The 72,089-nt window shown below is 37.6% G+C and overlaps 1 long non-coding RNA gene across 1 annotated transcript; it reads left to right on the top strand.

Annotated features, from left to right (window-relative positions):
• The first annotated feature begins 16,683 nt into the window (after positions 1–16,683).
• Positions 16,684–46,325, top strand: LOC105234454. Its single transcript, XR_853001.3, has 3 exons — positions 16,684–16,813; positions 44,399–44,550; positions 46,209–46,325. It is a non-coding gene; the product is annotated as an uncharacterized LOC105234454 (long non-coding RNA).
• Positions 46,326–72,089: the final 25,764 nt, after the last annotated feature.

Below are 72,089 nucleotides of genomic sequence, written 5' to 3' on the forward strand. Positions count from 1 at the left end.
GCAATACCCTGGTTTAGAGTGGCCACGTTTTCACATATATTTTCCCTTATGAGTTGTTAAATTTAATTAATGGATTTTTGTTAAGAATTAGATTATATGCACTGAGATTTCCAGATTAGCAAAAGTATAGAATAGTTATTAAGTATTATTCTGTAAGCTTTCATGTAACATTAACATGCTCAAAGGTCAGTGAAAATGAGGGTTAAGATCAGTAAAACCTATAAGCACATCCTTGAGCGCATTAATGACATCTGTGTCCACACTAACACTGACAAAATAGGTTGGTTGCTAAAATTTACGGTTATATTTTGAGTTTGCATAGCATTTTGTAAAGTACCCAGTTCAATACTTATATTCAGATAAAATTCTGGATCCAAGTGATGCTGAATTCTGTGGAGACACATCTAAGAATAGCATATTGAATTGTAAGTGGACTTGAACTTCAATTTTAAGTAGTTAAAATACTCTTCCTGGAAGCAAAAAGGACCCTCAAACTACCTATTGTATTTATAAAAAGATAAACTTTCCATTAATACTTAAAGAAGGCTTCAAAGCAACTCAGAAACATTAATTAACTGAAGCATCGGAGCATGCCTATGAAGTAGGAAGAAACTATTTGTACCCTTTTTAGGCCAAGAAAAGGCAGAGGGTTGTAACTAGTTCACCTGAAGATAATCAATTTAGTAGTAAGATGAATAGGCTTTTATTTCTAGAAATTAGAGCCCATGGGGTCTTCCAGCAGAAGATAGGAGTTCTGACTACACCAGAGAAACCTGATCTCTTGTCCCAACCCTGTTCCACTTATTTCCAATGTGATCTCGGACAAATTTACTTCCGTGTAAATAGAATAATTATATTTTAAAAGGTAACATAAGACTTAAATGGCAATGTAGACAAAGCATTTCACATTGTGACTGACCCATTGCAGGCATATTGTAAATGGAGTATCTCATCTTTTATTTATTTACCATTTATTCCATTAAGAGAGCGAATGAGTTCACTTTCGAGGGTACAAAGCAATCAAAACAGATGTCATCATTTTAGCCATCAGGTTGCTCAGTTGATGCTGTTCTGAATGTACATGTGAACTATTTATTTAACAAACTGCACTATCCTAGGGTCCACCAGGTTTTACAGTTCTTCTCATATCTGATCCAGAGTCTCTGAACCAAAAGGAATCACTTTCAATTTACTGAGGATTAAGACAGACTCCCAGTTTGAAAGCAACAGTGAATCTGTAAAGATGCTTTAGAATTGTTGCCACAAATTGTTTATTTTACAATTCTATCCTTGATTTAAAACTCACATTATGGACTCAGGATCCCCATATGTCTTCATCCTCAAAAGTCAAATTCCTTATTTGCTACATTGTTATTCTAGAGATACAAGCTAAATAACTCCCATTGATGAAGTTACATTTTCAGGACTGGTAAGTTTAAGCATAATGCTGGGATGTGGAAGGAAGAAACACTGTTTCTGTGACAGAAGTCGTCTACTTTAACAGTAGAGTAGGAAAAATAATTTGTGGCATTTTGTTTTAAGCTTTAGGAAATCTTTCAGGCTATACATACTGTAATTGTATTGTAATTTTTATTTNCGCTGGGATGTGGAAGGAAGAAACACTGTTTTTGTGACAGAAGTCGTCTACTTTAACAGTAGAGTAGGAAAAATAATTTAGTGGCATTTTGTTTTAAGCTTTAGGAAATCTTTCAGGCTATACATACTGTAATTGTATTGTAATTTTTATTTGAAGGGAAATTTAAAAAAATTTTAAACTTTCTAAATTAAAAAAAATTTTAGTTGAGTGGTACCTGGGTGGCTCAGTCGTTAAGCGTCTGTCTTCTGCTCAGGGCGTGATCCCAGGGTTCTGGGATCAAGCCCACATGGGGATCCCTGCTCTGCTGGGAGCCTGCTTCTCCCTCTTCCACTCCCCCTGCTTGTGTTTCCTCTCTCCCTGCCTCTCTCTCTGTCAAATAAATAAATAAAATCTTTTAAAAAATAGTTGAAGTTTACACATATATGTATATGTATACGTCATATATATATATGCATATATATACACACACACACATATTTTATATATATTTGAGACAGAACGAGAGAGAGAGAGATCACAAAGGGAGAGGGAGAAGCAGACTCCCTGCTGAGTGGGGAGCCCAACGTGGGACTCCATCCCAGGACCCTGGGATCATGACCTGAGCCTAAGGCAGATGCTTAACTGACTGAGCCATCCAGGCGCCCCTAGTTGAAGCATAGTTGACACAANACTGAGCCATCCAGGCGCCCCTAGTTGAAGCATAGTTGACACAAAATCTTACATTAATTTCAGGTGTACAACACAGTGATTTGACAAAAGAAATTTTTTATTTCTTTTTTGGGCTTTTCTTGCCTCTTTCTTTTGTCTATTGCCCCTATGCCTATTCCTACAAAAATTTATTTTAGTTTTGTTTCCTGTAGTCTCCATGACAGAAGTCAGATTTAAAAGCTCTTTAACACAAAATCCCACATTACAGAGAAAGATCACAAGGTTATGTTAATCTTTAAAGGAGAGTTGTAATTTATGTCTCCTATCTCCTATGTGGCCCCCTGTCTAAATCATACACTCTGTTTGGTTGACCTCAAATTCTTCCTTCCAATATACACTGTAATTCTCCAATATAGCTCTTTCCTTTCTCTATAAATAGAAAACAAAGCTCTTGCCAAATAATACAGACTATGCTGTGGTTGTGAGATCTGTGGAGATCAGAGGAACCCAAGGTCATCTATTCAGACGCCTATTTTGCACATAATAAAACTGAGACACAGACCATATTGGTATCCAAAGACCAGCAGCCAATGTGAGGAAAAGCTGAGATTTGAACTATTTTTACTTCCTGGGGAGAGAAACAAAAAAGCATCTACTCTACAGCTTTATTTTTATTAGTAGGATTGTATATTGTTGGAAAGATTTGGTTGGTTGGAGTGACCAGCAAAATGGTGGCATAGGAATTTCCACTCCTCATTCTCCCCCATCCTCCACCAGAAACATCAGTTTGAACAAGTATCCTTCACAAGAGCCAAGGATTCCAGCTGAAGGATTATAGCACCTGGGTGAAGCACAAAAATAGGAAAGGACATTTTAAGGAGGGTAGAAAAAATAGATTCACACTACCCCCATTACCCCAGCCTGGGCAGAGAGAGGCAGGGAGAGACACCTTTCCCATAGAGGACAGTAAAATGTGCCAGGTTTCATGATGGACTCCAAATTCAGCCAGCCCTAGCACCAGGCCAATTCCTACAGCCCTAGGTAACTCCCTGTGTGCTCTCATGAACCCAGGCTCCTGCTTATCATGGTGCTTGTTGACTCCAGGAACACCACCTGTGTCCACTAACTCTTTTGGCCTCAGGCAGCTCCATTGNCTGATCCAGAGTCTCTGAACCAAAAGGAATCACTTTCAATTTACTGAGGATTAAGACAGACTCCCAGTTTGAAAGCAACAGTGAATCTGTAAAGATGCTTTAGAATTGTTGCCACAAATTGTTTATTTTACAATTCTATCCTTGATTTAAAACTCACATTATGGACTCAGGATCCCCATATGTCTTCATCCTCAAAAGTCAAATTCCTTATTTGCTACATTGTTATTCTAGAGATACAAGCTAAATAACTCCCATTGATGAAGTTACATTTTCAGGACTGGTAAGTTTAAGCATAATGCTGGGATGTGGAAGGAAGAAACACTGTTTCTGTGACAGAAGTCGTCTACTTTAACAGTAGAGTAGGAAAAATAATTTGTGGCATTTTGTTTTAAGCTTTAGGAAATCTTTCAGGCTATACATACTGTAATTGTATTGTAATTTTTATTTGAAGGGAAATTTAAAAATTTTTAAACTTTCTAAATTAAAAAACATTTAAGTTGAGTGGTACCTGGGTGGCTCAGTCGTTAAGCATCTGTCTTCTGCTCAGGGCGTGATCCCAGGGTCCTGGGATCAAGCCCACATGGGGATCCCTGCTCTGCTGGGAGCCTGCTTCTCCCTCTTCCACTCCCCCTGCTTGTGTTTCCTCTCTCCCTGCCTCTCTCTCTGTCAAATAAATAAATAAAATCTTTTAAAAAATAGTTGAAGTTTACACATATATGTATATGTATACGTCATATATATATATGCATATATATACACACACACACATATTTTATATATATTTGAGACAGAACGAGAGAGAGAGAGATCACAAAGGGAGAGGGAGAAGCAGACTCCCTGCTTGGCAGGGAGCCCAACGTGGGACTCCATCCCAGGACCCTGGGATCATGACCTGAGCCTAAGGCAGATGCTTAACTGACTGAGCCATCCAGGCGCCCCTAGTTGAAGCATAGTTGACACAAAATCTTACATTAATTTCAGGTGTACAACACAGTGATTTGACAAAAGAAATTTTTTATTTCTTTTTTGGGCTTTTCTTGCCTCTTTCTTTTGTCTATTGCCCCTATGCCTATTCCTACAAAAACTTATTTTAGTTTTGTTTCCTGTAGTCTCCATGACAGAAGTCAGATTTAAAAGCTCTTTAACACAAAATCCCACATTACAGAGAAAGATCACAAGGTTATGTTAATCTTTAAAGGAGAGTTGTAATTTATGTCTCCTATCTCCTCTGTGGCCCCCTGTCTAAATCATACACTCTGTTTGGTTGACCTCAAATTCTTCCTTCCAATATACACTGTAATTCTCCAATATAGCTCTTTCCTTTCTCTATAAATAGAAAACAAAGCTCTTGCCAAATAATACAGACTATGCTGTGGTTGTGAGATCTGTGGAGATCAGAGGAACCCAAGGTCATCTATTCAGACGCCTATTTTGCACATAATAAAACTGAGACACAGACCATATTGGTATCCAAAGACCAGCAGCCAATGTGAGGAAAAGCTGAGATTTGAACTATTTTTACTCCTGGGGAGAGAAACAAAAAAGCATCTACTCTACAGCTTTATTTTTATTAGTAGGATTGTATATTGTTGGAAAGATTTGGTTGGTTGGAGTGACCAGCAAAATGGTGGCATAGGAATTTCCACCCCTCATTCTCCCCCATCCTCCACCAGAGGGAGGTATCCTTCACAAGAGCCAAGGATTCCAGCTGAAGGATTATAGCACCTGGGTGAAGCACAAAAATAGGAAAGGACATTTTAAGGAGGGTAGAAAAAATAGATTCACACTACCCCCATTACCCCAGCCTGGGCAGAGAGAGGCAGGGAGAGACACCTTTCCCATAGAGGACAGTAAAATGTGCCAGGTTTCATGATGGACTCCAAATTCAGCCAGCCCTAGCACCAGGCCAATTCCTACAGCCCTAGGTAACTCCCTGTGTGCTCTCATGAACCCAGGCTCCTGCTTATCATGGTGCTTGCTGACTCCAGGAACACCACCTGTGTCCACTAACTCTTTTGGCCCCAGGCAGCTCCATTGGCTCCAGATGGCATCCTTGGCACCAGTCTTTTGTTTCACCTGAACCTGTCAACTCCAGCAGCCCCAGGTAGTTCCTGAAGCCCTAGCAGCTCCCATGAGCCCAGGACCCTGGCTCATTCTGTGCTTGTCTGCTCCAGCAGTACCAGGGAGTGTTTGTGGCACTAGGTTTCTGGCAGGCCCCTATGAATCTGGGCCCTAGAGTCATCCTTTTGCCTCTGGCTCCTGTGGCAGCTCCTGTGGCAACAGGCTATCAGTAGGCTCCTGTGAACNCGCTGGGATGTGGAAGGAAGAAACACTGTTTTTGTGACAGAAGTCGTCTACTTTAACAGTAGAGTAGGAAAAATAATTTAGTGGCATTTTGTTTTAAGCTTTAGGAAATCTTTCAGGCTATACATACTGTAATTGTATTGTAATTTTTATTTNTGCTGGGATGTGGAAGGAAGAAACACTGTTTCTGTGACAGAAGTCGTCTACTTTAACAGTAGAGTAGGAAAAATAATTTGTGGCATTTTGTTTTAAGCTTTAGGAAATCTTTCAGGCTATACATACTGTAATTGTATTGTAATTTTTATTTGAAGGGAAATTTAAAAATTTTTAAACTTTCTANAATTTTAAACTTTCTAAATTAAAAAAAATTTTAGTTGAGTGGTACCTGGGTGGCTCAGTCGTTAAGCGTCTGTCTTCTGCTCAGGGCGTGATCCCAGGGTTCTGGGATCAAGCCCACATGGGGATCCCTGCTCTGCTGGGAGCCTGCTTCTCCCTCTTCCACTCCCCCTGCTTGTGTTTCCTCTCTCCCTGCCTCTCTCTCTGTCAAATAAATAAATAAAATCTTTTAAAAAATAGTTGAAGTTTACACATATATGTATATGTATACGTCATATATATATATGCATATATATACACACACACACATATTTTGTATATATTTGAGACAGAACGAGAGAGAGAGAGATCACAAAGGGAGAGGGAGAAGCAGACTCCCTGCTGAGTGGGGAGCCCAACGTGGGACTCCATCCCAGGACCCTGGGATCATGACCTGAGCCTAAGGCAGATGCTTAACTGACTGAGCCATCCAGGCGCCCCTAGTTGAAGCATAGTTGACACAAAATCTTACATTAATTTCAGGTGTACAACACAGTGATTTGACAAAAGAAATTTTTTATTTCTTTTTTGGGCTTTTCTTGCCTCTTTCTTTTGTCTATTGCCCCTATGCCTATTCCTACAAAAATTTATTTTAGTTTTGTTTCCTGTAGTCTCCATGACAGAAGTCAGATTTAAAAGCTCTTTAACACAAAATCCCACATTACAGAGAAAGATCACAAGGTTATGTTAATCTTTAAAGGAGAGTTGTAATTTATGTCTCCTATCTCCTATGTGGCCCCCTGTCTAAATCATACACTCTGTTTGGTTGACCTCAAATTCTTCCTTCCAATATACACTGTAATTCTCCAATATAGCTCTTTCCTTTCTCTATAAATAGAAAACAAAGCTCTTGCCAAATAATACAGACTATGCTGTGGTTGTGAGATCTGTGGAGATCAGAGGAACCCAAGGTCATCTATTCAGACGCCTATTTTGCACATAATAAAACTGAGACACAGACCATATTGGTATCCAAAGACCAGCAGCCAATGTGAGGAAAAGCTGAGATTTGAACTATTTTTACTCCTGGGGAGAGAAACAAAAAAGCATCTACTCTACAGCTTTATTTTTATTAGTAGGATTGTATATTGTTGGAAAGATTTGGTTNTATGGGGAAAGAAACAAAAAAGCATCTACTCTACAGCTTTATTTTTATTAGTAGGATTGTATATTGTTGGAAAGATTTGGTTGGTTGGAGTGACCAGCAAAATGGTGGCATAGGAATTTCCACCCCTCATTCTCCCCCATCCTCCACCAGAGGGAGGTATCCTTCACAAGAGCCAAGGATTCCAGCTGAAGGATTATAGCACCTGGGTGAAGCACAAAAATAGGAAAGGACATTTTAAGGAGGGTAGAAAAAATAGATTCACACTACCCCCATTACCCCAGCCTGGGCAGAGAGAGGCAGGGAGAGACACCTTTCCCATAGAGGACAGTAAAATGTGCCAGGTTTCATGATGGACTCCAAATTCAGCCAGCCCTAGCACCAGGCCAATTCCTACAGCCCTAGGTAACTCCCTGTGTGCTCTCATGAACCCAGGCTCCTGCTTATCATGGTGCTTGTTGACTCCAGGAACACCACCTGTGTCCACTAACTCTTTTGGCCTCAGGCAGCTCCATTGACTCCAGATTGCATCCCTGGCACCAGTCTTTTGTTTCACCTGAACCTGTCAACTCCGGCAGCCCCAGGTAGTTCCTGAAGCCCTAGCAGCTCCCATGACCCCAGGACCCTGGCTCATTCTGTGCTTGTCTGCTCCAGCAGTACCAGGGAGTGTTTGTAGCAGCAGGTTTCTGGCAGGCCCCTATGAATCTGGGCCCCAGAGTCATCCTTTTGCCTCTGGCTCCTGTGGCAGCTCCTGTGGCAACAGGCTATCAGTAGGCTCCTGTGAACTCAGACCCCCATCTCAGTCTGGCATCTGCCAGCTCCAGCAAACCCAGGTGTCTCCTGTGGCCCCAGGCCACATTGTTAGTACCAGGTTCCTGGAGAGGGAGGCCCTGTGAATCTAGGCCCTTGGCTCACCCCCCAGAACTTCTGGCTCTAGCAACCCCAGGCACCTGTTATGTCTTCCGTTGGCTTCTTTGGTTCTGGGCTCTCAGAGGTCCCCTGTATGCCCAGGTTTCTGGCCTCCACAGGCCCTGGCCAGTGCCAATAACCTGGACAGCTTATTATCCACAGGTGGCTTCTACAGCTCCAGGCAGCTTCCTTGGCTCCAGGCTCCTGGAGGGCTCCTTGAACACTGCCTCCAATCCACTCCAGTATCTTCCAGGTCCTACAGACCCAGGCAGATCCAGTGACTCCAGGTTCTCAGCCTACCTCACCACCAGCTGATTCCCATAGCACCAGGTACCTGCAAGACCCTGTGAGCCCAGGTTCCTAACTCAGCCCAGCACTCGGTCTCTCTTCTGATCCTGGATGGTTCCTATGGCCTCAAGATCCCAATCAGTGCCCATAAATGCAGGCTCCAGGGGGCACTTGTGTACCTCAGATTTGGTGGAGTCCCACACCAGGTTGACTACTGCCATCCCAGGCTTTTGATCCACCCCAATAGAAGGCTGCCTAAGAACTCTACCATAAGCATACCTTTGGACACCCTCAGACTGCCCTCCCAGAGTCTCTGGATAAGTGATTGGTGAAGAGCTTTGTTTGTGAAGGCAGTTCATAAAGACTGGGAGAGGAGCCTACATCCCCAAATGTGCAACCACAAATGTAAGGCCACAAAGATCTTGAATAATCCAGGAAATATGACGCCACAAAAGAAAACTAAGAAGATTCCAATGACTGACCCCACAGAAATGAAAGTCTCTAAACTGTGACAAAGAATTTAGAATAATTATCTCAAAGAAACTCCATGAACTACAAGAAAACACAGAACTAAATGAAATTAAGATAAGGATGCCTAAACAAAAGTTCAACAACAAAAAAGAAACCATTAAAAAAATCAAGCAGAGGGGCGCCTGGGTGGCAGAGCGGTTAAGCATCTGCCTTCAGCTCAGGGCGTGATCCCGGCGTTCTGGGATCGAGCCCCACGTCAGGCTCTTCCGCTATGAGCCTGCTTCTTCCTCTCCCACTCCCCCTGCTTGTGTTCCCTCTCTCGCTAGCTGTCTCTATCTCTGTCAAATAAATAAATAAAATCTTTAAAAAAAAAAAATCAAGCAGAAATCCTAGACTTGAAGTCTACAATGACTGAACTGAAGAATTTAGTAGAAATCTTAAACAATAGACTTGACCAAGCAGAAGAAAAAAAACGAGAACTGGAAGGCCATTTGAAATCATACAGCCAGAGAAGCAAAGAAAAAGAGAATGAAAAAGCCTATGTGAATTATGCAATACCACTAAAATTAAAATAATCTATATATTATTGAAGTCCCACAAGGAGAGAAGACAGAGAAAAGAGCAGAAATCTTATTTAAAGAAATAAGGGCTGAAAAGTTCCCAAATCTGGGGAGAGATTTTAGGTCCTTCTAGATAAGTTCAAGAAGCTAATATGTCATCCTCAGATTTTAAACCCCAAAGATCTTCTTCAAGATGCATTATAATAAAACTGTCTAAAATCAAAGACAAAAAGAAAATTTAAAAAGCAGCAAGTGAAATAAAATTTCTCATATGTAAGGGAAACCCTATAAAACTATTGGCAGACAGCTCAGCAGAAACTTACAGGCCAGGAGAGAATAAGATGATATAGTGAAAGTGCTGAAAGAAAAAAACTGCCAATCAAAAAACTTTACTCAGAAACGATGTCATTCAGGAGTGGAGAGATAAGGACTTTGACAAATAAATAAAAGCTGAGGGAGTTCATCATCACAAGACCTGCTTTATAAGAAATGCTGAAACTTCATCAAAGAGAAGATTAAAAATGCTAACTAGTGATAAGAAAACATGAAAATATAAAACATGCTGGTAAGACAAGTATGTCATTAGATTAAAAATATTCCAATACGGAGGGCAGTGCCCCTTCTTTCATTCCAGGCAGAGGAGAGTCCCCTTTAATCAAAAATGCAAGTAAGATCCAGGGCATGATAACAATAAGTAGGATAACCAAACAACCAAATATCCAGGATAAGATTTATTTTGTTTTATTTATTTATTTTTTATTTTTTTAAAGATTTTATTTATTTATTGGACAGAGAGAGACACAGCAAGAGAGGGAACACCAGCAGGGGGAGTGGGAGAGGGAGAAGCAGGTTTCCCACCGAGCAGGGGGCCCAATGTGGGGCTCGATCCCAGGACCCCAGGATCCTGATCTGAGCCAAAGGCAGACGCTTAACAACTGAGCCACCCAGGTGCCCCGCAGGATAAGATTTTTTTAAAATCACTTATACCAGTAACAAGGTAAATCTCTTTTTGAGTGAGAAAAGATAATCAACAAATGTTAAGACCAAAATGACACAGATGTTGGAATTATTCAACTAGGATTTGAAAGCAGTCATTATAAAAATACTTCAGTGAGAAATTATGGACACACTGAAACAAATGAAAGACTAGAAAATCTCAGCAAAGAAATAAAAGATGTAAAGAAGAACCAGATTCAAGTTTTAGAACTGAAAAATACAATTACTGAAATAAAAAGCTCAATGGATGGGCTCAAAAAAATTATAATACTGTAATCTTGTTGTGTGTTAATCACCAAACTGTAGTATAAAAGTTTAAAGGAGAAAAGTATTAAAAAATAAGTATAGCTACAGTAATTTGTTAATGGACACAAAATATAAAAAGAGGGAATTATGAGAAAAAAAACATAAGTTATGGGGGAAGGATAAAAGAGTAAGGTTTTTGTATGCAAAGATAAGTTGTTATCAGTGTAAAATAGACATATCGATAGAGTGTTTTAGGTAAGCCTCATGGTAACCACAAAGCAAAAACCTACAGTAGATATGTGAATGATAAAGAGGAAGGAATCTAAGTATAGAGATTCATCAAATCATAAAGGAAGAGAGCAAGAGGAACAAAGGAATTACAGCACAGCCAGAAAACAATAAACAAAATGGCAATAGTAAGTCCATAACTGTCAGTATTACTTCACATGTAAATGGATTAAATTCTCCAATCAAAAGGCATAGAGTCCTGAATGGATTAAAAACAGAACTCAACTATATGCTGCCTATAAAAGACTCGCTTTAGCTTTAAGGACACACATAGACTCAAAGTGAAAGGTTGGAAAAAGATTCTGTGCAAATGGAAAAGAAAAGAGAGCAGGGGTAGCTATATTTATGTCAGACAAAATAAACTTAAAGTTAAAATATTAACAAGTTGGGTGCCGGGGTGGCTCAGTTGGTTAAGCGTCAGCCTTCGGCTTAGGTCATGATCTCAGGTTCCTGGGGTCAAGCCCAACATCAGGCTCCCTGCTCAGCTAACAACCAGCTTCTTCCTCTCCCTCTGCCATTCCCCCTACTTATTCTCTCTCTCTCTCAAATAAATAAATAAAATCTTTAAAAATAAACAAAACAAAACAAGATATTAACAAGGGACAAAGGTCATTATATGCTGATAAAGAGATCAACTCATCAAAAGAATATATAACAATTATAAATATTTATAAATATAAATAAAGTCTTTAAAACAAAACAAAAAATATTAACAAGAGACAAAGAAGGTCATCATATAATGATAAAGATATCAACCCATCAAAAGAATATAAAACAATTATAAATATATATGCACCCAACATTGGAGTACTTAAATATATTAAGCAAGAACTAACATATTTGAAGGGAGATATAGACAACAATACAATTTTACTAGGGGACTTCAATGGATATTATATCCACACAGAAAATCAATAAGGAAACACTGAACTTGAACTATAGACAAAATGGACCTAACAGTCATATACATAATATTCCATCCAACAACTGCAGAATACACATTCTCAAGGGCACAAAGAACATTCTGCAGGATAGATCATATGCTAAGTCACAAAACAAACCTTAGCAAATGTAAGAAGATTGAAATCATACCAAGTATATTTTCTGAATACGATAGTATGATACTAGAAATCAGTAACAGGAGAAAAACTGTAAAATTCACAAATAAATGGAAATGAAACAGCACATTCCTAAACAACAATAGGTTGAAAAAAAATCAAAAGAGAAATGAAAAATTATCTTAAAACCAACAAAAATGGAAACACAATGTATCAAAACTAATGGGATGCAAGAAAAGCTGTTATAAGAGGAAGTTTATTTTTTCAAGATTTTATTTATTTCAGGGGCTCCTGGATGGCTCAGTCACTAAGCATCTGGCTTCAGCTCAGCGCGTGATCCCAGAGTCCTGGGATCGAGCCCCACATCGGGCTCCTCCACTGAGAGCCTGCTTCTTCCTCTCCCACTCCCCCTACTTGTGTTCCTTCTCTCGCTGACTGCCTCTCTCTCTGTCAAATGAATAAATAAAACCTAAAAAAAAAAAGATTTTGTTTATTTCAGGCAGAGAGAGAAGAGGAAGTTTATAGTGATAAATGCCTACATTAAGAAAGATCACAAATAAACAATCAAACTTTACACCTCAAGGGGTTAGAAAAGAAGAACAAACTAAGCCCAGAGTTAATAGAAGGAAAGAAATAAGAGAGATCAGAGCAGAAGTAATTTAAATAGAGATCAGAAGAACAACAGAAAAGATCAATAAAGATAAGAGCTGGTTTCTAGAAAAGATAAAACTGATAAATTCTTAGACTAACAAAAAAAAGATGTAAAAAAAATAAAATGAGAAATGAAGAGGAAACATGACAACTGAGAGCATAGAAATACAAAGGATCATAAGAAACCACTATGGACAATTATACACAAATTCGATAACCCAGAAGAAATGGATAATTCCTAGAAACATGCAAATTACCAAGACTGAATCATAAAGAAATAGAAAATTTGAACAGACTAATAACAAGTGAAGAGATTGACTCAGTAATCAAAAACCTTCCAACTAAGAAAAGCCCAGAACCAAAGGGTTTCATGGTGAATTCTATTAAATATATAAAGAACAATTAATGCCAATTCTTCTGAATTCTTCAGAAAAAACAGAAAGGAAGGAACACTCCCAAACTCATTTTTTGAGGCCAACATTACCTTGACAGATAAGATAAGACAGATAAGAACACTATAAGAAAAGAAAATTACAGGCCAGTATCCGTGGTCAATGTAAATGCAAAAGTTCTCCACACAACACTAGTAAGTAAAATTCAGCAGTACATTAGAAGGATCACACTCCATGATCAAGGAGGATTTATCCCTGAGATGCAAGAATGATTCAACTTGTGGAAATTAATAAATGTTATATACCACACTAGCAGAATGAAAAATAAAAATCCTATGATCACCTCAATAGATGCAGTAAATGCAGTTGACAAAATTCAACATCCATTCAAGATAAAAACTCCTACTATATTGAGTATAAAAGAAACGCACATCAACATAATAATGGCCATATATAAGAAACCCATAACAAACATCATACTCGAGAGTCAAAGTTTGAAAGCTTTTTCACTAAGATCAGAAACAAGACAAGGGTGCCTACTCTCAGCACTCCTATTGAATACTACTGGAAGTCCTAGCCAGAGCAGTCAGGGAAGAAAAAGAAAAAAAGCATCCAAATCGGAAAGGAAGAAGTAAAACTGTATTTGCAAATGATATAATCTTATATAGAAAGAACCTAAATATTGCATGAAAAAACTATTGGAACTAATCAACAAATACAGTAAAGTTGTAGGGTACAAAATTAACATCCCCAAATCATTGCATTTCTGTACACTAACAAGGAACTATCTGAAAAAAGAAACAAAGAAAACATTCTCATGTATAATAGCATTTAAAAAGTAACACACTTAGGCATAAATTTAACCCAGGAGGTAAAAGATCTGTACCCTAAAAGTCACAGACATGGAGGAAAGAAATTGATGAAGACAAAAATAATATTTGCAAACCATCTATCTGATAAGAAGTTAATATCCAAAATACATAAGGAATTCATAGAACTCAATAGCAAAAAAACAAACCAAAAAACCAAAAGCAAAAACAAAAACCCAAATAACTCAATCTGATTAAAAAATGGGCAAAGGACCAGAATAGACATTTTTCCAAAGAAGACATAATATATGGCCAACTAACACATGAAAAGATCCTCAACATCACTAATCATCAGAGAAATGCAAATTGAAATCACAATGACCTATCATCTCACAACTGTTAGAATATTATCAAATTATCAAAAAGATAAGCAACAAGTCTTGACAAGGCTGTGGAGAAAAGAGAACTCTTCGCACTGTTGGTGGAAATGTAAATTTGTACAGCCACTATGGAAAACAGTATGGAGTTTCCTCAAAAAATTAAAATTAGAAAAACCACATGATCTGGCAATTTCAGTTCTTGGTATATGTTTGAAGGAAATCAGAACACTATCTTGAAGAGATAACGGCACCCCCCGTGTTCATTGCAGGACTATTCACAATAGCCGAGACATGGAAACAGCCTAAGTGTCCATCAACAGATGAATAGATAAAGAAAATGTGGTACCTATAGGTGATGGAATATTATTCAGCCATAAAAAAGGAGATCCTGTCTTTTGAGACAACATGGGTGGAACTTGAGGGCATAATGCTAAGTGAAATAAGTCAGAGAAAGACAAATACTTCTGTTTTCATTTATATGTGGAATCTGAAAAAGCTGAACTGCTGGAAATAGAGAGTAGAATGGTGGTTGCCAGGGACTGGGGGTGAGGGAAACAGAGAAATGTTGGTCAAAGGGTACAAACTCCCAGATATAAGATGAGTAAGTTTTGGTAATCTAATATACAAGGTGGGGAGTATAATAAACTGTATTGTATTATATACTTGTATTATATATGTGTGTATATTATATATTTGTATATATAATACTTCAAATGTTATATACTTGAAACTTGTTGGGAGAGTAGATTTTAAAAGTTGGCACCACACAAAAAAAATGGTAATCTTGTGATGGGATGGAGGTATTAAATAACCTTATTGTGGTACTTACTTTGTAATATAGATATGTATCAAATTATCATATTATATACCTAAATTTACATATGTTACATGTCAATAATAATATTTCAATAAAGCTGGGGTGAAAGGAGAAAGATTTAGTTGGTTGGGACTGATCACATGACTGATCGTCACTCAAATGCGCTGAATAGGCAATAAATTTAATACCATGGGTCTCCTTCACATTTAGTGCACTCTGCCTTATATGCAGATCTTGATTAGAAATACAGAAGAATCTAGATAGTAAATACTGCATGCTCTTACATAATTTCATTAACAGTCAGGAAGATCCTTGATCTTATATATTTTCATTGGAACTTGGCAAGAAATTTAGCATTGGGCAAACCCAACAGTGGTTCATACAATGTAGTATGGGTCAAACTGATAACAGAAGATTCCAAATTTGCTTCATGTAAAATTTTGTGTGCAATTAGCTGAATAGAGAAAAACTGTCTTCTTCAACCAACTAATCCCGTATCTTTCTTATCTCCCAAGAAAAACTGCTTGAATATTCAGAAGTTTCTCAAGACTGAATGCATCTTGCAGAGAGTTTGTGTCTAACATTTGGCAAATTTTACGAGACACTAATTTGGAGAAAAGTCCCTAATTTTAGTCCTCAGATCTCAAAGCTGCTTGCAGTTCTATTCTTCTGATATGCAAAGCCAAACTGTCAAAGCAGATTCTGAACATTTGGGAAGTGTTCCTGATAGGAGACAATCTTTTCATTTGAAAGTGGAACTGAATCTATATTTATAACATGAGATGTGTTATTTTTATAATAGGTTGTAAAAAATAAATAACCTTTCTGTGGTATTTAAAAATATTTAAGAAGCCCCCTTCTCTCAAATAAAATATTTCTCAATATTAAAGAAAAATCAGATATTCATTAGTGATAAATCAAGCTACACAAATGATTTCAATGTTGGCAGTGGATGCCTTTCTTTAAATCTGATAATGTACTGTGACCATCAAACAGAAATAGTACCTACAGCAAAAAAAAAAATATATATATATATATATATTATTTTTCCTGTCCTAAGAATCCTTTTGTAATAAAATATTTTACTTCTTCGCTGTATTTTCACTTCCATTTACCACTCTACCTAACAGAATCTGGAAAAAAGAAATTACATAACTTAAAATGTCAGGCAAAGATGTCAAGTCAGTTATGTCTATTAGATTATCCACGTTGTTTCATCAGTTGCAAATCACGTTTTTGAGTTCTGGTAGTCATTATCATTTTCTGCCTTGTTTGCTCAGGTTCTATCATGCAGCTAGGAATCTGATATATTTATTGTAGTTAAGCCCTTACTTTAGACTCAGCTCCAGGAAATTTGACTTTTGTTATTTTCTCTGTGCTCCAAGATCCTTATTTTGGTTGCTTAGGGAGTAAAGTCTTAACTATTTCCAGTAGTAACATGTTTTTGCTTTGAGCCTCAGTTCCAAAAACTGGGTCCCCTACTTGCTTTCAACACTCCCAGAGGCTGTCAAGCTGCCTCCCTGCATTTAAATACTCTTAACACCTAATTCCAGCTTCTCCTCACGGGAAGGGTCTGCGCATGCGTGATTTTGCCGGCACCGCTCCTGGTGTTTCCCCACAGTTCAACCCATCCGTGTCACGCTCTGGTGAACTGCGCGAGGATTTTGGCAGGGACGGATTTCAGATGTGCGAACTGCTGATTTTCGACAATGAAATCAGTCGTGGGAAGAGGCTGATATATTACTCTCTTTTTACTATTTCCAAGGTAGGACTTTAAGGCTTCTTTGAAACTGCACTTCCTCCCCTTTTAGGTACCTGGATGTAGGGAGGAGGTTTGCCAGGAGAAAGAGGTGCCCTTGCCTTCTTAGAAGTGTGCTTTTGTTGCTAGTCCATCGGGACATTTTGTTCCTAGTCTCACATGTGTATCTTGGGCTCCCTCACGTAACCCTCTCCGCCTCCCCGCAACCCTCTCCGCCTCCCCGCAGTTTGCTGACTGTACCCCAGTGTCAAGCACATACCTACTTATTACACTGCTCCCCCACTGTTTGAAGATGAGGGTTATTTTCTCATTATGAAATATTTCATGGAGATATGATGACATATATGAGAGCTATAATAAATCATAATGAAATGGCCACCTGTCTACCCACTACACAGGTTTTAATAATAAATATTTCATTATCTGGCAATACAATTCATCAGAAAGTCGCACATTTTTTTAAAATCAACGTAATGAAGTACTTAATACAAAAGAGAAAGAGAAAGCAAAATAAAATGTGCTTCAATGTAAATGTTTGAGCACATGTATGAAGCAGTTACATTCTTGCATGCTTAATATAAATTTGTTTTGATATAGGATACATGAGATCAAAAGTCATTTCATATAGGAACAGAGTTAAGGATGGACATGCTAAATAAATATTTTAAATAAATAAACAAACAAACAAATAAATAAATAAAGTTCTGTAAGTAATTACAGACCGAGGGAAAGAAGAGGTGGAAAAACAGCTCGAGAAAACTGGCCAAAGCAAAAACAGACTGCCAAAGTGGAGAAAATAAGAACCATAGTCTCTCAAGTGATATTCTGAGCTGAATTTGAAACTGTAGTGTGAAAATTACTCCATTTGTTACAGTCGAGGATACTGCCATAAGCATACTATATGCTAAATCCCTTTTCAATTACATATGTAGCTGGAAATGCTAGAATATATTGAGTGGGTGGAATGTGCAAGTAAAACAGTTTTTAAAATGTCTTTGTTCCATTTAGACTTCCCTCTCTGTAAGATCTGTTACATTACTGAACTTCTAGAGTAATTTCTTATAAAAATGTTTTAGGATTATTACATATTAAAATACCACCACTTTATGTTTGTAACGATTTAGTTCAGCAAGATAGTTGGAAGTCCAGTAAGGTCAATAGTGCATACCTAATCATGAATTTCTGAAATGCCCCAGAAGAGGGTGTTACTACCCATGTTAAGAACTCTGAAGTCCCCAGTGTTTCTTTTGCCATCACAGACCCCTGCATTCTTGCCAAATGCTACCCTGGACTTTGTGTTTGTAATTCTCTTGGTTTTCATGTAGTTTTAATATGCATGCATGGATTTGTAAAAATATAACTAGTTTTGGATATTTATGAAATTCACATATATGTAATATCATACTATATTTTATTTTCTGGCATCTTGGTTTATGTCATACATGTTTGTGTTTATGGGAATCATCCATGTTGATGCTTGTAGGTCTAGTTAATTCATTTTGAGTGACAGTGTTCTATGGAATGAATATAACATATATATCCTCCTATCTGTGGGTGTTTGGGATGTTTCCAGGGTTTCTATTTTTATGTTATAAAAGTATCCTTATTAACATTCTTTTGCATGTCTTCTTATACCCATAGATGAAAGCTTCCCTGGGGTGTATATTTAGGAATAAAATGCGTAGGTTATGGAGTAGGCTTATATCTAACTTTAGTAGCTAATGCCAAGTGTCTTTTTTTTTCAAAGTGATTGTACTTATTTACAGTCTTAACAATGTTTATGTATGTTCCTATTGGTATACATCTTAACCAACACTTGGTATTGTAAGACTTTCCAAATTATTTTTTTATTGAAGAATAATTCACATATGTTTTGATTAGTTTCAGATGTGCAACATAGTGATTCAATGTTTATATACATGACAAAATGATCACCACGACAGGTCTGGGTACCATCTATAAGACTTGTATTTTTGATAATATATGATATGATATGAAATGGTATTTTGTAATTTCGATATTCATTCCCTCAAGTACTAATGGTATTGTCTTTTAAAATGACAAGAGCTATTTGAGTTTTGTACTTTTGTGAAATTCCTGTTTGTATCTTTTGCTCATTTTTCTATTGGGTTTTTACTGCTTTTCAATTCCTTGTGTGTTCTGGATATGCATCCTTTGTTGTCTATGTGGGTTGCATATATCTTCTCCCAGTTTTGGCTTGTCTTTTCATTTACATTATGATGTCTTTTAATGGACAAAATTCCAATTTTATTTAGTAAAATTGATCAAACTTTTTTAAAAAAGTGATTTCAGTGTTGGTGTTTTGTTTAAGCAACCACACCCTCCTGCAAGGTTATAAATTTTTTCTCCAATTTTTATTAAAGTTTAAAAACATTGTCTTTCCTGTTTAAACCATAAATCCATCAAGAATGGATTTTTGTACAAAGTATGAAGTAATCAATTGTCCCCTCACCATTCACTGAGTACCATTCTTTCCCCTCTGATATGCCATTCAGCACTGTCATATTAGGATATTACACAGAAATTTATATGTGTTTCTGCTTTCTATTTAACTGCATTCGTCTGTTTAGGTCCGTAACAATGACACACATTTTGAATACTAGAAAATTTTAATATGTCTTGATATTTTCTAACCCCCTCAAATATTCCACTTGAGGAGTATCTTAGTGAATTTTGGACCTTGACTCTTCTGAATGCATTTTATAATCCATTAATCAAGTGTAATCTCAATATGTTTTTATTTATAGAAGTCCTATTTGGCCCTTTTCCAGATCTGTCCCATCGTATTTGATGGTCTCTTGTTCCTAATTCATGCTTAGAATTATTTCTCTTATCTCTTTAAATATTTTAAACTTATTTTTTTGGTTGATTCCAATATCTGACTTCTCTGTAGATTTGATTCTTTGTTTCTACAGACTCACGTTCATTTTCTCCTTACCGTAGTTTGCATAGATCTAAGATGGGCCACAGCCTCATCCCAGGACAAAGTTGGGGAAACAAGATATTGCACTGATTCTTTGCAACTTCTCAGCTACTAGGTTAGGATTTCTTGATGTGTTTTCTAGGTTTTATTTTGTATATTTGGTCATCTTTTGTTCTAATTTCTATGTGCCAATATAATTTCAAAATTACACACCATTAGGTATTTCTTTTTCTTTCTCTTCTTTACTATGAGATAATACAAAGTAATGGTTAAGACTATAGACTCTATGATCGTACTGTCTGAATCTAAATCAAGACTTTAGCAATTACTAGCTCTGCCAAGTAAAATTTACCTAGATGAACCTCAGTTTCTCACATCATGTTAGCATAAATTTGATTGGTATATTGGGCTGCTGGTAGTATTGAATAAATGAATGCATGTGAAGAATGCATACAGCCTGGTACACAGTAACAACTCAGGAAGTATACATTATCATTAGGTTTTTTCCTTCCTCTAAGCCCCAAGTACTGAATCTTTCACACACTTGATATCAAATAAGGGTGTGGATTGATTGACAGCTGTTGTATGTCTGGTCCCTCTAACCCACTCCAGAAAGTGAAGATGAAGTACTGGAGAGAAAAAGGTTCGGTATACATTGTACAAAGAAGGGCCACCTGTAGGCTCAGATATATCTTAAGTGTGACGGCTCCTCAGGGCAGTCTGCCCATGTAATGATGCTCTTCTGCATTCCCAGGAGGTCTGAGGTATCGGGGCAGTGGGGACTGCAGCAGGGAGAAAGGGAAACATTAGGTTCTCTAGGAAGTACATAGATTGTTGTGGTAATTTCTACTGTGTTTTACCCTTAAATTCAGCCTCGAAAGAACAGATGAATCATCTTAACCATCTTTTCCTCCCTTTATTTCCAAAGAGATAAAATTACGAATTTAGGTTACTCTTAGTTTATTTTTGTTTAGAGTATTGAGAGAGAGAATGTGTATGATTTAAATGTGATGAGAAACGCCTGTTATTTTTTTTTCCTTAGCTGAAATTTAAACATTTTAGATGAAGTTCAACTTGAAAATGTAATTAAAAAAAAATTTTTTTTTTTTAAGATGTTTCTCCTGATATCCCCTTTCTTTTGGTTCTCCGGGAGCTACTTGCCTTGTGTTACTCATCTCTTTTGGTGTTTTGAAACTATGGGTCCTCACTAAAGCAAAAAGGATTTTGCAGCTCCCACTTTCTTTCAGCACTAGCTCAACTGGTAATTTTCTTGGGAATTATCATATAGTACTACTGTTAAAATATTCATTACACATTGAATCAGACCTCTCGGTATAGAATTATTCTGAATCTACTAATTAGTCAAGGTGAGACATTTAGCACATTACTTTTACTCAGTTTTATTACTATTATGACTAAGCTTATTATACCTGAGCAATTTTTAGATCCTTTAAAACAAAAATCTTGGCTTTTTGTTCCTTAAGAATCTACTTACATCCTAACTTTGGGCTTCATTTGTTCTTCTTTCTGTATTTTCTTGGAGTGTAAAGTTAGGTTGCTTATTTGAGATTTTGTTTCTTGAGGTTCAAATTTATAATGCTTAAGCTTACTGCTGTGGTTTATGCTTCACTCATGCATGTTGCACACATTTCAAAAGGAGTCGCAAAATAAGAATTTTCTAAAGATGTTTTGCGTGTGAAAACAGCATTGGAGAAGACTAATTTTGTAGTAAAAAATTGCCCAAATACATGTATGCCAGAGTCAATGCCTCACTTTCTCCCCCATTAATTTGCTGATTTATTTTTATCCCCCCTCATTATATGGAAAGATCTTTCTAGCTCTTCTCTTAGGACAAAGACTTTGAGATTTGTGCCTGAATCTGGGCTTATATTTGAAGGGGTCTGGAACTTAACAATGAAGAGATGACATTTTGGAACTCACTTCTCTTACAAACTATTCTTAGATTAAGGGGTGCCTGGGTGGCTCAGTCAGTTAAGTGGCTGCTTTCAGCTCAGGTCATGATCCCAGGGTCCTGGGATCAAGCCCCACATCGGGCTCTCTGCTCTTCAGGGAGCCTGCTTCTCCCTTTCCATCTGCCCCCTGCTCTGCTTACTTGTGCCCTCTCTCTCTCTGTGAAATGAATAAACAAATAAAATCTTAAAAAAAAAACTTTCTTAGATTTGAAGAAAGACAGAAACTGCTTTTAAATGAATAAATACCTTTTAACTGAATTCTTGAAATTACATTTACTAGCAATCACAGGAAAACTTACCATTTATTGAAATATATCACTTTTGTTAAATGATGACCAAATGCAGTGTTCTTTAATAAGGTAAATGATTGCATTATGGGTTAATCTTGAGATCGAGAAAACACTGGCAAGAGGAAATAGGAATTTGTTAGGGTGCTTCCATGTTTTTCGATTACAGTATCTTCCAATGCCCTCTCTGACGTGTTGCCTACAGTGTTCCTTCCACTAGTTCGGTAGGAATTTTGCCAAGATTGATCCTGTTTATCCAGTGTCAGTCAGTTCAGGAGCCTCACTCACCTCCCCACCATCTACCTCAGGGCTTCTGTGTACGAAGATGCCTTTGTCATTATCATCCCCGTGCACCCCAGTGTGGTGAAGGTGCGTATTTAAACACTGACTGCAATCTGCCGTAAGAAATATATTTAATTTATGTGTGTAATAGTGTACACATATATGTGTACTCACTGCAACTAAAACAAAATGTCCAGAAACAAGCATAATTTTACTATTCAATGTTTTCTAGATATTTCTATTTTATTTCATTAAAAATACTAGTTGGGACACACAAGATGAATTTAATGATCCATAGTTCAAAAGATGCTATTCTAAAAAATGTGTACATAAGAAAAATAGACATTTATGTGCTAATATGTTTCCCCTTTCTTTACTAATTAAAATTTATATTGCTGCCAGTCAGAACATAAGATAACCAGTTTGTCTACAATCAGGCGATAAAACTCATTCCAAAACAAAGCTCTCATTTTCATTTCTGTTGTTCTCTGTGCAATAATAAAATCTCCTATTGACCTGATACTTTCTCCCTAGGCCCCAGGTTTGAACTATCATCCCACAGGTTTATGCGAAGTATCTCATGGATCTTCGTATAGTTGGAAAAAATATACTTATCTAACATTTATAGTTTACTTATTGCTTTGTAAGCTTTGTGTGGAAAGTTTCTGACATTGAGGTATAAGACACACAAGGAGAAAAAGAAGTCTGCAGAGGAAAAGTCATAAGGAAAAAGATAAAATCCTTACATTTATATTGTGTGTATTAGTTTTCTTGGTTGTAATGAGAAAGAAAATACAAATCTATCTCCTCTGTGTTTTTGAGGGAGAAATTGCTGATGATTTGGCAGTGCTACAGCTGCTATTACCAGCCAGTCAGACTCAGTTATTGGCTGCTTCATTCACGTTTTGCTATTAGATGAGTTGAAATTGACCCTGGGGATGGAAAGTGCTTCTCACAGTTAGGTCATAGGGTTGTAGAAAAGAGCAAGAAGCTATCCTATAAACTCCCCATCACATGGTTCATCCAAGTACTCTTAGAATTTAAGGCAGGGGGTTCTCTTTCATTTTTCTCCTTTTTTGCTTGAACTTTTTCAGCAGTAAAGAAAAAGTAGATTTAAATGCCTAAGAGATGAAAAGCTTAAAACCAAGGTTATATTAAGAAGGTTCACATAACATCATGGCCCCATACTATTTTAGATGAAAATCAAAGAAATAATTGAAAAACTTACCCTTGACAAAAAATGATGTCACATGGAGTCTTTATTCAAGTCCCCAGTCATAACCAATATCAGCCCTTCAGTAGTCATATCTAGAATCAATTTGTCTGAAGAAATTCTATTTTGAGAATGTGGAAATAAAAATAATAAGATTTTAACACTTTATTCAAATAGCTTGCAAATTATGGATGGTATTTGGTTCAGCACCAGAATACCAAGGATTTTTCTAGGATATTTATACCAAGGGGTTTTCTTTTTTTAGAATTTTTTGCAAATGTACAATTTAAGGTTGACATAATTGGTATTGACTTTCTCATTCTATTCAGCTTGGGCCTTGGAATAACTATATCACGCAATCTATAAGATACAGACACCTTTTCTTCCACTATAGTGGAAGTTTTCAGAGTTCCAGAATTGACTCTAAAGTTATACATTTTCAAAAAACAGGAGCTTCCAATGTTTCAATTTTCTAGAGCTTCATAAAATGGAATGTCCTTGCTTATAAATGAGAAAGAAATGCAAACATGAAAGAAAAAGCACAGTAATCCCTTCCAAAGCATTGCAGATTATTTTGCTGATGTAAATAAATAGTATAAAGTCCAGTCACTTTACCTGGGAGCTTCCCCCACAGACTCTGCATGCTGCATCTCCTGGCACTCTATGTACTGTGTTGGGGCTTAACTTTGACACCAGAGGTCTGTTTCAGCTGTAAGCCTAGATGATTCCACATTACTGCCACTCATAATCACCATTTAATTAGTACTCTTCTATCTTTTGTTCTCCCTCATATTTGCAACCCCATCATACTCTTGCTTAATCCACCTTCTCACCACTCTTTCCTTTCAGTTTTAGCTTCTAGACCCTCTGTTCCACACTAAGCAAAGTGATCTAATTACTAAATCTTTTTCACTCAATACAAGTTTTATTTTTGTTTCGCTGACTAAACCCTGTCCCTCCTTGTGAATACAAATGGCTCTGGAGGACTCTAGGTAGAAGTATTCATTCTCTCAACACACCCTTTGTGGGAGGTTGAATGATGCCCCCCTCCATGCTATGCTTCTAGCCTTGAAGATGGAGGAAGGGGAACATGAGGCAAGAAATGCAAGTGACCTCTATGAACTAAAAATGCAAGGGAACAGATTCTCCCCTAGGTTTTGGACAGGATTACCGGCCTGCCAACATCTTGATTTTAACCCAGTGAAACTGATTCCAAACTTCTGACTTCAACAACTATAAGATGATAAGTTGCTGTTGGGTTAAATCACTTAATTTCTATGGTTTTTATTATAGCATTAATAGGAAACTGAGGCATCATATTCATCAACTTTTGTGGCAAAACAGCTCCCCCTCCCCGTTGAGGTTTATGACATCTGTTTATAAATCCTTAAACTCCCAATTTCTTGTCTCAGTCTTAGATGTTGACACCTGGCTCTTACCCATATTTTGCTCTCCCATCATCCTGGATAGATGGGAGTCTACCAGTTTTGTTCTACTCTGGATCCTTGTCTCCAAGAGCTACTATTTCACTTCTGTCTTACTTTACTTCATAATTTATCCTGGAACCCATGAACCTTTCTTAATTCCCTTGAATCCTCATCTTTCTGCTACTCTGTAAGTCCTCAGCCTAGAATTAATTTCACTGTCTGCCTCTTATATCGGAACTTTTGAGATTTTCTAGAATAAAATTCTTCAAATACATAGATTACTTAATACATATTCATGGTCTCCATAGTTATCCAAGTCTCTAAAACTGGTCATGGCTCATTTTACGTGGCCCCAAACAGCTCTGTCTTTCATTACCTGTAAGAATTGTGCTAAATTTTCACAAGTCTTCTCAAACCTCTACAAAAATGTTACCCTGTGGCAGATAACCTTAACATATCTTATGGATAAAATTAAGGTGAACAAATGTGAATTATTTTCTCTCAGGGATGCCTGAGTATGTAAGGCCCAGGGAAAGTCAGTTTTTGCAGGGTCTGTATTAGTAGAAACAATTTCATTTTTTAAAAAGGTATGTTAAAAAAATTAATGGAGTCATGTGAGATTTGGTGATTATTGATGAAGATTTAGAATAGTGGTTAGAGGGGAGGCGTCTGTGTATTTGCTTACTGTCCAGTCAGTGCATGAGAAGATTCTTCATAGTATCTGGTACCATCTCTTCCTGTTCAGGTCCAGGAAGTACGGCTTCATGTTCTTTATCATCAAATGAGCCATTTCTGATTAATTTCACGTCTCCCATCCTTAGTAAAAGGTAGCAGTCCTGTTATTACTCACAAAATTATATTAAAACAATAGCTATCTCATTGACTCCTCAGTTCCCAGATATCATTTATTTAATTCTGGTTACTAATAACTCATGATGCTAAATCATCCATAGTGTCACCCATGAATACTAGCTTCCCCATGACTCTCTTCAAGGTTGTTACTATGCTTTGTTGATGATGACTGCAAATCCAAATCTTACTGTAGTTTTCTGATTACATTAAGTTTACTATTCAGAATCTTATAAATATTGAATAAGACATATTCCAAGTATGTCTTTTTTTGAATTTCTCAGGTTATATTTATGGCATTCCAAATATGTGATTAATTTCAATTTTGATACACTTGAGTCTTCCACATATCATCATAGGGAAGAAGGATAAGAAATGACCCTTGGATAAAGCAAGTAGAGAAGTCCATTTCACACGGGGACACTCTATCCCTCTTCTAGTACAAGTCCAGTCACCATGTCAATGAGAAACATTGATTAGCTGTACCCTTTGGTATTATGAGCCGTGGTCATGAAAACCTTTAGAGGAGATAGGTGCGGCATCTCCCAAGGGCTGCTGGAAGCATGGCACAGATCCTATGGAGAGGGTAAGACGACTGCTTCTGAGCGCGGTTAGCGGAAGGCACATAAGATAAAGGATCACTAATGTCAATGCCACAGCCTTTGGTTACATTTGCAACCAAAGCAGAATATGATTGGGTCTGTGGTTCGAGCTCAAGTGTGGATGGGCGACCATCCTCATCAGTAGCCCAGAGTCCTGAACTTGTCCTGTGTCTGTTGTATCACTAAGAATCACCATGTCAGTGTCATTCTGGCAGCCCATTTTCACTCAGTCCCATGAAAACCAAAACAAAACAGATTATACCAGCCAACAAATGCAGTCTGCTTTCCTTGCTACCCTGCTGGAACTGGGACTAATGACAGAGCCCAGGGCAATCCCAGAGGCTTGGGTTCCAAAGCTCTTCAGGGCATTTGGTGGATCTCATGCAAGGAGCAGAGAGTCAGAGAGTGTATTTCTCTCTGTAAGGGGAGAAATAGGGCTCAGGATCCACATCTTCTCAGATGGTACTGCCATCCCCAGGCATCCCAGGGGACTTAGACAATTATGAGGAAAGTACTTCTGTTGACTAGGAATAGTATGGAACTTGGTCCAGACCTGCCTGCTGATGGCATTGCTGTCCTTGGCCAATTCCAAGTATTAGAGGGGGATTTGGAACATTTGTGGAAGTTATGCCAAAGCTTGGGATCTGCAGAGATCCAGAGTGGTACTTCCACTTGGCCAGGCCCAAGCATGGTATTTCCTCCAGTGCCCATTTCTTCCTTTCAAAATTAGTTATATCTATTTTCATCCTCACCACTGCTCTGTAAATTTCAGGGTTAGGTATCCTGCTTGCGGGTCAATTGCTCCATCTGTATTCTATTATTTTCTCTCATTGCCTTGGAAACCTCACTTCATCAGTTTTTCTCCTCTCTGCTATATCTTCAACTTTCCCCTTTCTTGCCTTTCCCTCATAGCCAGAAGTCTTTTGTTGATTATTTTCTTTCCAATTTTTTTTTCTCTCTCTCTCTCTTCAAATAGTCTTCATGAAAGAAAGGTTTATACTCATTTTTCCCCCTATGCTTTCTGTTTTTCTCTCAAGTTGCTGTTGTTTGGGTTTCTTCTACCCTAAGTGCCCTGACAAGTTATTAGTGACCAATGCATTATTGAACCCAATTATTTTAGATACGGTACTTCTCTGTTGCAATTTAAACTGTTGGGAGCACTTTCCTTGAGACTCACTTATTCTCTAATCTTTATCATACTGCTCTGACTATTCTTTTTCGGTTTCTTCATGGAATTCTTTTCTATTAATCCTTTGAGACTCTGTATTTGCTACTTGTATTAGTTTTCTACTCTTTCCTGATAAATGACCACAGACTTAGTTTATAACAACTCCCATTTATCATCTCACCATTTTGTAGGTTAGGAGTCCAGCCATGGGTTAGCTAGCTAGGTCCTCTCTTAGGTTCTCACAAGCTGAAATGAAGGCGTTGGTAGAACCATGCTCTTTTTTGGAGGCTCTGGGGAGGAATCTGCACCCAAGCTCATTCAGTTTGTGGTAGAGGTCCCCCATTTCCTTGCTGGCTTTCAGCTTGGGTCACTTCCAGATCCCAGGGGCTGTCCACATTCCTTGTCCTGTGGTCCCTTCTATTGCAAGCCAGCAACAAAGAACTTCCTTTCTATTGAATCCTTCTCAAACTTTATAAATTTCTTTCACCAAGAAGAGGCCACATGATTTTAAGGTTATGTTCTGCTAGGATAAATTTTCTTATTTTAAAATCAACTGACTTGGAACCTTAATTACATCTGTAAAATACCTTGCCACATAACAATCACTAGAGTGGTATCTCATCATATGCATAGGCCTGGATGCACTCAACATGAGAGGATTATACGAGGGAGTGAATCATTAGAGATCTTAGAATTTCTGCCTACCTCACTGCTCTTTCACATCTATCTGTTTTCTTGAGATGGTTTCAATTACCACCTATAAGCTGATGAATCTCAAATTTGTATCTTCAGCCCCAATCTCCCATGATTTTAGGCTTTGACATACCAGCAGACCTTCAGATGCCAACTGTTTGTATTTGCAAATCTCATAACTATTTTACATTTAACATGTTTTAGAGTGAATGCATTCTTTTATGTTTCTCCTTTATCATCCACACCTCCTTCTGTATTCCTTGTCTCATTTAAGTTATCAAATCGCTGACACCAGAAATCTTATGCTTATTCTTTGCTTCCATTTCCTGCATATTAATACATACACATAATGTGTACATTAAGGTATATATGACCAATTTCACTTTCACAGCATCTCTTCAATATCTATAAGCCTCTCTTTTCCATATTTACCACCATTTCTCTAGTTCAGATTCTCACTTATCTTGAATATTATACATTTTCATTGAAGTCTAACATATGTACAGAAAAGTACACATATCATAAGTATTCGGCACAATTAATTTTACAAAGTCAGTGCACTCATGTAACTGGCTCTTGTGGATATGCAGCTATGCAATGGATACAGGAGAGACTGGATCTCAAAGGATTCTCTGCGATGCCTCCTAGTATTTCCATCTCCAGCATAAAATTTAAAGGACAATTACAACGACCAAAGAAATGCAAGATCATGGAGGATTTAGATACTTTAGATCCTTCAGGAATAAAGATTTAGGTCAACCTACAAAGGTGTAAACATTCACCACTTAAACATTGGTTCTTAAACATATTTTCTGTTTTTTTCTTCTTGTCTCTCTTACCTCTTGCTATTTTATATAAAATTGTTATTGGTGGTTAGCTTTAAAATTTAGTTATTTGGTAACAGGACATTCAGAGAGAACACTGACTAAATTTGAGGAGCAATTAATGCTCAGATATAGATACTGTGACTATCTCAGGGCAGTGGATACAATGACTATTGGGACATGATGTGTTTTCACTTTTGGAAAAGGGTAGGAGGTCTTCGTATGTGGCATAGGTGTATCTTGTTAGGTGAAATGAAGTTGTTCTGTTAGTGAATAGATGTTTAAATAAATGTAAAAAAGGTGTGTAAAAGGGATACTGAGTAGTCAAAGGGCCAGAACATGCTGGTTATTATGCTGGTGTGTCTCACTGACTCATCTTTCTATACTTAGTCTTTTGATGCTGGATCCTCCTGCAAACCACATGTCCTTTGTTCAGTGACTCCTCACTAGAGAGAGGGACATTGAAAGGTTGGATGAGGGAGAAGGGGACCTCCTTCCTCTGTTTGCTTCTTGTTCCTGTCAGTACCAGTTCAACAGTGGCCCTTTAGGCTGGCTGTAATAGTTCCATTTTGTAGTTTTGCCCATACTTTCTAAAAACAGACTCGTATTCTCCTCTCACGCATCATGTGCATATTCCCTTAGCCAACTGGCACTCTTTCCTCTGTGTGAGTTCTGCAAGTTCTCTTATCTCAAACCTGTAAGCTTTAAGTTGTAAGAATTTTAACCTCTTTTCTTTCCTCTGTCAGTGTTTTGGGTGAAAACTTTCAGAAGTTACTGCATCCGTAATGTCTCCTTCCTGTTTTCTTGTTTCCTTCCTTCCTTCCTTCCTTCCTTCCTTCCTTCCTTCCTTCCTTCCCCTTTTACTATTTTTCAAATTCTATGTTTTTAATTTTCAAATCAATTTTATGTAGGTATAATTTGCATGCAATAAAATTCATGCATTTTTACTGTGCAGGTGAGTTATAGTTCACTAGTTAATTGGTGCACTAGTGCAATCAAGATATAAAATACTTCTAACACCCCAAAAAGTTCTCTTTTGCCCTGGCAGTGAATTGCCACCTACTCCAAGCCCTAGGCAACCTTTCATTTTTTTCACCACTGTATATTCATTTTGTCTGTTCTAGAACTTCATTTAAGTAGAATCATATAGTGCACACTTTTTGTGTCTGTATTCTTTTACTCATAGTGATGTTTTGGGAATTTATCCATGTTTTGCACTGATTAATAATTGATTCCTTTTTATGGTTGAGTAGCATTCTATTGAATGAATATGCCAAAATGTGTTGTTTATTCATTCACCTGTTGATAGACATTTGGATTATTTCCAGTTTGGTGCTATTATGAATAAAATTGCTATAAGCATTCATATTCATATTTTTTGTATGTTATGTATTTTCATTTCTCTTGGGTAATACCGAGGACTGGGATTGCTGTATCATATGGTAAATATATGTTTAATTTTATAAGAAACTGCTAAACTATTTTCACAGGTGTAAAACAAAATGGTTTTACACTCTCATCAGCAATGTATGAGAATTCTGGTTGTTACACATCTTCATCAACACTTGATATTGTCAATGAAAAAAATTTTAGTTATTGTAGTTAGCATTTAGTGGTTTATCATTGTGGTTTTACTTTTTTCATTCTTCTAATGACCAGTGATGCTTAATATGTTTTTGGTCATTATTAGCTATTTATGCATTTTATTTTGTGAAGCCTTTCTTAAAATCATTTGTCCTTTTAAAAATCTAGTTGCTTATCTTCTTATTACTGAGCTGTAAAAATTCCTCTGGATATCAGCCCTTCATCAAACATATTTTCTTCCAGTCTGTGGCTTGCCTTTTAATATTTGAAATGGTATCTTTCCAGGAGCAGATGTTTTTAATTTGGATGAAATCCAGTTTATCAGATTTTCTTTTTTTTTTCCTTTTATGGTCATTGTTTTCTATATTCTAAGAAATCTTTACCTAATTAAAGTAGTGAAGACCTTTTCCTGTTTTCTTCAGAAGCTTTTAGCTTTAGATATACAATCCACTTTGAGATTTTTTTTTTCCCCTTTGTGGTACAAGTGAAGGGTTGAGTTTATTTTCCTAATGAATATCTAGTTGTCCCTGTACCATTTGTTAAGGAAGCTGTCCTTTCCCATTAATTTACCTACCATGGTGTCTTTTTTAAAAATTAATTGGTTATATATGTGTGAGCCTATTTCTGGACTGTGTATTACTTTTCATTGATCTGTATGTCTATTTTAACACCAACACCACATTGTCTTGGTTACTATAGCTTTATAGCAAACCTTTAAATCACATAGTATCACTCCTTCAAAAAATTTTTTTCAAAATTGTTTTGACTATTCTAGATTCTTTGCACTACCACGTAAATTTCAGATATAGTATATAAACTTTTACAGGAGAAAACCTGCAGGGGTTTTGTTTGAGGTACATCAAATCTATAAACTAACTTGGGGGAAAATTGACATCTTAACAATAGTGAGTCTTCCAATTCATGGAGGTGATATATAATTTATTTAGGTCTGCTTGAATTTTTCTTAGCCTTGTTTAGTAGCTTACAAAGTATACAGATTTTGCACATATTTTGTTAAATATTCCTAACTTTTTTTTGATATTTTTGATCCTATATCATGCAAATTATCAAGCCTACTTATTAATTCTAGTAGCTCTTCGTCCCCCAGATTCCTTGGGATTTTCTACATACAAGATCAAGTTGGTGCAGTTACAAATTGTTTTACTTTATGTGTTCCAGTGTTCCAATCTGTATGTCTTCATTGCTTTTTCTTGCCTTATTACACTGGATAGGACCTCAAGTGCAGTGTTAAATAGAATTGATTATAGCAGACATCCTTGCCTATTTCCCAATATTAGAGGAAAGGTTTTCATATTTTCGTCTTCAAACATGATGTTAGCCATAGTTGTTTTTTTTTTTTTAAATAGGTGCTGTATTATTCCCCCCACCCCACCAATACCACAAATTAGGTGCTTAAAACAACAGAAATTTATTCTCTTAAAATCTGGAGGCTAAAATTCTGAAATCTAGATGTCAACAGGGTCACACTCTTCCTAAAAGCTCTAGAAGAAGAGTCTTCCTTGCCTCTTTATGGCTTTTAGAGGAGAAAATAGTCATATGAAGGCAGAGGGAAAACTTTGAGTGATGCAGCTATAAACCAAGATATTCCAAGGACTGGCCATTTTCTCTTTGTGTGTGTTTTCACATTGACTTCTCCATGTCTTGACATGGTTGTCTTACAGGGACATCAGTCATTAGATTTAGGGTCCACCCTAATCTAATATGACCTTATTTTAACTTAATTACAGTTGCAAGTACCGTATTTCCAAATAAGCTCGCATTCACAGGTAGCAGGGATAAGGACTTCAGCATATCCTTTTGGAGTCGTAATCCAACCCACAACAAGTGTCTTTTATTGGGTTGAAAAGTTCTCTTGTATTCCTAGTTTGCTGAGTGTTTGTATTATAAATGGGTATTGAGTTTTGCAAATGCTTTATCTGAATTTATTAAGATGAGCGTATCAGTTTTCTCTTTTAAAACAGTAAAATGCACTGATTAATATTTTACAATATATTATGGAAATTTTTAAACAATCAGCAAAGTTGAAATAATTTTACAGTAAATATTGGTATACACATGATTTGTATTCTACCATTGGTATTTTACTAAATGTGTTTTATTACACCATATATTTCATTGCCTATACTTCTGCCTTTCATTAATCCATCTTTTGTTGATGCATTTCAAAATAAATTACAGATACCAGTACACTTTTTACTAAATACTCCATCATGCATACAATTACTAAAGTTCAGTCTTTGTGTAATCTTTTTACTCTTGAGAGAGTATACATATAGCAAAATCAGTTTCAAGCAGATTGTGGATGCATAGGTGAAAGCTTAATACAATGTTTCTGTAAGTAACATAAGATAATATTTTCATGATATTGCAGTAAAGAATTGTTTCCTTAACAGGATATAAAATGTCTTAATTATAATTGAAAAACATTGTAGTTAATTAGTAAAGATTCTTTCTATTCGTGAAAAGATGCTATTCAAGGAATAAAGATGTAAACAACAGAGTGGAAGGAGGTATTTGCAATGTACTTCATAAAGAATATGTTTTATGATAATATAAGAATTCTTGACAGACAATCCAGTGTAAAACAACAACAACAACAACAGAAGTATGAAATAGGCCCTCCACAAAATGGCATACCCAATGACAAATGAAAATATTAAATCATGTCCAATGTCGTTAATAATTAAAGTATAAAGAGAAACACCTAAAAGCCACCATAATAATGAAATAAAAAACAATGACTACATTCAGTGTTGGTAAGGATGGAGAACAATGAGAATTCTAATATACTGCTAATCAGAGTATAAATTTTTACAACCACTTTGAAAAACTGTCATTATCCAGTAACATTGAACATATACATACCTTATGACAAGTAAGTTTTACTAGTAGGTACATATCCAATAGAAATATGTGCAAATATTCACCAAAAGTTATATTTAAAGAAGTTCACATCAGCATTATTTGTAATAGCCCCATATTTGAAAAACCCAAGTGTTCATCAATAATGGATTTAAAAAATTACATATTTTCATACAACAGGATACTAAACATCAATGAAAGTGGAGTAATAATAGCTACAGGAAACAACACAGATGAGTATCACAAGCACAATTCTTAGTGAAAGGAGACTTACACAAAAGAATACATCCTATGTGCTTTCATAGAAAGTTCAAAAACAGGCAGAGGTAATCAATGGCGTTTGAGATATAGGAGAGAGAGGAATTGGGAGGGGATGCAAGAGAGGCTTCTGGGGCAGGGTAGCTGTTAATGTTATATTCTTTAATCTGGTGGTGGTTACATTATTCACACTGCAATAATCCATCCAATTTATACAGTCTTCTGGAACCATTTCATCCTTCAAAAGAGAATTAAAAAATAAATAACTGTTTATATCATGCTTGCCCTTATTCCTCCTCTTTACTTGCATTGGTCACCAAGACGTCTCACAATGTGGCACCTATTTTTCAACACTTTTCTCTTTGTCTTTTATGCTCTAGCCACACTGGGCATCCTGTCATCCTTGAACCCACACAGAATATTTCCACTTCTCTGCTTTGGCTCATCTGGCCCCACTCCTTCAGCCTCCAAACTGCCTCTGGTCATTTTTAGAGTCCCGTGCCAAATGCTACTTCTCATTCAAAATTTTCCTGATCCTTCCGTTTCACATTCATCTTTTTTTTCCCTGATATCCCGTGCTATTTTCTACTTCTCTTTTGATCGTCCTATTCCAGTTTTCATGATAGTAATTTCAGCATTTGCCCTATCCTATCTCCCATCCAAATCCCAGTTAAGGGAGAAAGTATGAAAAACTAAAGTATGAAATAAAAAATAAGTGTATGGACCTGGGATTTAGACTAATTTTTAATGGACATTTATTATGGAAAGCTTCAATATGTAATAAAATAAAAAGAATAATATAGTAAATTCCCATGTACCCATCACCTAGTCTCAGCAATAATCATAATTCTGGCTCAATTCAGTTTTGAATCCCTTATTAACTGACTCACCATGGGCAATTGAGATGGAAATGAAAGTATTGCCTGTAGGGTGGATATAAAATTCATAGAAACAAGGGTAAATTTGGACTTGGGCATAGTTATATGTTTAATAACTTTTTTTTTATTTGCATACATGAATTTGCATTTGACTTCTTTTAACTTTAATATTATTGTTCTAACAGCTTGGTTTTAAAGTTTTCTATCCTTCCTTATAGATGAGAGCCCAAATGGTTTAACTCATTTTCATAATTGGATGAACAAATGACATTATTTTCTACTTTAGAATAGTGTGATTTTCAGGGCGCCTGGGTGGCCCAGCCAGTTAAGTGTCTGCCTGCGGCTCAGGTCGTGATCTCAGGGTCCTGGGATCGAGTCCCACATCGAGCAGGGAGCCTGCTTCTCCCTCTCCCTCTGCTCCTCACCCCACTTATTCTCTCTCTCTCTCTCTCTGTCTCTCAAAAAAATAAATAAAATCTGAAAAATGAAAAGAAGAATGTGATTTTCATCTTCCCTTTCCTTACCTCTTCCTCTCTTTGCACCTTCACTTCTTCCTTTCTTCTGACATGTTCTCTGGGGCTACATTTTCAGGGCATTCAACTCTGAAAAACAGAATACCCAGGGGATTTCTGGAATGTTAAAGATAATGGGACTTCAAAAAAATAAAGTGAATTTCCCACTCCCATCCCTTTGAATTGTGTGTGTTTATATAGTGAATCACAAGTGCAAAATGTATTATAAAATTGGAAGAGAGTCCTGGGTTACTATGTGCTAAGAAACTAACGTTTAAATACTTATAAAAAAGTGATTTTTCTTCATTGTCATATTGAAGATTACTTTCAGTGAAAGAGATAAATTAAAATTCATGTTATTTTAGAACTGGGGGTTTTGGAACCTAATAGAATGGACAGAGAATACTGTCTTTGTGAGATCTTTTAAGCAAGTTTTTCACACATTTTTAAGCATATATATTTAGGAAGTAACAATGTACTATGGGAAGAATAAATAAGACTTTTGATAATTTAACATTGTAGGGTCTTAGTTTTTCTATCTAGGAAATAAAAGGAATATTTTTCTTCTATAAATTAATAAAATGAAAAATAAATACAAATCTAGTAGGCACCAGTCATCCTTTATTACATCTATTACTGAATAAGTATGCAAAGAAACATCGTTCTCACTTTTCTTACACTAAGCTTATTTATTAAATAATTGCAACCACACTCCCAACAAACTGTATGAGCAATATATGTCAGCAGCCAGGTATACAGTAAACTCTGTGTGATAATAAATAGGTTTAATTTTAAGTGATTAATTAGTTCCTTTTAGAATGCTTAAATATTAGAGTGACACTCTCGGCGTTTTGTGAGTGGAGGGTGAGGGAAAAGAGTGGTGAATAAGTAGTTAATAATGTATTTTCCATGGATCTGTACAAACCCCCCCAAGTAATGGTGGTCATGAAAAGTATTAAACTGCAGTCCATGGAAGTTGGTTTGGGTGATGTGTGAACACAGTATACATGGGTAACCGTGTTTCTTTTTAGCATTCCTGAGATGTTTCATTTGTTAATATTCACTTCCCATAGAGAAGCCTGTCTTTTCAAAGGCTTTTCAGCACAACATACATTTTTCCCCTTCAAATTATTTTCATTTTCCGCTGAACCTTGCTGAGCAAGTTGACATTTTGTGCTTCCCAGCCTGTGTGACTCACTCGCACATTTTGTTTTGTCCACACTGGTGCAGTGACTCTTGCCATCCCCACTAACACAGTCATTATTCTGGCTTGCGCTTAAATTGAACGGTTGATTAATGCCTGCTCCCTCTCATCTGCAGCGAAGCAAAAGCATTTGTACAATCATTTTAACAACCACATTACAGATCAGAAAGATAGACTACAAATATTAAGGCAATATTTGTTCCAGAGCAGCAAAGGATTTTAATGCTACAGTGTTGCTAGGCAAAGGAAAGACAGGGAGATAACCGGAGGTGAAAACCAGATGATTTAGTAAAGCCTTTTTAAAGAGCATATCTGAAAACATTTGATAAAATCATTTTGCATTTAGCTCATTTTAGTTTCAGCATATAGTTTTTAATGTCTTTTTCCAATGTCTATTTACTGAACTAAGGTTAATGAAATGAAAATGTAGCTCTTTGTAGTCTTTAGTAAGAAACAAAGCAGTTGTTTTAAATGACTTGAAAACAAGAAAACCCTATATGGTTGATCCTTAAACAATATGGGGTAAACTTCATGGGTCCACTTACATGCGGATTTTTTTCAATAAATACCACACAGTACTGTAAATGTATTTTCTCTTCCTTACGATTTTCTTAATAACTTTTTTCTCTAGCATATTTTATTGTAAGGATACAATATATAATACATATACAAAATATGTGTCAGTCGACTTCGTTTATCATTAAGGCTTCTGGTCAACAGTAGGCTATTAGTAATTAAATTTGGGGGCAGTAGAGAGTTATAAGTGGGGTTCAAGATGGTGACATAGGAGACTCTAAATTCACCTTCTTCAAAGAACACACCAGTTGCACTTAGTAATAGAACAGTTCCTCCTGGAGAAGAACTGAGGGCTGACTGGACAGATACCCTGAAAAGCAAAGACAGAGAGAATGGCAAGAGAACAGCAAGAAAGACAAAGATATGGTAATAAAGGGAACACCCATTCCTGATGCTGTGAATGGCAGTGGGAAAGGCTAATACTGAGGGACTGGGAAGAGATCCCTCTGTTCTTAGGCACAGAAAAAAACCCACAGTTTAAAAGAGCAGCTAGTGTATAACAGAGACAACACTAGAACTCTGCCAAGTGGTAGAGGACCTGCAGGAAAGCTCCCCAGATCAGACGGACTGGAGAACAGCACAGTTTACATTCCCACCCCACCTTAAAAGCCTAGACCTGAGCATGGTTGGGACACCATAACAGGCAGGTCTGGTCATCTCAGTGAGCTTGAGACTTCAGTAAGCCCAGGGTACACAAGCCCACACCAGCGTTAGCCACGCTGGGTCACAGGAGAAAAGCTATAGTTTAAAAGCACCAAGGAACTGCAGAAATGCTTTCTTCCCCCCTCCACCTTAAAAACCCAGACCAGAACAGGGGCCACCATAAGAGGCAGGTTCCAAGGCCCTAACACGCATGTCCAGATGCCGTAACTGGTAGGTCAATGGTGAAAAACTGAGATTTCCCTCTAGGGTCAGGGATAAGAAAAGGATATCCACTCTAGTCACCTTATTCAACATAGCACTGGAAATTCTAGCTGCAGCAATCAGACAAGAAAAAGGAGTAAGAGGAATCCATAATGGTAAAGAAGCTTAACTGTCACTGTTTGCAGACAACATGATACTATACATAGAAAATCCTAAAGATTCCATCAAAAAATTACTAGAAGTAATATACAGATTCAGTAAAGTGATAGGATACAAAATTTATACCCAGAATTCAGTAACATATCGATACATTAACAATGTAGTCACAGAAAGAGATTTTTTTTTTAAAGTACCATGTATAATTGCACCAAAAGGAATGAAATACCTAGGAATAAACTTAACCAAAGAGGTGAAGGACTTGTATTCTGAAAACTATAAAACACTCATGAAAGAAACTGAAGATGACACAAACAAATTGAAAGATAGCCCATGATCATGAATTGGGAAAACAAATATTGTCAAAATGTCCATATAACCCAAAGCAATCTACAGATTTAATACAATCCCTCTCAAAATACCAACAGTATCTTTTGCAAAACTAGAACAAATAATCCTAAAGTTTGTATGGAATCACAGAAGACACTGAACAGCCAAAACAATCCTGATAAAGAAGAACAAAGCTGGAGGTATTACAATTCCAGATTTCACGATGTACTACAAAGTTGTAATAAAAGAAAAAGATGGTACTGGCACAAAAATAGACACAAAAATCAATGGAATACAATAAAGAGCCAAGAAATAAACCTGTATTTATATGGTCAACTAACCTATGATAAAGGAAGCAAGAATATACAATGGGGAAAAGATAGTTTCTTCAATAAATGGTGCTGAGAAAAATGGACAACAGCATCAAAAGAATGTAACTGGACTACTTTCTAACACCATACACAAAAATAAATGCAAAATAGATTAAAGACCTAACTGTGAGACCTGAAACTGTAAAAATCCTATTAGAGGACATAGGCAGTGATTTCTTTGACATCAGCCCTAGCAATATTTTTCTAGATATGTCTCCTAAGACAAGGGCAATAAAATAAATAACTGTTGGGACTTCATCAAAATAAAAAGCACAGCAAAGGAAACCATCAAGGAAACAAAAAAGACAACTCACTGGATGGGAGAAGATATTTGCAAATGATATATCTGATAAGGGGTTAATATCCAAAATATATCAAGTACTTATACAACTTAACATCAAAAAAACCCAAAAACCCAAAAACAACCCCCCCAAGAATACAATTAAAAACGGGTAGAGGATATAAACAGACATTTTCCAAAGAAGACATAAGAGATGGCCAACAGATGTATGAAAAGATGCTCAGCATCACTAATCATCAAGGAAATGCAAATCAAAACCATAATAAGATATCACCTCACATCTGTCAGTGACTAAAAGCAAGAAGACAAGAAACAACAGTGTTGGTAAGGGTTGGAGGAAAAGGAACCCATGTGCACAGTTGGTGAGAATGGAAATTGATACAGTCACTATGGAAAACAGTATGGGGGGTTCCTCAAAAAATTAAAAATGGAAATACCATATGATCCAATAATTCTGCTATTGGGTATTTACTCAGGGAAAACCGAAACACTAACTCAAAAAGATATATGCACCCCCGTGTTTATTGCAGCATTATTTATAATAGTCAAGACATGGAATCAACCTAAGTGTCCATCAACAGACAAATGGACAAGAAAAATGTGAGATATATGTATATATAATACACATATGCACACACATGTACACACTGGACTGTTACACAGCCATAAAAAGGGTGAGCTCATGCCATTTGAGACAACGTGGATGAACCTAGAGGGTATTAGGTTAAGTGAAATAAGTCAGACTGAAAAAGACAAATACTCTATGACTGCACGCATAAATGGAATCTAAAAAATGAATAAACAAACAAACAGAAAGCAGAATCAGATCTATAAATACAGAGACCAAACGGGTGGTTGCCAGAGGGGAGGCAGGGAGATTAGGCAAAATGGGTGAAGGGCATCAAATGGTGCAAACTTCCAGTTATAAAATAAATAAGTCTTGGGGATGTCATTTATAGCATGGTGACTATAATTAATAATCCTGTGCTCCATGTTTGAAAGTTCCTAAGAAGGTAAATTTTAAAAGCTCTCATCATAAGAAAAAAAACTGGTGACTCTGTGTGGTGAAGGATATTAACTAGACTTATTGTGTTGATCATTTTGCAATATATACAAATATGGAATCATTAAGTTGTGCACCTGAAATAATGTATGTCAGTTATACCTCAATAAAAAAATGATCAGGTTTCTGTACAAGTAGCTTTTAAACTTAAAAGGAAGTTACAGGTAGATTTTTAGTAGTTTAGAGGGTCAGCCCCGCTAACCCTCATGTTTGCAAGGGCCAACTCTATTTTAATATCACATTAAGAGGCATACCTGTGCTTTATCTATAGGTTTATATTCAGTGTATAGTTTCTCCTCACTCTTTTTTTACAAAGATAGGTTCAGTCCACTGTTTTCCCCAGATTCTTTAGCAGTATAGTTGTTATTTAACTCTGAACTTTTTGAATCAAGAAGCTATGATTTCTTTTCATTGCTAGCCTCCCTTGCCAATAAAGCAAGGATGCCGTCTGCCTTTATTCTTAATCTTACCTTTATTCTACTTCTTCTCTTTCTCATCATTAGCAAGCTCTTACAACACATCATGTTAGTAGCAGCTTATTATATAAACTATCTATTATAACCACTTTACTTCATGTCTGCTTTATTTAATGGATTTATGGAATGCAGCCAGTACAGTCAATCTATAGCATGTTTCACTTTTTTATAATAATTATTTGGAATGTATGTGCTACATGTTCTCTCAGGTATTCATAGCACTTTAACCAGCCACTGCCTTTAAAAGCAGTTTCTTAAGTAATGATGGCAATAATTTGTATAAGATTATAGAAGACATTTCCCCCCCAGGGCTTTATTTATTTCCAAAAAAGAGCAAGATGCTGACACTTCCAAAATGAGAAAATTTAACCACCCTTCACGTTTCCTGAAATATTTGATATTTTTAGCAACTTAATTTCTCCCCAAGTAAGCTAACATAATATTATACGTAACTAGCATTGTTATTCATCAGAGCAGTTAAGTAAGATGGTATTTGATAACTCTATAGTTGAGAAGACTGATTCACTTAACATTTTCATCACTACCTTGCCTTTTCTAAACAGAAGGAACGCAAACTGACAGCTGAAAGAAGTTCCAATAGTCTCTCAAGTGAATGTAAAAGAGATTCACCTTTCACTCAAATTAAGCATGAAGGACCTGTGGTGCAAAGGTGAGATGAGAAGGCTCAACAGCATATGAAACAGCTGCAGATTGTCCATAATGGAGTGATAGAAGGATAAAAATGAAGCCATTCAAAATGTACTAGAATTAACCTGGAAGTATTCCAGCCTGTCTGTAGAAAGCAAATGATGATAAGAGAGAGGGAAAAAAATGGATGGAAAAGTGCCCCCATGAAAAAAGAATATGCAGTTGGGACTCAAATTGTGTTTTCCAACAGATTACTGTTAACCTAGGTCGGCATTCTCCAGTTAGCCTTTATCACGTTACCATTTCTTTATTCTGCATAATCAGTTTATATCGTTTTCAATATATTGGTTTATGCTCTAATCCAAATAAAAGTGCTGTTCATTATTGCAACGAGCCTGAGTTTATTATCCGATTAACTAGCTATCCACGTATTTCAGATATGCTTGGAGAGTTCTGCTTCTTGCTTCCCAAGAATTTTCTATTGTAGTGAAAAGCGAAACACGTTCGGCCCCAGATAGGAATCTGTTCTAAATGTTTTATACCATATTCTTCCAGTTGTATTTCATAATTTCCTGTGCAAGAACTATTATTAATGGAATTAATGGGATATTTTTGCTAGTGGATCTGCTTTGCAGAACCAGCAAGTGAGGAGAAGGGCCAGTGAGTAGAAACTACCACTTTCAGAAAAGAGCAAATATAATGTGGGTGAGCAAGGGGCATTCCATATTTCTAAAATTCCATTTGCAAATGTTGCATATTACATTTCTGTCTTGAAGATGCCTAATATGTATTGCAGTATTAAAGGCTCTGGTATTAAACTTTGTGTAGCCTAGAACTTCCCAAATTTATTTGGGTACATAATGCTTTCTTTTTACCATGCGCTTATTAAGGTATCCAGGACCTTTTGTTCGTTCCACACACAGTTTCAGAAAGAGTATATATTATCACTTCTAAGGAACAACCACAGAGAGAAAGATGGCCAGAATGGAAGGAGAGGAAAGTAGCTGGCTGGCTGATAGACTGCACCCACAGGAGCGTGTGAATAAGAGCGTTGGAACAGAGCTCTCATCTAGGCAGACTAAGAAATAGCTAGCTGTTCAAGCTCTATTATTTGACTTTTGCTTATGCCCTGGGTGGAAAAATGCATTCCCTGTAGAGGAGAGGTGTGGGAGCAAAGAAACGAGAGCCTGCTGCAGAAATCTGTCTCTAATCAGAGTTTGAGGGGTAGTCTATTGCTTATATAACTGTCCCAACTTTGGCCTTTTATAAAACAAAACTTCACACTAGGGCATCTGTCATCCAGGTCAACTCCCGGATGAGTAAGCATCTTAAAGAATCCGTTAGCGTTATTATGGCCTCTCCCTTCGGGAGAAAGAACTTGTATGGGGAAAATAGTTGCTTCAGGATCAGGCTGACTCTGGTTCATATTCTGTATCACAACTTACTAAATGCACGATCTTGGGCAAGATATTTCATTTCTCAAACACATTTTTTCAAGTGTGGCTGGTACTGTCTACCTCACTACGCTGTCTTTTGCCCATATTTTCTTGATGCCCAGCCAAAGCAATAGAATGTTTCATGGAGGCATTATGCCGAATGTTGTGCATGTATTATTTCATTTAATTCTTGTAATGGCCCTATGATAAGTAGGTACTATTGTTATCTGCATTTTGAATAGGCGATAGCCGATGATCAGAGAAATGTCACCAGGTTACCTAGATATTAAGTGGTGAAGTTGGGGATTTAGTCGGATTCTGAGTTTACTCTTAAGACTATGCTACTCTGTCTGTCTAGATATGCAGTTGCAGGAGGGAGATGGTGAAATGTAAAGTGCCTGTGTGTTCCCCGGTGTATAATGTTAGTATATGAACAGTTAAACTAGAATCCTGGTAGCTCTAAATCTCCAACTACTTGGAGAACTCCAGTCTACCAGAGACTTCACTAAGTAAACTTAGCCTATCTCAGGTGATCAATCTGGTAATCTGCTCTTTTCAGAGTGCCTCTCTTAAAAGCAGGGAGAATGGATTCTCCCCTGAATTACATAATTAGTGGAGCCTGTGGCATATCTGATCCTGAGTTTAGTGATGCAAACCATTTAGCTTACTGATATTCTCCTTTTCCCTGTCACAAAGTAGCTAGGTCTAAAGAACTTTATACCTCTGTTGTCATTCTGAGCTTGGCTAACAATTACCAACTCCTCTCTGACTCTGAGGATTTGTTGCCGAATCTAGCTCATAGAAATCTTTCTTTTTGGTGGTTTGTCTAAATGTCACTAAAGTCTTGTTTCTTTTAACCTTTTTACTCTGAATTCCACAAATACATCTATATATTTCTGACCCCAGTTGTGGATAAAACGTAGTTTAAGAATGTCCCCATCTCAGGGTACTTCCTCAAGTCCCCTGTAAACCATAATTTTCAGTGATACCTGTAGGGAGGTATGCCAAGTAATAGGTCAGATGTAACTAAATCTCAGTTCTTACCAACACCGGCCTGTGATACACAAACATGTTAATTTCACTGTGGAGTTCTGGAACTGGCTGGTGCTGGCTCAGAAGATTGTTAAATTTTCTAAAACTTTGCAGACCACTTGGAAGGCCATGGTAGGAGTATATAGGACATGGAAATCAGTCAGTGTACCACTATTTCTTCCATCCTCCCCCATCCCACTCCCAGAGAGCTACTTGTTAAACTTTTCCTAGGGCACCAGTCCTTCTCCATCTTCTTTTGTGGAGTGCTAGGGGAAGTTTGGGGTAGGCTTTTTAGTAAAGAGGAGGGTTGAAAGCGGGATAAACAGAGTCACCCATTTGTAAATCCAGCTGAGGAGTTTCTGAGGAGCTGAGATTCCCTTCTAGCAAATGTGGCCTGTCTTTTGATGCTGGTTGTTACAGGATAAGAATTTAGGTGTTTTCTGATTCAATTTAATAGGGCAGTTGGCAAAAAAGTGAAATTAAGGATATTATGTTATTTTTGTTGCCAAGGTTTCAGTGAGATCAACTCTAAAAGCTTGTTTCTTAAGTAAAAATTAGCACATGATAGAGAAATGAGAACCCATTTTACTGTAGCTTGAATCAGTTTTAGGTTTAGAGCAATGGTTTTCAACCCCGTGTGCACAGTAGAAGCACCTGGGTGCTTCTCCAGCATTCCACGGCTCGGGCCCTTCCCCAGGTCGCCTAACTCAAATTCTGGATGTGGCTCACTGGCTATGTTGTCTTTCAACGTTTTCAGGTGATTCCAGTGTATACCAAGGATTGAAAGCAGCGTGCAGAGCTCTGGACTCTTCTCTCCCGACATACTTAAGTATGTATTTAAGGCAGGATGCCAGCTGTTTTTTCTGAGGTGTCAGAGCTTCCTCAGAGACTAGAGGTGAACGCAAAACTGTAAGTGGTTTTGGATTTAATTTTTGGTGTTCTTGCATGTTTTTAATAATGTAATGTATATTGCCAGCACACCTCAAAGTTGTAATAATGTAAAATTTGTGTAAAAATAGTGGGGAACGAGTAGAAACTTTGGAAAATCAATGGTGAACCAAATTTACTTTTCTTGCTGAGTATTGAAATAAATCCCAAGTGAGGACGGGGCAGAATTTCTTTGAAAGATGTTCTGGGTATTTCTCCCTACCTCTATGATACTCTTTCACTTAGATTGTTGTGTAGAGACTAACGTAGTTCTATTCAGATTTACATCTTCCTTGTTGCAAGATCTTTATTTGTAAATTTTCTTCTGTAGTTGTGCTGCAAAGACCTACAGCCCTTATCTAGAAGCGTGTTAGGATGTGGGGGAGAATCCCTCTTGTGGCCCTGTGTAGTAGAAAAAAAATGGTTTTCCCCCCTCAAATATATTTTAACTTAATAAAACAAAAATTAAGCTTTAAAGTAAGTGTGAGAAAATCCAAAGTAGTTCCAACTTTGTTCCAAAATATACTGACTACCTTTTAAAAACAAATCTAAAACTCTTACAGGTGTTTTTGGCGCCTCTACCTTTTTCACAGGCTGCCCTGCTGGGCTGAGTAACCCAGCACTAGATTCAAAATGATTTCTCTGTTTTTGCTGACTTCTTTCCCAGAGATTTATTAACCATGAATTTCCAATTCTTGGTATGACACAGTGACTGAGATTGCAGTGTGAAGATGATAAATTATCACATAAAAAATGATAGATTTTGAAGGGAAAAGCATGAAAAGTCAGAATAATATTAGAAATCTGGTCCCGATGACAAATGCTGAAATAAGAGGCAGGCTTGCCAGTTAATCATAGTTGTGTGAAAAGCCATGAAAGGTTGAAAGTCTTTTCTTTCTAAAATGCATTCTGCTTCTTTAAAAACCCTAAAACAACTACATGAATTTAACTTACATAAAAATCTTAACTCACATTTCAAGAGTAGATTGGACTTTTATTTGATAGGCTTTCTCTAGAACTGACTTTTATTTTCGTTTTATCCCTGTGTGTGAGAGAATAGCACTTAGTTGGCAAAACAACGAAAACCTCACTATAATACTTAATCATAAAAGCAAATATATTTTAGTGCAATTATCATGTTAATTTCCTATTAAAGGCGTTAAAGTCAATTTAGCTTTTTAGTTTCTAACATTAAGTGGATTTCTATGAAGAAATTGGAAAGTCACATTGAAATTCAGTTATACCGAAAATGAGTATCAGGAGAGAGATTTCCAGAGAAAAGGTCCTAAGAGTATTTCTGTGTCTTATAGAACATGGGTTTTTAAACTTCTTCGTGAAGGAGATGAAAAATCTAAGGGGTGTGTGTTAAACTATATGGCTGATAGCTTTAATATGCAGATTTCTTTTGGTCTCTGTTTTTAAGTTCCTCTTGAGTAATTATGACTTCATATAGTTATTTAGTGAAGCTAACAATCGCGTAACCGTCAGGTGTCTAAGGATTCATGCTGAAAGGACGAATATCACATAGTCTGATTAATACATGTTAGAAACTTACGGTTCTGTAGCTTACAAAAAAAGAGCATGGAAACACATTTGAATGTTTGAACTGTCTAAGAATGTGTCCTGGAAATGTGTTTTAGTTAAAATGTAACCCCGACATAAAGGATGAACAAATCGTACATCTATATAGCTTGATAATTTATGAAGTGGACGCACCTGCGCAACCACCATCCGGAAGATGTGGACCACCACAAGTACCCCGAAGTATCACTGAAGGTATAGTTGTTCTGACTTCGGTCACCAGAGATCTGATTTCTGTGTAGGGCCTTCTTGAAAATGAAATCATGCTGAATGTCATTGTGTTTACTTTTGCTCAACATTTTATCTGTGAGATGGAACCGTGGTTTTCCATACCACATAGTATTTATTCCATTGGAAGAGTATACCACAAACTTACGTATCCCATCTACTGATAGACATTTGGGTAGTTTCCAGTTTGTGGATACGATGCTAATTTTGCTATGAATATTCTTGTATGTGTCGTTAGATGCACATGTGTACTCACTTCTATTGCGTATGTGCCCAGAACTGGAATTCTGAGCCATATGATAGGTATGTTTTCAGGTTTTTTAGGTACTAACAAACACTTTCCAGAAGGGTTGTACTAATTTACACTCACACCAACAGTGTGTTTGTATTTCAGTAATGAAGTCAGGAGAAAATTTGCATATGGACAACCAGTCAACCCTATGTTTTACCAAAGTAAATATGATATAGTGGAGATCTGTGTTGGGACTGGAAATGTGGATTTGGGACCTGGATGCTTTTAGGGATGGCAACTAGGAAAGACAACCTGAGAACTTTAGGAAGTGCCTAAATGTAGGGAAAATAGAAAAGGGCCATGAAAGAAATATCAGAGATTTCAAGCAAAGAAACGTCAGTGTTAGACTGGGGCATACGTTATGCAGGTGAATGAAGGAGCTTGCTTTATTATGGTATACAGCAAAGTGTTTGAGGTGAAGGAATCTGGTAAGTTGCTTTTGAATTTGGAAATCTGGGTTGGCATTAAGGAAAACTTTGGAAAAAAATGAAAGGGGATAGATGTGTACTTGCAGTGGAATAAAGAGAGGAGGAGGAAAGGAATTGGTGACTGTAGATAACTTTTCCAAACTGTCAGTGCTAGAAAGATTGAGAGTATAAAGGGATGGGGAGAAGGCACTGGATAATGTAAAATGATGAAATGGAAGGTGCGTTAAGGAGAGTTCTGGGACACTGGCTTGAAAAGTTACAAGTTTGTTTTGGAGAGACTTGCTTGGCTGATCAGTGTGTTTATTTCTTTTCCTTTGAGCTAGAGGGATCTTGATGGGGTTGGATAAAAGAAAAAATAATACCTCTTTGGAAGAGTTTAGTGTCCTGGTTGTGTGTGTGTGTGTGTGTGTGTGTGTGTGTGTGTTTTCTGTTGGAGTACTTGGAAATATTTTGGTGGGGAGGGGACTAACATTTGTAATTCAACAAAAATGTGGATTGGTTAGTGAGGAGGCAAAGTAAGTGATTCAGATGGTCCCACGTCCTTCTTTTTTCAGAAGCCTCATTTTCTAGTATTTTCCACATTTTATTATTTTAAGACACAGTTTCTTAGCAGTAGCAGTGTTGACATTTTGGACCAGAGAATTCACTGTCAAGGGGCTGTCCTGTGTACCACGGTGTCTTTGGCAGCATCCCTGGCCTCTGCAGTAGCCCTCCTCTCCCCTGTCAGGACAACCAAAAGTCTCTCCACACTGTCAAATGTCCCCTGGAGCAAAATTGTTCCCCTCCCCACTCAGAACCACTGGCATGAATCCTGTTGACCAGTGAGATGATTAGACATTCTCGAAGTAAGTGTTAGGAAGAATAACTAATCAGCCTCAGACAGTTGATAATCCTTAATGCGCGGTACCAGAGGAAGTATTTGAAATGAAGAGCTGAATGTTTTGCCCATTAAACCGAATTTATTGGTTACTACAGTAGAGCGGTAGTTGTTAGTCTCTGAGCAAAGCAAAGAGATGAACTTACATAGGGTTTGTGAAACCATGGAGTTTCAGAATTGGCAGATTTTGAAAGCAGAAGATATTTAAGGGTAAGTCGCCCCCAGCAGGGAGTGTTGATTGACTTTTTTCAGAGGTGTTCTTGCTGAAGTGCATCACACTGATAGATTGGGTCTGGTTTATAACTGGTTCTGGTGGTTACTTATTGCTATCAATAATGAGTCATTTCCAAGTAGGGAAGGAATTTATTTTAAGCAGTAAGTTGTCCTAGAGTTTATGAAGAGACTTCAGAGTATGAAACAAATATTTCATTTTGCAGTCTCCAGGCCTTGGAAGACCATATTTAGGCAGCCTGATTAAATAGTGCCTCCCAAAATTGTGTGTGTGTGTGTGTGTGTATGTGTGTGTGTGTAATTTTAAATGAATGTAGCAGTTTTATATTAGTGGCATTACTAAATTATATCAGGTTACCCAATATATAAAAATACTATAGAATTACTATTCATAAAATAAACATCTGATCACTTTAAAGATTTGTGTGCAAAACCCATTTTTAACCCTAACTCATGTCAGGGTTATATGTGGCAAGGCATTTGAATTAAACAGTTTTTTTCCGCTCTTCTTTTTGATGTTGACTTTTTTATCTTATGACCTTTCTAGTGTATTAAAATAATCAAATGGAAAGAATGTTTCCTGTTTCTCACTCCTTGACTTTGTTGGGCAATATCACATTTTAACTATAAGGAATTTTAGGGAGAGGGCTGCTAGTGATACAGAGGGCAGTGGTCTGTTAAACTCTTGAGTATTAGGCCAATTAGATGTAATTCTTAACAGAATTTTTCTCCAGCAAAAATGATCAGGGTTTTTTGTTTGTGGGGGTTTTTTTGTTTTGTTTTTTTTGGGTTTTTTTTTGTTTGTTTGTTTGTTTCCTTTTCCCTTAGACTTGCATTTCTCAAAATGTGATCTTTGGACCAGCAGTGTTAGCACCTAGTTAGAAATGCAAGTTCTTGGTCTGCCCACTCCACACCCCCCTTCCCCAAATGAGTCCCATAGTTCACATTCCGATTCTGATGCATGCTGAGGTTTGAGGACTACCGCCTAAAAGTGTGGAGAAGCCAATGACATCTGTTCCTTCTTTCACCTCTTCATTTCTGACTTGCTCATTAATTATTCAAACACTGTAAAATAAAATGAAAATACTTAGAAAGCACTTCTCTCCTTCCTGTAAACTTATCCTGTCTGTGCTGTGATACGTTGCCACACACACATCATTTTTAATTATAAGAAGTTTGATTTACTTGGCTAATGAATTACTCCTTTGTTTGTGGTTTCCAATGTGGCAGCAGCCAGCTTTTGCTAGCAGTTATGCTGGTGGACTGTTGCTAGGAGCAAAATAAGACCTGTTTCTTTGCTATTGTTACCTTCCTCTGCTTGCTGCTATAAACGTGAGACCTAGTCTGCATTAGAGTTACAGAGAAACAGAACCAATGGGATATATAAGAGGAGATCTTTATGGAATTGGCTCACACAGTGAAGAAGGCCAAGAAGTCCCACGATCTGCTCTCTACAGGCTGGATAACGAGGAAAGCTGTGGTGTGATTCAGTCTAACTCCAAATGTCTGAGGAGAGAGAGGCTGATGGTGTAACTCCTGGTTGAGTCTTAACCTCCTGAGAATACCAGCAACTCCAGTGGCTGGCGGAAGAAGAATATGAATGGGTCTGCTCAAGCAGAGCATTTGTCCTTCCTCAGCTTTGTTTGTTCTATTCGGGCCCTGAACGGATGGAGTGATGCCCACTGTCATTGGTGAAGGTGGCTGTTTTTATTCAGTGTACTGACTCAACTACTAATCTCTTCCCAAGACACATTCACAGATCCACTCAGATACGCTTACCAGTTATTTGGGCATTCCTTAGCGCAGTCAAGTTAACAAATAAAATCAACCATCACACAGTCCGACCCAAGTTTTGGATAATATTACTCCTTTGGTTTCATTTCCCATCCTTCCCTAGCCTCGCTCATCTGGTCTCACCTGTTTGGAGGAGCTTTGGGGGTGGTGAAGGTTAACATTATTTTAAACAATGTCCTACTTCTTTCCAACTGCATGTCTTTATTCCTGTCCTCCTATATTTATTTATAGTCCTTCAATTCTCTCGCCTACCACTCATCTAATTTCTCCCCATTTTTGGTGGGAGCTCAGCATACAGGTTCCCATTTCAATGAGGAAACCAAGTTTAACAGGTGTTAGTACTAAGCCTAAGTATTGGCCCACTGAGAAAGGGAAAGTGGTTAGCAACCCAGTGGACATCAAGGACTAGTGCTCCTCCGGCAGATACAAGTTCTAAAAGCAGCAAATCTCATGTGGCTCCTGCTGACTGTTGAGGCCTAGGCATGGTTAGGATGGTACTGGGACCAGCAGAGACCAAGCCTGTAGGTTGAAGACAGCCATGAGTCCAGCTGATTGACTGGAAAGGCCTGCAAGGATCAGTTCCAGTCCCAAATCCTCCAAAACCCGTTCCTTAGTCACTCTCACTTTCATTGTTTTTGACCAAAGCCTATTATAACTCACAGTTTAGGACTTAGTATCCTGTTCTGTTTTCTTAGACTGTCATTGTATTAACTCAAGCTGCTACAACAAAATGCTACAGACTTGATAATTTATTTCTTGCTGTCCTGGAACCTGAGAAGTCCAAGCTCAAAATACTGTGTGATTTGATCCTCAGTAAGGTCTAGCTTGTGGTTGGCTGCCTTCTGTGTCCTCCTATGGCAGTGAATGAGAGAGGGGAAAAAGCAAGCAAGCTCTCTGGTGTCCCTTCTGTTAAGGGCACTAATCCCATCATGAGGGCCCCACCTTCATGAACTCCTCTAAACCTAATTCCCTCCCAAAGGTGTCCTCTTCAAAGACTATCATGTTGGCGACTGGGGCTTCAATATATGCATTTGGGGGGGATGTAATTCACTCAATAGCAGACATTTTAAAGACTGTAGTATCCCCACTGAACACTATGCAATAGTAAGCATAGAGTAGGCAGTTAAATTTTGCTGGTTAATTGATTTCTACATCCTATGTCTGTTAGGCATTTATTAAAGATTTTTAAAGTATACCTTTCTATAAGTTTGGACACACTGCCTCTGAAGTTTCTGTTGTATCAAGCATTTACTTGTCATTAATTTCTGGTGTTCAGGTTAGCCTTGGGAGGGGGGAAAAGGCTAGAAACAGTAGCATCACCGAAAGTGGCCTTATTCAAAAGGTCAGAGACGTAGAATAGTTACCTTTAAGATTTCCTTACAAATCTGAAATTAAAAGCAGCTTGAGGGTTGCTGATTGATTTTTTTTTTTAATCTAAAAGAATTCCTCCTTCTGTGCCTCATTCACTCAGAATTTAGCCCTCCTCCTGGTAAAGCATTCAACAACTAAACTAAAGAAAAGCACTGAGCAAACACTGTGCCAGATTCATCCTGCTGCCTGGGTAACTAGTGGGGGAATACCTCTTTCAGAAAACCCCGTTAAAATATCCACTGGTTTAGGAGACAGGTATGTAGGGACATACCTGTCCATATTTTTGGACATCATAGACCAAAATATACCATAAGGAAAGAAAAAAAACCACAAAGCTCTGTAAAGAAACCTTTCTCTATATTCAAAAGAACATAAACTTATCTTTCTACCTGCTTCTGTGTTTTGGGAGAAAAAGAAGAACTTTCTGGTTTTATACTGTGCATGCTTAGTTCCTCATGTCATAGGTCTCTGCTTTCCCTTTAAATGTTAACTATGGATTCTTTTTTTTTTTTTTAAGATTTTATTCATTTATTCGACAGAGATAGAGACAGCCAGTGAGAAAGGGAACACAAGCAGGGGGAGTGGGAGAGGAAGAAGCAGGCTCATAGCGGAGGAGCCTGATGTGGGGCTCGATCCCACAACACTGGGTTCACGCCCTGAGCCGAAGGCAGATGCTTAACCGCTGTGCCACCCAGGCGCCCCTGAACTATGGATTCTTGAACAAAAATCATAAAAATTCCATCAGATTAATACACAATTTCAGATTTTTTCCCAAGGGCCTTTGCCTAACTTATTTTTATCAGCACAAAAACCTCCTGAGAATATGGTGAGCTCTGTTTCTTCACTGAGCTACCCCAGCCGAGAGTCTGGCAGCATTTCCACTATCTACCACCCACAGAGCTAGATTTTTTTTTTTTTTTTAAAGTTGTTTTCCTCAATGTAATGAGACCAGTGATTTCTAACCATAGTCACATCCAAGTTTCTTCTGGAATTGTCAGCTATGTATCTAAACGTTCTGTTCCTGATGTTTCTTTAAAAAATATTTTGAAATGTAGATTTATTGAAGAGTTGTGAAGGAAAGAGCTTTTTCAATATATGCTTCACTCTGCTTTTTGTAATGTTAACCATGGCACATCTATTAAAGCTAAGACATTAACCCTGGTACAGGACTATTAACTAAGCCTCATGTTTTGTTTGGCTTTCCCAATTTTTTCCACTGATGTCTTTTTGTCTGTTCCGGGATCAAATCTGGGATGCTATCTTGCATTTAATCATCCCATCTCTTTAGTCTCCTTCAATCTATAACAACTTCATCTGTCTTTGATCTTGACACTTGGTGTTTTTATTTTTTATTTAAATTCAATTAGCCAACATATAGTACGTCATTAGTTTTGATATAATGTTCAATGATTGATTAGTTGCATTTAACACACAGTGCTCATCACATCACATGACACTGTTTTTAAAGCTCTTCTCAAATGTACCTTTTTATACATGCAAGGTATTTTATAACCATAGACTAGAATACCTTATTACATATATTTAAAAATAATTTCTATGTATTTTTTGGTATTCAAAAGAACCTTGAAAGGTAGGAGCAAAATATTTGAATGAAAAAATGAATGACTAAGGAAGACTTCATCTGTTGTATAAATGCCTTTTTATCCAATCTAATGAACATATCTCAAACATAATTAAACTTTCTGAATTATCTCCTTAATGTGGGAACTTCTCTTGTGATAATTATGTTGAATGTTCCATGATTGTATAAATTCCAGATTCTCTAGCATGGCCTGTGAGGTCGTTCATGACCTGGCTCCCATTGGTCCCTCAAGAAGCACCTTTAGTCTTCCTGTCCAGTCTTCTGTTGTAGGCATCCTCTGAAACAGCTCCAAATAATCCCCATTACTTTTTTATATACGTCCCTGTGTAATCCCTTCTTGAGTATAGGCTAAGTTTATCAAATAGTTTCTAAGAAATAGAATATGATAGAAAATAATGGTTGTAAAGACTGTTGTAAAGAAGACTGTGGTTTCTGTCTTGGGAGCATTCTCTCATTCAAGAGAAGCCAGTCACCGTTTGTGAGCACCCCTAATGATAGGCCTGTTTGAGGAGGAGTTGATATCTCTGGCCAGTTGCTACTGAGGAGCTGAGCCATGCTAATAACCATACGAGTAGGGCTAGAAAGATCCTTCTCCAGCAAAGTCTGGAGGTGACTGCAGCACTGGCCCATTGTTTGATCGAGGATTTGTAAGAGACCCTGAGCTTAATGACCCCAGTTGAGCCATCTCTGAATTCCTAACTCACAGGAATGGTGAGTTAATAAATTATTATTTAAGCCACTTAATTTTGGGGTAATTTTTACTGTTTAACATGTTCTATCCAATTGGAGTACCTGGAACATCCCATATTAGCCATATTTTTCTCATACCCTGGTACCTAGATGTTTAGTCAGTTATTTGGGGATTTAATCAATATTAACTAGGTTCCTATTGAATACCAGCCAGACTGATGCTAGTGCCCAAGTCAAAGACCCCAAAACACCGCTTAAGGAATCCACAATTAAGGGACAAAATGTTGGCTACTAGTAATGTGGTAAGTGCTGTAGTCGAGGGAATGAATTTCTGTGAATTTAGAAGAGTAGTTCTATTCAATTTAAGAAGCAAAGGAGTACCAAAACATTTTTGAACTAGATTTTGAAGGTTAGTGGGTTTCATCCCTTAGGAAATGTGGCAGAGGGAAGAATGAAGAGAGCGTAGGTGTACATATTGTTTTGGGGGATGGCAAAGATGACCATGTACTGGAGATGGAAGTATGTAGGATGAGCCCGACCTTGAGAGAAGACTGTTTCTCATTCTCTTCCCTGCCTGTTGTGATACTCTTTTCCTTCCCTTGAGACCAGTTCAAATTTCATCATTTTCTTGAAACCATCTCTGACTAGGTAATGGATGAATTACTGAACTCTACATCTGAAACTAATGATGTACTATGTTGGTTAATTGAATTTAAATTTAAAAAACACTTTAAGAACACAGAAGTTAAATGCCATCTTCAATTAATCAATAAGTATTTATCTAACTTTTATGTGCTCAGCAATGTTCTGGATACACATAAAGAAAAGCTACTGTTTACTATTCCCAAGAGTTTGCTAGGAGAGCACTTTAAGAACACTATGATAGAACAGTAATTGAATGGGCAAAAACCTCTCTTGCTGGCTGTCTCTCTCTGTCAAATAAATAAATAAAATCTTAAAAAAAAAAAAAGAACTTACTAATTAGTGAGGACTCAAGATGTTCAAAAACCTGGGTGGCACAGTCGGTCAAGTGTCTGACTCTTGGTTTCAGCTCAGGTTGTGATCTCAGTGTCCTGAGATTGGCTGCTGCTCAGCATGGAGTCTGCTTGAGATTGCCCCTCCCTCTCCCTCCTCCCACTTATGCATGCTCTCTCGCGCATGCACTCTCTCTCTCTCAAATCTTAAAATGTTTAAAAGCTTAAGACCCAACATAATAGCAAACAGAAAGGTATAATTACCAAATCCTTGAGTATGTAGCATAAGAGTTTGCAAACTCAAATGCTTATAAGGTCCAGGAAGTTCATCTAAATGAGTGCAGAGGACAAGGTGTAATACAGAGGGGTGGGGGCATGACGATGTGGAGAGCACTGGATCCACCAAAGAGAGCAGCCTCTATCAGCCCCAATTTCCATACTCTCAAATACTCTGATTATTCAAGGGAAGCCAGAAAATTGGATTTGTAGTAAAACAGGATTAATGAAATGTTAGCTTATTACTATTGCAATACCACACATAGACCACACAAAACACTTCTGTGACTGCATTAAACCTGTAGGCATTGCTTTGCGGTCTCTGGAAGAGGATGGAGTCCTATCCCTCCAGAGATATGGAACATCTACTGTTACTTAGAAGAGGCTGGCACTTGGTTAGGTAACGGGATAAGGACTAGCCAATATGGGAATAAAATCCCATCTGCTGTAGGTTCAGAGAGTGTTGTAGAGTTCTCCTGTGAAGTAGGCCTGCTCACCCTAGGCGAAGACAGCCCCTCTCATAAAAAGATTTTGGCAGAGGCCACTCCTCCGTCAATGTGAAACTGAGGCAATGGTTGGTGATGAGGGCGAGGAGCCTGGATTGACTATAAGGACATGAGTTAAGCCTTTTGATAATAGGCTAAAAAATGTGGCTGCTACAGCTTTATTTTGTGGCAGCTCATCTCAAAGTGGAAGAAATGCTCATGACTTAATAGTCACTGTAGGTGAGAAAGACAACTTACAAACCTTCCAAGCTTCCAACGATTTAGATATGAAATGTGAAGTTGAGTTTAGGGTTTCAATTCTAGTTTAATTTTATGGATATAACCATATTTATGTGGTTACTATATAATTTGTAGTATAGAGAATTTTCTACATGCATTATCTCAATTCTTTAAAATCCCTAAAGCGGGGTTTTTTGTTTTTTTTTTGAAATAGGTATTACTCCATATTCAGTACTTCTGAATAGTAGGGCTTTGACATTGACAGCTGAAGTAACTTGCTGAAGGTCACACAGCTAAGTAAGTAGTAGTGTCAGGTCCTGGAGCCCGACTGGTCTGATTTTAAAGTGTGAGCTCTACTAGGTAAACTTTATTGATTTGACTGTAACAGGTTTCTAATGTTCCCTCAGTGAGTTGTGAAAACCAAATGTGATGATACTATGTGACATGTTTTTTTGTAAACTGTGAGACAGTGCTGGTTTAATTGGCATTTACCCAGCACCTAGTAGGTTCCATGGAAGTTGCTAGGTGATCTTACTTTTGATGGCTATATTTTTCTATATATTTTTCTTAATTATTCCTCCTATGAAATCCTACCTGTTAATTTGTTCCCACTGCCTCCATTTAAAAGGGAAGACCTCTTGACCTATCCCTTTTGTTCTAGTACAGTTTACATTTTTATGTGCCCACTTTAAACTAATTATATGGTTTCCCTCTGGGACCAGCTAGAGATGAAGATGAAAAGATACCCAGCTCACCTGAGGCTCCTGTTCACTGAAGGATGATATTACCCCTGTGCCATGAGCTCAATGCTGGAGAACTTTCATTCTAAACAGTGAACACTTTTTTCCTTTTAAAATAGAAAATCATGGCTCACTGCTGAGCGTCTATCCAGAGACACTTAGTTAGTGAAAACCACAGGAAGAACTATTGCAGAATGTGGAAACTTTGTCCTAACACAATTTCGTCTGAAATTTTATATTCTTTGACTCTCTAGGGGAGAGAAAGAAAGGAAATAGAAACAAATGAGAGAATAGGAATGGATATGAGGAGGAACCCAGCCAAGCAGTAGGTTGCCACACAGAAACACACAAAGGTTTCTAGAAGTCAAACAAAAGCCTCTCATAGGACCAGGAATCAGAGGAGCTGGACCTGAAGACAAGTACCACACATCATTTAAAAAAAAAAAAAATCAATGTGGCGGGGGGGAGTAGGACAGCTGTTCTTTTCCTTTCCTAAATGGCTTGATAACTACATTGGTCTGGCAAAGAAATTTGCTTCTTAGTATTGGTCACTAGAGTGATAGCAGGTCACCAGAAAAATGGCCCTCTTCCCTTCATCTTCTTTTTTCCTATTTTGAGGAAGGAAAATAGATATTTGGGAAAGGGCAGGGGGTAGCAGGGAACAGCTATAACAGCAAAGAGGTATTTATTTTGAGCCTGATTTTATGCTAGACTATTAAGTAGCCTAGAAATTAGAAGATTTATACCTGACTGATGAAAATAGTTCAGTACATCAGACCCAGGAATCATTGGTCCATAGGTACACCTCATAATTAATAAAAATCACTCAGCAAAATTTTAAGTTAAATGTGGTGGGTATTTCTCTATTGCTATATCTTTAAGATGGGGGTGTCTTGAATGTGAAATACATAGAAGTCCAATATGCTACCCTTCTCTTCAGAGCTTATCTATACATAAGGCACAGCGCTGGTGCTGTAACTCAGATCATGTCCATTCTTTAGTCTTTCAGAGTCTTCCCACTGAACTTGGAATTAAATCCAAACTCCTGGGCTGAGGCCCACGGCCCTGTGTGATCTGGCCTTGACATCTCTCCAACTTGATCTGTATGGCCCTCCCTCCTACTTGCTGCTTTCCAGCTGTCTTGGCTGCCTTCAACTGTCACAAACGCTCCAAGCCCTTTGCCATTTGAGGTTCTTTCCACTGGTTTGTTCTCCCTGGAATATCGGCACATGTGGATATGTATGTGGGGGGTGGGGTGGGCAGAGAGGGGTGCAGATGGCTCCCTTATATCCTTGAAATCTCAGGTTTATATCCTATTTTCTGAAAGACCTTCCTTGATTCTCCTTCTTAAAATAGCCTTCACACCCACCCTTCAGACCTTGCCTTCCATTGATTCTACAACAACCTCCTTTTACTGCCTCATAGAACTTGTCAGTCTGTTCTTTGTTTTGCTTCCTTAGCTATATTATAGACTTCATGAGGGCAGGGACCCCATCATTCTTAATTTCTATTCTATCAAATCCTCAAACGATGCCTGGTACACTAGACATATACTAATTTGCTAAATGAATGAATGTGGGGAATGGAGCCCCATATTATGTCAAACATTGTGCTAAGTATTATTACCTGTGTTTATTTAAAGATTTTATTTATTCTGGAGAGAAAGAGAAAGCGCATGAGCAGGGGAGGAGGGGAGGAGAAAAAGGGCGGGGGAGGGGGTGGAAAGCAACTTTGTGCTCAGCGGAGCTCTACACGGGGCTCGATTCCCATGACCTGAGATCGTGACCTGAGTCGAAACCAAGAGTCTGATGCTTAACCGACTGAGCCACCCAGGCACCCCCTTTTCTTTTTTTACCTTAAAATTTTTTTTAACCTATGTTTATGTAATTATTGTGAGATAAGAATTTTTCCATCTCACTAATGGAAGACTTAAGCAACACAACACCTTAAAGAAGGCCTGATCATGGCAGAGCGAGCCCATTATATAATGGATCCATATTTTGTGTTCTTCCACTACGACATATTGAAATCTCATATAGTAGGCTGAAATTAAGTAGTTGGATTTAGCCCCATTCTTCATGCCTCCAGTGAGTTGTACATGTGTTTGTGGATATGAATATATCTTCATAAAATAAACATCTTTAGGAGCACAGACAGTCTCTAGTCTCTATATGAATGAAAAATGCCCATCATATCCACATTTGTAATCCTATAGTTATAGTTCCTTACATTAATATAATGGTCCCTGAGTTTTCAGGCATGGCAGCTCCTTACATTGCTTTTGTGTCTCCAGTCGGCAAGCAAGGCAGGTGTTGTCCTTATCTTCCTGCCACAAATGCTGCTGCTCAGATTATGATATTAGGCGGCTTGTCTAAGGACACCCAGCTGGCAGGTGGTAGAGAGTCCTCTTGGCCTCCATATTCTGTCCCCAGAGCACAATTCTGTTGTCCAGGAGTTCTGAAATACCTTTCTTGGTTCTCCTTCTCTTCCTTCCCACCGTAGCCATCTTTTTCTTCTCTTTGAGCATTTCCTGAAAGTCAGCATTGTGACCTACTGAGAGTTTAAACGGAGGTGATTAACAAAGGGGTTCTTGTTTGGGAAAACAGATGAGCAAATGGATTTATCTGCCTGCTTTCTATCTCTCTCCAGTGCCCTCCACCCCTACCCCCCCCATGGGGATATTGTCTCCATGGTGCCCTTACTTCAGACTATTCTATAATAATTGTGACTGTGAAGAAGTACTTTTTGATCATTTGACCAGATAAGCTAATGAAGCGCATCTCCATTGGTCTTTCAAGTAATGCCTTCCTCTGTATTCCCACTAGCCCTAATTTCAGTCACCATAGTCTTTTCTGTTATTCTTCTGACCTGTCTCCTTCAGCTTAGCCATTGTCCGTTCTATACTGAAAATAGAGCTTCCATTCTAGAGCACAGATCTGATTATAGTGAGTTTACTTGTGACCGCCCATATGAGTATATCCTAAGTCCACACACTTCAACGTCAGCTAAAGCCCTTGACTTGAGTTCCTTGTGGTCCCAGCCTCCCCTCCTGCTATGTATTATGCTCTCATCTTAGAAGACTTCTGGCTGTTTTCTGTGCATGTCATGCAGTCCCCTACCCTTGTGCCTTTTTGTGTCATTCCTGCCTCCAGAAATGCTTACTTTCTACTTCTCAAAGTTCAGCTCAAAAATAACTTGGTTTCCTGAATGCTCCTTTATTATTCCTCTTTCCAAAGAAATTTTTCCAGCCTTGCTCCCATAGTAGTTTGCTTAGATCTCTATTAGGGCTACAGTTATGATACTGTCTATTTTTAATATTGTGGCATGGTCTGTCAACAGAATAGAAAGTTTAATGATGATAAGTAGTTCTCACTGTATTCCATTCACTGTCTTTGCTTCACAGATGTGATTTTGTGGGAGAGCAGGGACACTACTTTCTTCCCCTTTGTGGCATTGGAACCTAGTATAGCACCTAGCACGGAGTAGTATGTTATCAGTGTTGGGCTGCAGGCATTCTGCTAACATGTGACATGTGCTCTTTCTCAGTTCTCAGAGGTGGCTGTGATGCTGCCATTTTGCAGATAAGAAATCTGGCGTTATAAGGAATATTGTCACAGGGGTAGCATTTGAATGGATGTATATGCCTGACTCCTAAACTGTATCTTCCATTAAAGGAGATTTCCTTATATAAACTGATCAAATATGAAATATCCTCTCCCCTTTAATATGTAGAAAATACTCCCACCTTGTCCTATGAAAGCTGTTAAAGGTGGGTAAGAATTAATTTAGTATTTAGTGACTGAGCACCAAAGCTAGGAAAAGGAGATTGGAGGAAAAGAGTTTTTTGGGGTTATGGAATTAGGTGACAGATTTCATGGGACAAATCAGCAGAATTCCATGTAAGGGAAGTAAGTAGAGTCCATGATTTACTGGGATTGCTTTCTGTCACCCAAGTGAAAACTTACCCCAAGTGAGACCTGCTGGTTGGCAATGAAAAAGTCACAGTTGATAAAGATGTAAAATTCTTTAAAAAATGCTCTAATATGTAACCCGTCAGAATCCTAATCTTGTTAGCAAGACTGGCAGAGAAGGCTGACTTGCCAGGTCTGACTTATTATCTCTGGTTTTCGTTCTTTATTCTCTGCAACCTGCAAACCATGCAACATTTGGCAAATTCAACAGACAAGTTGCATAATTACAGCATTTTCCACTGAACATCTGCAGCACTCTTATTTGGCGATAGGAAGTGCCCCAAAAATCTGGTGGGGCCTTGGATGAGAGGTCATAAAACCCCCTAATAAATTCTCTTACACAGTGACATTGTTAGAGGTTATTGCAATACTTCCAGGTTGGTTTAGAGATTTTCAGAAATTTCAATATTTTAAAAGGAACAATACATTTCCTTTTTGCAAGAAGGACATTTCTGACCAAGGAAGCTGCAGTGACACACTTTTCCGGAGGTGAGAGAATAGTGGGTACACACACATGTTCACCAGTAATTTTAGAAAAATGAGTGAGATGTTGGGGCAAATGCTGTGTTCTCTACTTGAGAATGGTCCTAAAGGGAACGGAAAGGACTGTGTCTTTAAGGGAAGCAAATTAGTTGCAGGCAGCTTCAGACAAGTTGAAGAAACATCTGGAGAGGCTGATAATAGATTGACTTCCTGAAATGTGGGTTTGACTATGATGACTTCAGACAGGAAGCTTAAGTTTCTTATCGTAACATTGGAAAAAGATCTAAACTTACAAACTGCTTAACTGCATACAGAATTGTAATTCTCTAAAACAGTGCCTTATAAAGTTATGGATGTTTAAAATTATTTCAGTAACCTCTAACAGCTATCAAACATTTGCATATCCTCTCCTTCATGGGGAATGTATAAAGAAAAATATATGTACTTGTGTGTTTTAAGTTCTAATATTACGATCTCTTCAAATTACTATACCTTGGAGGCAGTTTTACTAGAAATGGCAATTCATTCCTCCAGACCTGAATTTTGATATGGAAAGTTTTGACTATGATAAAGTTGAAAGCACTACCAAGGCGAAATCAAGAACTAGGAAAGAAATGAACCATGTTCTCCCATGGCTATTGGCCTTTCTAGGGCCTTCACGTAGGGCTACAAGGAAAATCCTGAGAGTTAACAGATGTATGTGCAATATTTTTTTAGACCGTACACATGACAGTACTACACATGCATATAAATTATTCAGGGCATTCTCTCAGGAGATAAGGAAAATCCGTTAGCACCATATTCCACCATATTCTTTCTTGTTTCCCTGTTGCCAATAAATTGCAGGGTTGTATTATTGTAAATGACACCTTACACAGTTAGAAGGAAATGTCTTCCTTCTTTATTTCAAGGGATATATTTGTAAGTGTCTAAACGTGAATATTCTTTGGGCTTCATGCGGGCCATCTCTATACATGAAAGTTAAGCTGCTTTACAATTTCATGTTGAAGGAGTAAGAGTTACCTGTTATCTTCTCATGTTGCAAAGAGACCATAAGTTGCATATAATTAGGGAAAGAAAAAAACCCCACCATTCTTTCACAGCAGTTGAATAATGAGGAAGGAAGCTTTTCCATGAATGCAGAGAGTGCAGTGTCTTTTTAAATATGGCTGTAAATACATGCCTTTGAATCTCATACAAAGTTTACACACTGATTTCTTGCCAGCTACATTTTTTTACATAAAAAATTAAACCTGCAGTTGTTAATTGCATGCAGGTGTTCTTCTTCACTTGTTAGACCCCTATTGTCTCATCTGTACTGTGTCCGCCCAGCAAGCTTGCCAATCTCGCCTGACAGCCTCTACGTCCCCTTGTGTCTTTGCTCACATGGCTTCCTCTCCCTGCCACATGCTTTCTCATTCTTCTCAAAGTCTTCGTCTTCCTAGAATTAACCAGCTCAAATGCAGTCTCCTGCTTAAAGACATATTTATCACCACTGGAATAGTTTTTTGTTCCTTCAGTTGAGCTCTATTAAGTACACTTAATTCAGAAAATAATTAAGAGATTGTCCTTTCCAGGGCATTGTCCAATGTCCTGCGTGTGGTTGGGGGAAGTAAGAAAACACCTATTCTCCAAAATTAGAGGAAGTAAGGAGACAATACAGTGCAGAGTCCTATTCACGGTTTCTACTTAATTGAAACTGAAGGATTTGAAGTTGCAGACAAATACATATGTGCCTGGATGCACATAAAAGAGTGGATTTTAAATAGGAATTTTATGGCATTCTATAGGAGATTTCATGGCACTCATGCTTTTGCCCAATAGGGGACTTACTTATCTGTTTAGATATCAATATATTTACGACATGTCCATTATTACTATAAAATACACGTGTTCACTATAAAATGATTTAAATAATGCAAAAACTTATAATGTAAAAAGTGAAGGTTACTTTATTCCCATTCTTTTTTTTTTTTTAAAGATTTTATTTATTTGACAGAGATAGAGACAGCCAGCGAGAGAGGGAACACAAGCAGGGGGAGTGGGAGAGGAAGAAGCAGGCTCATAGCAGAGGAGCCTGACGTGGGGCTCGATCCCATAACGCCGGGATCACGCCCTGAGCCGAAGGCAGATGCTTAACCGCTGTGCCACCCAGACGCCCCACTTTATTCCCATTCTTATTCTTTACACCCTGCTGCCACCTGAATCTCAGTCTTAATGCTGGACTTACCACATTTGATACACTATCCACCTTTTGAGTCCCTTTTCCCATAACTCCAGAGATGGAGTCAAAGAGGTGGGCTTGGTTTCCCTCTGAATCTTCAGGTGCACAAACACACCACGTGCACCCTCCTTCCCCTTCAGAGGGTGCAGAAGGTGGCAGAACCCAGCAGAGGGGGCTTGTGTCGGTGTTCAGGATCTCCCCAAAGGCAAACCTCACTCTACAGGGTGCACAGTACCCTAAAACCATAATGCGTCTGCAACCCCGTGGTTACAGGTTGTAGTTTCAAGGACATTTGGGCACCGGTAGACTAAATGGAGGACTTTGCAACTACTGAAAACAATATTCCTGTGATAAACTTGTTCTTAAGTCGAAACAAGTGATCTTCACACAAAGCTTAGGAAACTGCCTATATCTGGAATACATACATAAATTACAGGTACACATTAGATGCCCAGCTTCATTTCACAAAACCTTTCGTAGTTGAATGCAAGTGAACATGGAGTTTTGTTTTTTTTTTTTTTTTTAATAACCCAAACAGTATTTGTAGAGTAAGTTCTTAAAACTGACTGGTTTTAGAAGGAAGTGAAGGAAAGAGCTTTGCAGTCCAAAAACCAAATAGCTGGGCTAGTAAAATAATATTGCCTAGGCATCTAACCTCATGCCTCAGTTTCTCCATTTACTAAATGGAAATGATAGCAGTACTTACCTCATAGGGTTGTCAAATGATTAAAGAAGGTCATGTGCATGAGCCAGTTAAGAGTGCCGGGCAAATACTAAATATGTTAATACTGATCATTGTTAGCACTGATTGATAATCCCCAAATCCTTATAAATATACTCTATAGGAAACTACTTTAGACACCAGAAAACACTCTCAGGCTACCCCAGAAGTGCAGTAGCAGCTATGTCTGAATAGTTAAGCAAACCTTAAGTTCTGTTGTTGTTGTTGTTGTTGTTGTTAAGATTTTTATTTATTTAGAGCACAAGAGCAAGAACAGGAGGAGGAGCAGAGGGAGGGGGACAGGCGGAGTGCACATGGAGCATGAAGCCCAATGCGGGGCTCAACCTTGGGACCCTGAGATCATTACCTGAGCTGAAACCAAGTCAGATGGTTGACTGACTGAGCCATCCAGGCGCCCCAGACCTTTTTTTAAGGGAAGAAAGAAAACTGCCAAGAGTCTGCCATTCTTGACTGCTACTGAGTATGGGGTTTCTTTTTGAGGGTGGGAAAAAATATTCAAAAGCTAGATTGTAGGGATGTTTCATACTGGTAATATACTAAAAGCATTGAAATGACACTTTAAGTGGGTGAGTTAATATGGCATATGAACTATATCACAAACTCAAGTCTGACCCTTAAATTCCAATGTCTTGAAAGAATTTTTTCTGTTCGAAAAGGCAAATCAGGATGACCCTGCCAGAGGCTTCTCAAAGAAAATTTTCATTACATGTGAAATCATACATGCAAACTATAAGGTTTAGGCATAAGATCTGGGTACCAGTTTTCTGAATCAATTAAACAGTTTATATCTGAATAACTTTATTAGACTTTCAGATTTCACTAAGAACTTCTCACCTTTGTATTTCTGGTGCTAACAGTGTTAGGTTTTTTACCCAAGCACCGAGGTACATAGAAGCTCTTTTCAGTCACATCACTCCTATTGTGAAGGAATAAAACAGTAAAATTGGATTCTGATCAATATGACCTTCTTTACCAAGAAATTTTGCTATGTGTTTTTAAAATAGGGAATTTGTGCTACATCTTGTAACAACTCACCAAGAGTGTCTCCTCAACATAGTCATGGAGCTGAAACAATGGAGAGGAGATGCTTTCAGATCTATTGTTACCCTCTGTCTGAAGACCCAGTCCCTCCATAGTGGCTGCGGTGGAAGTCCAACTTTATTATCTACAGATTTAGCTGGTAACTTTTGGGGTTGAATCAGCCCAACTGAAAAGCGTGGGATGTATGACCTTCTTTCTCACTCGCTTGTCAGCAACTATGATCTCCATGAAGGCTGTATCTACCCTGTAAGGAGAGATGTGGGTTCTGTTTTCCACTTCGTGAGCCTGATCACCGAAAATGCCACTCATGGTCTTCTGGTGATAAAACCTATGGAAAAGCCTACTACAAACTATTTGACTATTTCCTGTTTTTAATCTTACATTTTTAGTGATTCTTCAGTTTCTAAGTATTATAGAAACACATCATTTCCTGTTAAAAAAAAAAAACGTTTGGATAGTAAAGTCAAGGACAATAGGCCTAACAAAATAGTAAGAGTCCAGTAGTGGCCCATTAAAATCAGTAAACAATTTCAGGATATCTCAAATTATATAGATAGCTAGAAACAGATTCAGTCTATGGCTATAAATGAAAGTAACTGGATATATAAGTAACACTAGCCACCCTTTCTAAATCAACATAATTGTCTGATTTCCTCATGCCCCCCCCCCCACAACACACACAACATGCCCCCAAATGAATTGAAACAAACAGTTTTGGGTTTGAAGTTTACCAACTTTTTTGCTCGGATCCTACTCTTGATTTCTCATCCATAAAAGACGGGAGGCCAGTGCCAGCTGTAAGGGTGTCTTTCTAGGAATAGAAAATGACCATGCTCACCTGGGGATTTGGGGTTGCTCATTTGGTTATTCATGCCCTTCCTTCAGCTGTGGCTGCTGGGAGTATGACTTCTGTTACTATATCCAAACAGGGCTACTTAGGACTGTACTACAGCCACTTGGTGGAGGAAAAAAGAAATATGGCTTTCCAGGTTCATTCACTGAAAATAATTTTTATTCTATTTTTTAATCAATTCTTAGTTCACATTATTATGGCTTTATAAATATTATTCACAGCTGACCCATGTGTCTGTGATTGCCAGGGTAATTCTTTTCTTTTGTGTCTAGAATCCCCCCGCCAGTTAATAATTACTGCTGATTTTGTTGTTTAGCTTTCTACTTACCTGACACTCAAATCTTAATTTTCTGTTAGTACTGAAAATCTGATTCTAGAAGATTCAGACCCAAAATAATCTCTTGTGTCTTCTCTTATCCTAAAGCTGTCTGTTTCTCTCTTCCAGTGTAGATTGATTGATCCGTAGACCTGCCATCACTAGAAACCTCTCTATACCATCCTGGAAAATTTCCTCATCTGTTAGATCCCTGGTTTCCTGAATCTCATGTCTTTTAATTTGCTCTTTCATTTTGATATGCTCTATCCTTTAGATGCTTCCTAAAAAGGAAGATACATTTTGAGATATTATGTCTGGAGTGTCTTAATTCCACTCTTAATTGGTCTTTTGCCTAGATCTAGAATTCTATATTAGAAATGTTTTCTTCAGAGTTTTGAAAGCATTGCTCCATTTTCTTCTGACTTCCATATTTGTTAAGAAATCGGATAGTCTTAAGCTTACTATATTGCAAGTGACCTTTTTTTTTAAACCCTACTAAAGGAGATACTAAGATCTTTCCATTATCCCTAAAACTTAAAGAAATTTTAAAAGTCACTTTACTAAAATTTTTGTCCTTTTTTAAACTGGAAATTCACGTCCTCCAGGTAGGGGGATGAAGGTTGTGTGATATGAACTAATCACGAACTGATTTCATTTTCTGTCACATCTTCACATAGTTGCTGCTCCCGCTCCCAAAACTTTGTTCCTGTTTCTCACGTGTTGTGATATTGTCTCCTATTCTGTTTGATTTTATATTCTTAAAATTCCTTAACTGGTTTTATAGTGGAGTTTTGGAAGAATGTGGAAATAAATGCATGGGTTCAACCTACCATGTTTAGCTGGAAGCTCAGAATTTATATTTAGTTCTATTGAGTGTAATCTTGATGGTTCTAACCTTAGTCTAGCTTGTCAAGATCTTCCAGATACTGTCGTTTATCACCCTGTCTGTATCACCAAGCTTTGTGATATCTGCAAATACATCCTCTTGGGGAGTCCAGTATGACTATATCTATTTCGTGAGTTTTCTGAGGCTTTTAGCACAACAGGTAGTCAATTCTGCATCCCTGATAAAATTTGGCTGCCCTTTGTGAAAACGCTACCTGGTCAGTTATATACCCCTTTTTTTTTTTTTTTTGAGAAGTTTATCAGGATACTTAAAGCAGATGTGCCCCCCCCAATGTGCTTGTGTGTGTGTGTGTGTGTGTGTGTGTGTGTGTGTGTGTGTTTATAACAGTACTTAATCATCTATCTATAACCAAAAGCATGTATAACTTCTGAACTTTGAATAGCAGTTTTGAGGGTAAGACCTTAACTGGTGTAGCTAATCACAGGGCAGGTAGCTGATAACTTTTAATAGTATATCATTGCCTCGCACTTCTTAGAACCTTCTATTATGCCTGCTGATAGCATCTACTTACTAGGAACTGGAAGTGACCCATAAGGTGCACACAGGGTTCTGTAACCTTATGTTTTACCGGGAAGGAGGCTTAAATCAATTGGATGGAAAAGGTCAATATCTTAGAAAGAATGAAGGCTTCCTCAAAAATCCAAGAAAGGCCAAATTGGAGCAGAATACTGCTTGAATGTGATCATATTCCATTTCAAATATTGACAATATCTAAAATTCAAGAGCTGTAACTGCTCTAAAATTCTGTTTACAACGTTCAAGATCAAATATTTGAGTTTATTAAACTAGATTCTTTACCACAATTTGTGACTTATCCCAACTCTTGCCTATTATTAGGTTGATATTTATAAGTTCTTTTTTTAAAAATTTTATTTATTTATTTGAGAGAGAGAGAGAAAGACATAGATAACAACAGAGAGCACGGGTACGGAGGAGAGGGAGAAGCAAAGAGCCCGATGCAGGGCTCAATCCCAGGACCCTGAGATCAGGACCTGAGCCAAAGGCAGATGCTTAACTGACTCCTTTTTTTTTTTTTTTAAATTCCTCATTGGATATACCATTTCTCTTTCTACCCTTTTAGGTGAAACTAATTGTTCACAGGAAGGCACAACACCTCAAAATGGAATATCCTAAATGGTCATGCTTCTTGTCTTTCACTTTCAAGTTACAAAGGCATATGCCCAAATTATATACTAAAAAGACTTAACCACTATTTTTTTTGAATCATCTATCCTAGTAGTGGTGGGGGACCTTGAACCCCCATCCAAGCTAGTTTTATTTTTAAAGAGCCATTTTGCATTTTTGCCTACATTTAAGAATTGATGTTTTTAAAAATCATAAATAGGTTGATCTGGATAAAATAAATGTTGGAAAAATATTCAGAAAGATGGGCAATAGTCTTGCAGTAGTAATACTGGTGTTTGGAGGCTAAATGAAATGTTTTACATCAACTCAAGCCCTAAATAGCAGTGAATTCAATGACAATACATAGTGCTTCTTTAGATTTCTTTAGTTCTGATAAATCTTTCCTAAAATAGTATCCCAAGAGATAGGCATGTCCATCAGCCAACTGCTGTGCTATCAGTCCCCAGGACAGCAACTTGCCCTGCTGATAATTAGTAGTTTCTCTGAGCAGTCACTCTGCCTTGTAACGTTAGCTCATTATTTCTCTTGAGATAAAACAGAGGACTGGACCCTCAGAAGCAGATGTTGGTGTGTCTGAAGTCCAGTGCAGGGAAAATAAGAGACTCATCACTGTCCTTGATGATGCACTAAAGATCACGATATGGCCATCACTGCTTTAATTGTAAGGGTTTTCCCCATTTCTTAATGGTAGTCATTTCTGAAAGAAAAGAATAAATACTGTACTTTTATCTAACCTCATGAGAAGCATTAAGTACTTGGGCACGTGGCAGCATTATTAAAACAAAATGGTTCTAATTGTATAGCAACCTGTAATTACATGTTACACTTAGGCCAGGGCAGTTCCGGTGTGATTCATTATTTCACTAACGCTGCTGCTTTTCTTTTTTTTCTTTTCCTTTTCCTTTTTTTTTTTTTTTTATATTGGCTTGGGAGATGTGGGGGAATGCCAGCCAATTTTTCTTTGAAACAATTTAAATACACAAAAGACTGTTACAGCAAAAGCTTAAAGTTAGTTCTATTAATACTAGATTAGGCTAATCTGAGCAGAAGTATTTGTGCAGCATATATAATTATCATTACTGGCACTATAATAATAGCAGACATTCCCATTAGTAATCAAAATGTGATAAATACATACTTAATGTTGAAAGATAATGTAAATATAGATGTATTAAATGATTCATCCCTCCAAAATTGTGTGCTATAATAACTGGGTTATGTTGGAAGGGCACAAATATTACATTTCCAGAAATAGCCCCCAAAGTTGGCTTTATACTTTTAAATGCCCAGTGGCAGGGAATATAAGGGTTTGGTTGATAAGGGTTTGAGATATAATTCTGTCTTGGAGAATGAGAGGGGGGTGGAAGGGGATCAAGATTGTTGCCAGAGGGAGAAAACACAAACTGTTTTCAATGACATAAAACTGAAGTGGGCATCTGACAGAGATTAGCTTTGGAAAGCAATGTGATGGATGGAGAGCCCTATGGATACTAAAAACTGCTGAATTCCTACCTCTTCTCCTTTGGGTTCAAGGCACTCAATAGTACATTTGGGTCACATCTGCATTGACTATGGGAAATCTTATTGTGGTGTTATCAGACTGCTGTTGTTGAAATTTCCTATACAAAAATTTGCCTGCAGGAACTGAGAAACTTATGCAGAAACTTCAATGGCAGTTCATAGAGGTGGAAAACCATTTTGAAACATTCTTATGTTTTTCCTCTTATGTCCTTTAATTCTTGCCTGTGTTCCAGATAAAGGAACATTTCTATTTGATGAAACTCTAATTTGGGTAATTTTTAGAAGAACCCATAGTCCTTGTATAGTAAAACTTCTTCCTTCTTTAAGTTTCCCAAGCAGATATGAAAACTGAACTATGAAAGTGTATAAAGACAGGCACAATTAGCTTAACTTTTTTTAGCATCTGCTATAAAATTACCACCCAAGTCACTGAATTATATATTTATTTTGGGATACCTGATCATTTGAATAGCTGTATTTAATCAGAAAATTACGAGCTCTGGTGTTGGGGCATAAGGTGAAAGGTAAAAAGTGATTCCCATAAAATACAGCATGTGGGGTGTGGGCTTGTGTCTCAGGTAAGAAAGATTCCTCCCTATAAATAATGGTGCTTGAGAAGCTGGGTTATATGAAGGGAGGACATAGGCCAAGGTGCAGTCAGCTTGGGTAGGCCAAAACCAAAGAGGTCAGTCACCGTTATGTGGCCATGTGATAGGGATTTGGGTTGAATCTTCAGGGTGCTGCCTCCCTTCTTAGTAGGTGTTTCCAGCTGGCTCCCAAAGCACTTGCCTCTATTCAGTCACTGATGCTTTTTCTGTATAGTTAAAAACTTCAATAAAAGAATGATCATCAAAGCATTTACAATTTAGATCTTCATATCGTTGGTTACCAAATTCTTGTCAAGCTATAATAGAAAAATCTCCAAAGAAACAGGAACATCGGTGAATATCTTATCAAAAGTCAACTAACATTTGCTTATATGATTCTTGCTTTGTGAAATCTACTTATTGAGCTATTTATACTAGGAAAGAACTGGAAAAGGGGAAGAAGGCAGGGAAATATGAAAGCAGAGTAGAATTGAAAAGATGGGATATGAAATGTTTAAAACCTTAATTTAACAAAAGGTCAGCTTTCCTTTCTTATGGGAAATCCCACATGGGCCTTTCCACTTCTTAGTTCCAGAGCCCCCTTCTCTGACCAGAGCTGCTTTTCTTGTGCCTTCCTTTGTCACCAAAAACACTCCATATTTTGAGCCCTTCAAACCTGGGGGACACCAGTGTATTTTCTCTATCTGAATCAGGCGTGACTTTAGATGTTTCCTTCCAGGGTCATTAGTGTTCTAGATTCTACTTGCAGCTTCGGTGTTTTGGGTTTCTGAGGACACAGCATGGCCTGACATACATTTTGCTTGTCACTTCAGATTGCAACAGCCTTTAATTGGCTTCCCGTCCTTATCTGTTCGCAGGTTGGTCTATGAAAACCCATAATCTGAAATCCCTATGCTCCCACCAACCCAGAAATAGTAGTTTCGACTTTTTTCTTTTATAGTCCTAACAGACTTTCGAGAAGAAAATGTGGTACTAATAAAAATCTGTAAGATACATATAACCTCTGCTTTCCTGGGATATATGTTGCTCTATGACTAAGTCTTTCTCCTGCTACTTTTTTCAAGTTTTTCATTTATACTAACCAGGTTTATAGACTTCCATGTGATTTCACCAAGAGGGCAAGACAATTTTCTTTTTTGTTTTGCTGGTAACAAGTTTCTTAGAGGCAGCGCCCTGTCCTCTTCCTCTTTGTCATCTTTGGGCCCTAACATGGAGCCTCATATCCAATAGGTTCTTTACTCGTGCTCTTGAAATTGAAGTGTGAATGCATTTAAGTAAACTTCATATATAAACAGTGTAGATGATTTCCTATTTGTACCCTTTAAAGCAGTTTCGTACCAATTTCTGCACTGTCTTGGGGCAGGATTAGTCTCTCCATTTTTTTAATTGTCTCATTGCAATATTAATGAATTTGCTAGTATTTGACTTGAATTATGGTCACTATTCAAATACCCCATGTCTCCACTACAAAGTAGTTTTTTTTCACTTCTCCAATGTGAAGAAACATCACCTAGAGTCTAGTTGGCCTACTTCTTAGGAAGTCTCACTCTTAGGCTAGTTAGTCCAGATATTTTGCATTGGTTTTGCTTCAGAGGAAACACAATTTGTGTAAGACTTGAGGTAATTTAATAATAAACTATAGGAACAGATGGTACTTGACCAGTCATTTACACTAGTGAACACTTCAATGGAACTTGGAGATTGCGGATAAGCTTCCCTGAATGTAAAACCAATGAGGTATACTTTATATTATCACCTTACATGCTTCAATTAGTATTGCCCAGTTCAAATTTATCAAGCAACATTGACAGCAAGGATAGTCAAGTGGTAAAATAAGTATTGCCCTCAGTTGTTTCCTTCTGCCTCTCAACACCATTAGAACTGTTTGTGTTGAGATAT

This window comes from Ailuropoda melanoleuca, chromosome 1 (assembly GCF_002007445.2).
Source record: "Ailuropoda melanoleuca isolate Jingjing chromosome 1, ASM200744v2, whole genome shotgun sequence".
NCBI classification, from domain to species: Eukaryota; Metazoa; Chordata; class Mammalia; order Carnivora; family Ursidae; genus Ailuropoda; species Ailuropoda melanoleuca.